The sequence below is a fragment of the Hyperolius riggenbachi genome, chromosome 6 (genome assembly GCF_040937935.1).
Source record: "Hyperolius riggenbachi isolate aHypRig1 chromosome 6, aHypRig1.pri, whole genome shotgun sequence".
NCBI lineage: Eukaryota > Metazoa > Chordata > Amphibia > Anura > Hyperoliidae > Hyperolius > Hyperolius riggenbachi.
In genome coordinates this window covers 125,934,904-126,006,992 of record NC_090651.1, presented here as the reverse complement: position 1 = coordinate 126,006,992, position 72,089 = coordinate 125,934,904, and the positions used below count along the sequence as shown (strand labels likewise).

Here is a 72,089-nt window from a genome sequence, read left to right as displayed (position 1 = left end):
CTGCAGACGAATCCGAACTTGAGTTTGATACTTTTTGTTTACAAATATGTGTTTATTATGACTCATCTCTCTCACTGAGAAGGAGCTTGGAGGACAGCCAAAGAGATGTATCTATTGATAAACAGTTACACACTAACAAAATAGAATGTAACTATCTGAATGTCTGCACGGAACTTAAAACCTCTGTGTTTAACCCTTCCAATGCTGGTCTAGTAAAAAAAAAAATGCTTTTTGCATATAATATGCTGTAAATAATGTTTTAGAGCAAAGTTGAAATGCAGGGTTATATTCCGCTTTAAAGTTTCCATTCTGAGTAAATAATTTCCCACCCTCTGAACATGAATAAGGCTTCTCACCTGTGTGAGATTTTAGGTGTCTCTGAAGGCTCTTTCTATCAAGAAAAGTTTTCCCACCTTCTGAACATGACAGAAGCCTCTTACCTGTGTGTCTTATAATGTCCTTTACAAAAGACTGAACATGAATACGGTCTGTCACCTGTGTCCATTTTTTGGTGTCTATAAAGTTTCCTCTGTCATAGAAAACTTTCCCACACTCTGTACATGAAAAAGGCCACTTCCCGTTGTATATTTTCACGGGTGTATGAAGGTTTCCATTCTGAGTACAATATTTTCCACCCTCTGAACATGAATAAGGCTTCGCACCTGTGTTAGTTTTTAGGTGTCTCCAAAGCGTACCTATGTGATTGCTGCCAGGAGATTTGGGCGCAGGATACAGCTTATGGCTTATCCTGTTGCCGCACAAGTTCCCGGCGACGTTAATAACTATTCCCCCTCTAGGTCCAAGTGGATAATGGGGAATGATATAAATCGGCTTCTAGCTATTGCTGGAGGATCCCCCCTCTCTTGATAAAGCAGCGTGACTGCCGCGATACCGGTAGAGAAGTCTACCGGGGGCCCTCTTTCACTCGGGACACCTCCGTGGTTTCATCCTCCATCAGGTCATGTAAGCCTCTTGCTCTTGTCCTATCACTTTCTCCATTAGATTAGTCCCAGCATCTAAACACTGATTATTCAGCATCCATAGGTTTGGGCTGATCTTTATTTATTTATTGTTTGCACTTATGCACTTTTTTCCACAGGTATTCACTTTGTCATTGTCTCTTGATTATTTCATCTATGGAGGTTTTATTCACTTTTCATGCACTTTAGCTTGTGGCTTGCTGAACCCGGGTTCAATCCCTGTGGCAGCTCTCACTGCACTGCCCAGGTGGTTTACATTATTGCTATTATAGCTTTCATTGTGAGCAATTGCTTATGGATATATACCAATGAGATGAGGTGTCCTTTTGGTTTTTAGATGTTTTTAATGCTTATAGTGCTGTTTGATTATTATTCTAATAAATTGTTACATTTTTGATACCTATTGTGTGGTGCTATATATAATCATAATTCTTCTCGTGCATACTATGGTGGTGTTCGGCTGCACCTAAATCTCCTCTTCTCCAAAGGCTTTTCCTCAGGGATGAGCAGAAACTACGCCAGTGCGAATTTACACATCGTAGTTCACATATACGCATCGTAGTTGGTAGGAAACGTTTCAAATCTCCGCATACAAATTTATGCGTAGCAAAGTAACACTATGCGTACACTCCTACACATAGTTAACGTGTGTGTTGCGATGTAAACTACAAACGTGATATTGTTGTCTATTTTTCCATGTATGATTGTATGCTTACAAAATTACGCATTGGAAAGGGGAACGTACGCATAGAAGAGTTACTGGCACAACCGTAAAAAAAAAAGAGGAATTCATGCGTACAATTTTCTGCATAATGGCATAAGCGTCCACATACACTACTCGAAGTTGGCTGACTAAGACCATCCCTGCTTTTCCTATCATGAACATGGCAGAGGCCTCTTGATCTGAGATATCAATATTGCCAATAGAAGCTTTCCATACCTAATCTAGGTCTGCTTGTGTAAAAAATAAATAACCTAACCTAAAGTATATTTGAGCAAGGTAAGAGTAATATGTGCAGTCTCTCCCACTTGGATGAAGCAGCCACCATGCATCCATGAGAGAAAGTTCCTTTGATTTAAATTTAAGAGCTCGTAAAGCCCTATATGGTATGACTGATTTGAGGTGGTGTCAACAAGGGTTAATAGCGGGACAATAATGTCTCCACCAAGGACAATCATTCCTTTGGCAAAAGACTGCAAGGCATTTAGAACTTTGGACAAAAACCCCACCTGACCAGTATTGGGGGAGTGTATGGTGGCAATAGGGATCTCTTGAGTAAGCAGTACCCCTTACAAAGATATATCTTCCCCCTGGCTCCACTTGCATATCTTCTTTTGAACACAAGGAACCCAGCGCAGGAGATTTGGGTGCTGCCGGCGCCACCATAGACCATAATAGGAATTATGGCTATAGCTGTGCACAGTGAGTAAATTTGGCGCTGTCAGAAGACAGAGCTGAAGTTACATTTAAAACAATGTAATTTGGCCGCCAGCAATAGATGTCAGCCAAATTACATAGGGCTTGATTCACAAAGCGGTGCTAACTGTTAGCACGCCTGTGAAAACCCCCTTAGCACGTCTAAACAAGCTTTTCATGCATAAAACTTTACGCGCATAAAACTTTATGCGCGTAAAACTTTACACGCGTACTGCACAGAGCGCAGGGCGCTCCGCGCGAAGTGCCCATTAAAGCCTATGGGACTTAGCGCGCGTAAACCTTTGCGCGCATAAAACTTTGCGCGCGCAAAGTTAGCACGCGATCTGATTGAGAAATCCGGTGCTAACCTACTTAGCACCTTGGTTAGCGCGTCTAAAGACTTTAGACGTGCTAAGTAGGTTAGCACCGCTTTGTGAATCAAGCCCATAATTCTCTATCATCCACATCAACCTGGAGGGGGAATATTAACCACTTCAGGACCACAGGCTTTACCCCCCCCCCCCTAAAGACCAGGCCATTTTTTGTAAAATAGGCCACTGCAGCTTTAAGGCCAAGCTGCAGGGCCACACAACACAGCACACAAGTAATTCACTCCCCCCATTTTCTCTCCACCAACAGAGCTCTCTGTTGGTGGGGTCTGATCGCTTCCCTACTGTTTGTTTGTTTGTTGTTTTGTAAATATTCTTTGTATTTATTTTTAAATACATTTCCTTCTTTTTTTTTCTTCACTAAACCCTCCCTCCCTCCCTTCCCCCAATAGCCAATCACTGTTATCGGCTGTCATAGGTTTCAGTTCATGACAGCCGATCACCGCCGAGACTCTGGAGGGGACAGCGATCTACAGCAAAACGAAGCCCCAAGACCTTATGCCAATAAGCGTTAGGCGGTCCTGGGGCTGCCGCCGCGCCCGCGCCCATTGGCGTGACGCGGTCGGCAGACAATTAGCAGATGAGTGCGTTGTTTGGTAAAAAAGCGGTAAGCTGTGCAATTTACAAATGTGTGGAAAATCACAAACGAATATTCATGACGTGCATTTCCCAAGTGAGGGCATTGTCTTCAATAGCCTATGCAACCTTGTGCGTTGGGCCATCCACAGTAAAACAAAAATTACGTCTAGTGTGTTTACTGCCTATGGCAGCAGTGCAAATTCTTCTTTTTGGTTGTTTCTTTTTTTTTTTTTTAGGGGGTAGGGGTGAAAGATGTTGTCAGTGTTATCATTCGTTTTGGGGACACCCCTTACATGGTGGTGGGGAGAGGTGGAAATAGTAAGCTATCATCTGTTTTGGTGGGGAAAGTTATTTAGTAGGCAGTGATGGATTCATTCCTGCGGGACACATCTTACGTTTTTCTCTTTTTAGGGTGGGCTGTGCATTTGTTTGTGCAGAGTATAGTCTGTGTCCCTGCAAGTGTACCATCTGTGTCCTTAGCAATGCAGTGTCTATGGGGGCTCTATAAGGGCCCTTTTCCACTAGGCAGTTTGGATCGCAGGCACTTTGTTGATCGCTACAGCACCGCAATTAACATGTAAATCGCTGTGCTGTTTTTCCACTAGTGTAATTCCTCTCTTTCCGAATCGGCTTGCTGCATTGTTGTTGCATTTGCACCTAAACTCTGTGAAGGAGCACAGGAAAATTGCACAGCAATCTCACTACTATACATTTTTCTGTTTGAGTTTTTTTTCCCTCCCATCGGAAATTGCAAGTGCAAATGCAATGCAATCTTTCCATACACCTGACTGATCGCAGCTTAATCTCTGTAGAGGAAATGGAGGGAAACGCGATCCTATTGCAGCTGTCCTGACTGCAAAACTTTTAGTTGTTTAAGACCACACTTCCTTTAGCCACTTTAGTTCGGGGGAGCCATGCAAATATGGGTGCAATACGTGCCATTACATTTGTGTGTGCCCATGAAAAACTCGGCTATAAGTGTAAACAATAGTGTTGCGTTGTATGGAACAATAAAATTCCACCGAGATTTTGATTGGCCCTTCTTCAAGCTGCATACATTTCCATACAAAATATGCTTCGTCCTGTATTATCTGCATGAATTATTTATGTCTGATTGCCATCCAATAGAAGAATCGGGCAACACAACATAGAAGTAATGAAGCTTTTTTAAAGTCATCCCGCCCGTCGCCATGGTGACGGGGGAAGCCCTCCAGGAACGGGATTTCCTGACCGCAGATCGCCGGAGGTGATCGGAGCGAGTGGGGGGATGCCGCTGCACAGTGGCTATCATGTAGCGAGCCCTAGGCTTGCTACATGATTTAAAAAAATGTTTTTTTAAAAAACTGCTGCGCTGCCCCCTGGTGGTTTTTAATAGACCGCCAGGAGGGTTAAGGTGGCCAAACATCAGACGACTTGGCAGAAAATCAACCATCCGATTCTATTATTATCATCTGATGAGAATCGATGCCGTCAAGAGCATGCCCGGTCAACAATGCAACCAAATTGAAGCCAGAATTGGCTGCATTTATTAATCTGACATGCAGCAAGATGTAGTGCCGACATGCTCGATCGGGTGTGCAGCGGTAACGCGTACAATATTGGGGTGAGCAATGAACAATGAAACCCCCGGCACTGCCCCAAAGGTGTAAAATGTGCCCCGTGCAGTATACGTTAACTGTCCTTACCCACCACCATCTCTGTCCTGCCTCCCATAACATGCCCCACATGGTTGCCACGGTATATGTGGGCGCATGTGTGATGTCCCACATTACGCCAGCAACCACGTAGGGCAGGTGTATGGGAGGCAGGACAGAAAAGGCGGCAGCACGGAAAGTTAAAGTATACTGTGCTGGGCACAGGGGGGCACATTTTGCATGGGGGGGGGCACCAGTGGATGCAGCATCACAAGGCTGATTCCTGAGAGATTTCATGCTGAAATCAATCAGAAATTGGCCTCTGGTATATGGGCAGGTGACAGATCTCTCTCCAATCAGATTCAATCAGAGAGAAATCTGTCTCTTGGTTGATCTGCCTGTATAGCGTCTAATATATGGGCACCATTAGGCTATTCCATTCCCATAGCAGAAGATAAGAGGACACCAGTGATCACTATCTGTTCCTCTATGCTGTACTCGGTGTTTGGTGATACACCATTACAATAAGCACAGAGATGATAGAGTGTAGGGAGACCAACAGAGATCAGCGGTCACTGTAGCTAGGTTACATAACTAGCACTGAAAACTTAATCTGTACATGCTGTGGGTGATGTGAAAACTGGAATAAAGATTAGTCAATGTAAAAAGAACTATTCTCAAGCACCTTTTTCTTAATGTTTTAGCATCAAGTTATCAACTAAGAATGAATAATAACCTGAAGAAAATTAAGGACAACTTTGAAAGCAGCCCATTGGTTAACATTGGGAGTCTCACCCCATCACCAGCTGGATCAAGAGAAACGTTTACTTTTGCACCTGAAGATGTTAACTTTCAGAATGGCACCAGTCTGTATTTTGGTATAATTGCCACTGACAAAGCAGCTCAGAAATCAGAAGTATCTAACATTGCGCAGTTGGCTTTCTATAACGTTCCATCGTTGCCCCTCACTACTCTGCAAGTGATAAAACCCACTACCATGGCAACGCTTAACAGCACTGCTGCAAAGATCAGCAGCTCTCCATCTGCGAAACCTCCCAATAACACTTCTGCAAATGTGAGAGTAATAACCCTGAGCCTGGTAGTATGCGGATCCCTTATTCTGATTTGCTTGCTAGTATGTATAGTTATTTGTTTTTGTTGTCGAAAGAAAAGGAAGCAACAAGTTATCTGCTAAACAGCAATGAATAAATTGAGCAGCCACATTAGACCCATCTCTTTTTGCTATAATGGCATTGGGTCCATGAGATTGTGTAAAAGGGTCTTTGTAGACTATTTACTTACAGGGGTTGATTCATAAAGCATTACCACATTCGGTAATGCAGAAAACAGCTGACTTTACCGAGCACTTAGGAAAATGTCAATTCATAAAAGCTGCATGAAAAGCTGAAATTACCGAGCAGTGAGGTAAATAACCGACTTGTGCAGTAATTACCTCAACACACGTCAGTAAGGGCTCGTTCACAGCTGGGGCGTTTTGCGTTTTTTTTCTTAAGCGCCGTCGATTTTCAAAATTGCCCTGAAAGCGCTTGTGCAATGATTCCCTATGAGAGAGTTCACATCTGAGGGGTTCGTTTCTGATCCGCTCAGCAAAGCGCTGCCTATACCATTTTCTGAGCGTTTTTGCTCAATGGAGGGTATAGGGAAATTGCAAAGCACTTGGTATAGCGATTTCCCCAGCTCTTTTAAGAATAAATACAATGGGGTTGATTCACTAAACCGTTAATACGCCTTATCGGAGATAACACGCCTTATCAAAGTTACGCCTTATCAGAGTAGCATAGTGAGCGCTACAAACTTATGCCTGCTAATTGGCAATGACAAGAGCTCCTCATCCTGCCCTAAAACCCGTAGCGCTCACTATGCTACTCTGATAAGGCGTGTTAACTTTGGTAAGGCGTCTTATCTCTGATAATGCGTGTTAACGGAAGTGCTTTGCGTTAGCACGGTTTAGTGAATCAACCCCATTGTATTTATCCTTTTCCGGGTCACAGAGTTCACTTCCTGACTTAGATCAGGAAGTGAAAAAACAAATCGCTCTGCAAAAGCGCTTTGAAAAGCGCTTATACAAAATCACAGCATGCAGCTAAGTGCCGGGAGGAGAAATAAAAAACACAAAAAAATCAAAAATCGCTGCTGTTAGCGATTTCGATTTTAGATGTGAGCAAAGCCTAAATGTCAATTCAGCGCAAGCAGAGGCAGTATAACAAAACATGAGTAATTCAGGATCAAGCAAGCACCCACGGAGTGGAAATTGTTGATGTGCTCTGACTTGCAGTGTCTCTGCACAGGTAGACACTTAAACAGCTTCTCCTCCAATCAAGTCAGCACCATCTCTAGTATCAATAGCTCTTTATTGTTCAAGTCATAGGATCATCATCCCTTCAGCGACAGCTCCGCTGTTTCGATCCTCAGATCTTTCTCAAGCCAAATAGGATTATGTCACACTGTTAGATCACAAAAACACTCTTTAAATAGGTGTCCATGAGCCCCAGCACCAATCAGGTGCAGGCATCTTGGACCAATCGGAAAGCAGCAATGGTGGGGCGGACCACATAGAAGACTGCAGTCTTAATATGTAAATGGGAAAATCCCATAATATCCCAAGGCCAGCCCACATCCTCCAACCTCCCTCCTATATGTTCCCAGGCGGACCACAGTGAAAACCGCCCATTAGCTATGCTAATATATGTTAGTTTATGCGCATATAACAAAACATGCACATCTAAAGGGAAGTTGGGATGCCTCTTATATTGTAAGGCTGTCTCTGCATGTAACAACACAGGAAACTCACACTCTACTGCTGTTACCGACAGTTGGGCTTTGGGAAATTACCGCACTTCTACCGCACCTTTATGAAGTAACACACAAATTTTTTTTTACCGTACAGCCTTTTATGAATTGACCCCTCAGTGTTGATAACCGGAAAACCCCTCATCCAGTGTTTGTTTTAAATAAAGGGAGCTGCTTTTGAAGTAAACTTTATTTATATACTGTATTTGCCTAAAATAAACTGTGTGTATGGCCCTCAATGTTCTTCTCTTTCTAATTTTGCTAATCTTTTCTTGATGTTAACCGTTCCCTCTTCAGTCTTTTTTTTTCTCCTTAATCAGCTGTAATATATGTAATCTTCTCTCATAGGTTTTAAATTGGAGCATTCTTGTGATCAGGTAATGGAGGATTCTTGTGATCAGATTCCATCCTATCCCATGCTGAGTAATGTCAGTTACACCAGCAGCACTTTACTGATTACAGATTACTCATCCTCCATGAGGTATAATAATGCGTACAGGTGAAACGCAAAAAAATTAGATATATTTCATCTACTTACTCTTACATCATGCCAGGAAGTGACATAAACATTACATTCATTATTGCTTCCAGGGAAAAAGAATGCGGTTTTCACTGCTGTGACAGTATGATGATCAGCTGATCAATACTCATCAATGCCAGTCATCACTGCCTCATCCTCTGCTGTGCTGACCACTGCTACCAAGCAGGATAAAATATCACCTAGAGATCCGCCACTCATTCATCTTTCCAAGCTGCAGTGACCAGAAATGGAAGATGGATGCAGCAGTTATTAATAGCAAACTTGCCTGGCACATCTTGGTGGCATTTAGGGGAGAGAGGCATGGAAACAATGAAGAATTTCAGAGTGCCCCCCCCTGGGGCCCGCTCGGGGCCGTTTTGTGGGGACTGGAGGGGTGGCAGCATGAGGGGAAAGCCTTGGCCACAGTCGGCGGGGAGAGGGGAAGTCCCCCCCCCTCTCCCTCACCTCGGGGCTCTCCCCTCTGCGATCCCCTCCAGCTTAAGTTACAGTGTGGGCAGCGGGCAGCGGCGGGCAGACACATACCTTCCGTGTGTTCCACCGCATACTCCTCGCTCTAGCGGCTGACGTCACTTCCGGAAGTGACAACAGACGCTAGAGCGAGGCGTATGCTGTGGAACGCACGGAAGGTATGTATCTGCCCGCCGCTGCCCACACTGTAACTTAAAGGGAACCAGAGAGGATTAAATATACATACCTGGGGCTTCCTCCAGCCCCGTATGCACGGATCGCTCCCACGCCACCGTCCTCCGCTGCCTGGAACCGCCGATAGCGGGTCCCGTCATTACCGCCGGTCGGCCGGCTGACGCGTCCAATTCTGCGCATCAAAGTGGGCTCCCTCCATACAGGTACGCGTGCGGCTGCCTACTGCGCAGCCGCATGCGTACGGGTATGGAGGGAGCCCCTGTGATGCAGACAATTGGCCGCGTCCACCGGAAGTGACGGGCCCGGTACCGGCGGATCCAGGAAGCGGAGGATGGTGGCGTGGGAGCGATCCAGGCTTATGGGGCTGGAAGAAGCCCCAGGTATGTATAAACTCTTTTTCTATTTTAAAAAATCATTCCTCTCTGGTTCCCTTTAAGCTGGAGGGGAGCGCAGAGGGGCGAGCCCCGAGGTAAGGGAGAGGGGGGGGGGGGGGACTTTCCCTCTCCCCGTCGACTGTGGCCAAGGCTATCCCCTCATGCTGCCACCCCTCCAGCCCCCACAAAACGGCCCCGAGCGGTCCCCAGGGGGGGGGGCCCGGGCCCCCCCGCGGGAGCAGGAGCTGCAGGCCCTATTGTTACGCCAGTGCTGATAACCCTTCAGCACTGTCAGCAGAAAAGGAGAGGCGGATATAAGGTCTTCTTTCTGCAGCCTTTTTTTTTATCTTTTTGGCATTTAATATTGATCTGTCAGTAATGTATTGTACAGTACTTATTTGTTTAATTTAAATTTACCAAAACCCAGGACTGACATTGCTGCAAATAAACCTTTATTATTGCAGAAATTCAACACAAATTGACCATCTAAGGCAGCCTTTCTCAACCTTCTTACCCTGGAGGAACCCTGCAAAAAATGTTTGGATCTCAAGCAACCCCTGCATTTATTTTGCAGGAGGCAGAGTCTTTAACCTCCTAGGCGTTACGCCGTTCAGGAGATTTTGCTGTCCTCAGGAGTCTGCCGCTATAAAACTGTTTCTACTGAAAAATAAGCTGTTGGCTAGCACTAGGCTAGCTAGTATATGTTGCTGCCCCCCCCCCCCCGATTTCCTAGAATCTCCCCGATAATACATTACCCAGCCTGGCTCCAGCGATCACCACAACCTCCCCGCACAGCTCCGCTCTTCTCTATGGGGAGTAGAGATGTCCCGAACGGTTTGCCCGCGAATGGATCCAGGCAAAATTTAGGTGGTTCGCGTTCGCCGGCGAAGGCGAACTTTTGCGGAAGTTCGATTCGCCCCATAATGCTCCATTGAGCAGAACTTTGACCCTCTACACAGGGCAGTTTCTAGGATAAATTTCACCCAGGGCGAGGGTGTAAACATTATGCCCCCTTCCCCCCTTGACTCGTGAACCCTTACTCTTCAGGGACAGTCGCACAGCCACAGATCACAAGTCGATCTGCCTACTTACTAGTGACCAGCCGCTCATCCAGGAGGAAGCAGGGACCAGGAGAACACACAGACGAAGAGAGCCCGGAAAAACGACTTCTCCATGGGCGGCGCTCACAGACAGCCTGCAGTACTGCTACAGGACATCAGGGGTCATCCCACGGTGGTGACGCGATGATGACTTGACGTCTGACGCAGGCAGCAAAGGGGGAGTCAAGGAAGGTGATTGCGCTGGTAATCCTCTTTCTTCTTCCATTTGGCACTGTGCATCACCAGTTCCCTAGCGGTTATGTCCTTCTGCCTGCGCCCCCCTTCTTCTACTTGCCTGTCTGCACCCAGGGCGGTCGCCCTGCCTGCACTGCCCAAGAAACGGCCCTGCCTCTACATCACAGTCAGCAGGCACATTGTCACCAATCAGACTACACTAACTCTAGGAGCCCCACCCCCCTTATAAAAGGCAAGGTTCTCCTGTTGTTTAACTCACTCATCTGCCTACAGTAATTAGTTAAAGGACAGCTGCTGACAGACTTTGCTAAGGAGAGTTTAATTAGACTCTTGTAGGCTTGTTCCAAGCTGATTGTTATTCCTTATATTTCTCTCTCTCTCTCAGGCTGGGCTGGGAATTGAACCCAGGTCTCAGTGTGTGGTAGGTAACACACTTAACCACTATACCACCAACAACACTACATGCTGAAGCCAGCCTAGCATGTACCATTATGATCAATCCAAGAGAAAAAATAGCTTGCTTAAGGATTTGTAGCATGAAAAGCCAACTCACATTGGCTGGGAATTGAACTCAGGCTGGGCTGGGAATTGAACCCAGGTCTCAGTGTGTAGTGTTGGTGGTGTAGTGGTTAAGTGAGTTACGTACCACACACTGAGTCCTGGGTTCAATTACCAGCCCAGCCTGGGTTCAATTCCCAGCCAATGTGAGTTGGCTTTTCATGCTCCGGGATACATGCCTCATTCATTTTGATAAAGGTGAGGTACTGAACACTTTTGTGACTTATGTGACTTCTCTTCTCAGTGAAAATGCCTCCAGCTGCGCTGAAGGTCCTTTCTGACAGGAAACTTGAGGCAGGGCAAGACAGAAGTTGGATGGCAAATTGTGACAGCTCTGGCCACAGGTCAAGCCTGCGCACCAAGTAGTCCAGGGGTTCATCGCTGCTCACAGTGTCTACATCCACACTTATGGCCAGGTAGTCGGCTACCTGCCGGTCGAGGCATTGGTGGAGGGTGGATCCGGAATGACTAAGGCGAGGCGTTGGACTAAAGAATGTCCGCATGTCCGACATCACCATGAGATCGCTAGAGCGTCCTGTCCTTGCCTGCGTGGACATGGGAGAAGGATTACTGGCAGTGGTACCTTTATTCTGTTGTGCTGTGACATCACCCTTAAACGCACTGTAAAGCATAGTTGCCAGCTTGTTCTGCAAGTGCTGCATCCTTTCTGCCTTCTGATGATTTGGAAACATATCCACCACTTTGTGCTTATACCGAGGGTCTAGTAGTGTGGCCACCCAGTACAGCTCATTCCACTTGAGTTTTTTATATGGGAGTCCCTCAACAGGCTGGACAGCATAATAGACGCCATCTGCACAAATTTGGATGCAGACGTACTATCCATCTCCTCTTGCTCTTCCTCAGTGATGTCAGGTAAGTTTTCCTCCTCTCCCCAGCCACAAATAATACCAAGGGAAAGTTGAGCAGCACAAGCTCCCTGCGATGCCTGCTGCGGTTGTTCTTTCGCCTCCTCCTCCTCCCCCCAAAAAAACACCTTCCTCATCATCTGAATCCTCTTCCCCACATGACTCTTCCTCCTCCTCCCCCCTCCTCTGTGCTGCCGCAGGTGTTGAGGAAACAGCTGGTTCTGAGAAATGATCCCACAACTCTTCCTCCTATTCCTGTAATTGTTCCTGTTCACGCTCCTCCAAAGCTTGATCCACCACTCTACGCACGGTAGTGTTGGGCGAACATCTAGATGTTCGGGTTCGGGCCGAACAGGCCGAACATGGCCGCGATGTTCGGGTGTTCGACCCGAACTCCGAACATAATGGAAGTCAATGGGGACCCGAACTTTTGTGGTTTGTAAAGCCTCCTTACATGCTACATACCCCAAATTTACAGGGTATGTGCACCTTGGGAGTGGGTACAAGAGGAAAAAAAAATTTAGCAAAAAGAGCTTATAGTTTTTGAGAAAATCGATTTTAAAGTTTCAAAGGGAAAACTGTCTTTTAAATGCGGGAAATGTCTGTTTTCTTTGCACAGGTAACATGCTTTTTGTCGGCATGCAGTCATAAATGTAATACATATAAGAGGTTCCAGGAAAAGGGACCGGTAATGCTAACCCAGCAGCAGCACACGTGATGGAACAGGAGGAGGGTGGCGCAGGAGGAGAAGGCCACGCTTTGAGACACAACAACCCAGGCCTTGCATGAGGACAAGAAGCGTGCGGATAGCATGCTTTGTACCACCATGCAGTCATAAATGTAATAAAGATAAGTGGTTCAATAAACAGGGACCACGCGGCAACGCTAACCCAGCAGCAGCACACGTGATGGAACAGGAGGAGGCGCAGGAGGAGAAGGCCACGCTTTGTGAGACACAACAACCCAGGCCTTGCATGAGGACAAAAAGCGTGCGGATAGCATGCTTTGTACCGCCATGTAGTCATAAATGTAATAAAGATAAGAGGTTCCATAAACAGGGACCGGCAACGGTAACCCAGCAGCAGCAGCAGCAGCACACGTGATGGAACAGGAGGAGGCGCAGGAGGAGAAGGCCACGCTTTGTGAGACACAACAACCCAGGCCTTGCATGAGGACAAAAAGCGTGCGGATAGCATGCTTTGTACCGCCATGTAGTCATAAATGTAATAAAGATAAGAGGTTCCATAAACAGGGACCGGCAACGGTAACCCAGCAGCAGCAGCAGCAGCAGCAGCACACGTGATGGAACAGGAGGAGGCGCAGGAGGAGAAGGCCACGCTTTGTGAGACACAACAACCCAGGCCTTGCATGAGGACAAAAAGCGTGCGGATAGCATGCTTTGTACCGCCATGTAGTCATAAATGTAATAAAGATAAGAGGTTCCATAAACAGGGACCGGCAACGGTAACCCAGCAGCAGCAGCAGCAGCAGCAGCACACGTGATGGAACAGGAGGAGGCGCAGGAGGAGAAGGCCACGCTTTGTGAGACACAACAACCCAGGCCTTGCATGAGGACAAAAAGCGTGCGGATATAGCAGCAATGCTTTTTGCCGCCATGCAGTCATAAATGTAATACAGATGAGAGGTTCAATAAACAGGGACCGGAAACGCTAAACCATCCCAGATGTTCATCGGTCATGTTACTTGGTTGGGGTCCAGGAGTGTTGCGTAGTCGTTTCCAATCCAGGATTGATTCATTTTAATTTGAGTCAGACGGTCTGCATTTTCTGTGGAGAGGCGGATACGCCGATCTGTGATGATGCCTCCGGCAGCACTGAAACAGCGTTCCGACATAACGCTGGCTGCCGGGCAAGCCAGCACCTCTATTGTGTACATTGCCAGTTCGTGCCAGGTGTCTAGCTTCATGCCCGGTTTCAGGTCCAGCGGTGCCAGCCACAAATCCGTCTGTTCCTTTATTCCCCTCCAAATTTCCTCCCCTGTGTGCTGCTTATCCCCAAGGCAGATCAGCTTCAGCAACGCTTGCTGACGCATGCCAACAGCTGTGCTGCACTGCTTCCACGATCCTACTGCTGCTGGTGCTGGGTTAGCATTTCCGGATGAGGTACAGCTTTGAGATGCGTTGGAGGAGAAGGAGTCAGAGAGGTAGGTGCTGCTGTTGTTATCCAGCTGTTTGCGGCGTGGGCAACACCCGCGCCGTAGCAGGTGAGGAATCGCTGCCAGGCTCCACAAGGTTCACCCAGTGCGCGGTAAGGGAGATGTATCGACCCTGGCCGAACGCACTCGTCCAGGTGTCAGTGGTGAGGTGAACCTTGCAGGCAACGGCATTCTTCAAGCTTCGGGTTATTTAGCTGACCACGTGCTCATGCAACTCAGGCACTGCAGAGCGCGCAAAGTGGTAGCGGCTGGGAACCACGTAACGTGGGATGGCCACTGACATCATGCCCTTGAAGCTGTTTGTCTCCACCACTCGATATGGCAGCATTTCACAGGCCAGAAGCTTGGCTATGCTGGCTGGCTGTTACTGCCACGGCCCGGGGGTCATTTGCTGGCAATTTCCTCTTGTGCTCAAACATCTCAGAGACAGACAACTCAACCGTAGCGCTGCACACCGAAGGGCTGTTGGTTGTTGTGTTTGATGAACACTGGGAGACCTCAAGAGCACTAGTCCGGAAAGTGACAGTGTCAGCATCTTCTGATGTTTGTGAATGTTGTGAACCACGCAATGGCTGGGCTACTGCTGCTGCTGAGGCGGGTCTGGTGGTGAGTCTGGTGAACCCAAGGGAGGCAGTGTTGCTGGTGGTACCCTGTCCTGCCGCGTTTGCCCACAGAGTGGGATGTTTGGATAGAATGTGGCGGCTCATGCTGGTGGTGGAGAGGTTGTTAATACTTTTCCCCCTGCTCAGGCGGGTCTTGCACACCTTGCAAATCGCCATGGTAACATCCTCAGTGCAGTCTTCAAAGAAAGCCCAGACTTTAACTGGCTGAGGACTCGGACCTCGTGCGTGATGTGCTGGTGCTGCTTAACCCACTGCTGGACGCTTGAGAGGTCATCCAAGTAATTATCTGGTCCTGTTCTTTTGGATCTGTGAGGGTTGTTGTCCTGGACAACATGGGCAGTATTGAGTGGGTTTTCTTGGGTGCTCCCCTGTGGCCTGTACGTGAACCGTCAGGGGAAACACCTCTTCCCTTGCCCCTCCCTCTTTCACCGGATTTCTTCCTCATTTCACTTATCCTTAAAGTACACGCTGACTGGCAGCAGTACAGTGGCAGTACAGAAATGCTATACAGTGGTGGGTGAGCGGTGTACCACTATTGTCAGCAGTGACACAGAGCACAATGCTATACAGTGGCGGGTGAGCGGTGTACTACTGTTCCCAGCAGACACAGAGTGGAAGTAAACACAATGCTATATAGTGTGGCTGAGCCGTGTACACAGAGTGGCATTAAACACAATGCTATATAGTCTGCTATATAGTCACCCCGAACAGGGTGATGTTCTGCAGAACCCGAACAGTGGCAAACACTGTTCGCCCAACACTACTGGGAGGGAACGCAGATTTTAGTACCTAAACACACGATACAACATGTTTTCCGGGGTCGGACTCTGAGGCACATACAGATGGTCCCGATCATCATCCTCATCATACAACTCTTCTCCTGAGTCTGACCCACCCACCACCTCTGCCACCCCAACATCCCCAGACACAGACCCCTCATCGTCCTCAACATTAACTTGGGATGCTGGCCTGAGCCAGACCTCCTCCTCCACATCAGGCCCCATCATCTCCTCAATGGCAGCCCTCATTAATCGCTCTGGCGACGGACTGATGGACACAACGTTCTCCTCCGGGGAGGGCTGCTGCTGACCACTGGCTGCTGGGGTTGATGTTATAGCTTGCGTGGGGCGTTGGCTGTTGCTGTTGTTGGGAGTGCTGCTCACAGCGGAGGTCTCTGGGGAACTCATGTTGAGCTCATATAGTGGTTGACGGTGAGTGGAGTATTACTGATCCCAGCAATATACACACTGACTGGCAGAGTACGCAATGCTATATAGTGTGGCTGAGCGGTGTACACAGAGTGGCAGTAAACACAATGCTATATAGTCTGGCTGAGCGAGCGGTGTACTACTGTTCCCAGCAGAATCAGAGTGGCAGTAAACAATGGTATATAGTCTGGCTGAGCGGTGTACACAGAGTGTCAGTAAACAATGGTATATAGTCTGGCTGAGCGGTGTACACAGAGTGTCAGTAAACAATGGTATATAGTCTGGCTGAGCGAGCGGTGTACTACTGTTCCCAGCAGAATCAGAGTGGCAGTAAACAATGGTATATAGTCTGGCTGAGCGGTGTACACAGAGTGTCAGTAAACAATGGTATATAGTCTGGCTGAGCGGTGTACACAGAGTGTCAGTAAACAATGGTATATAGTCTGGCTGAGCGGTGTACACAGAGTGGCAGTAAACACAATGCTATATACTCTGGCTGAGCGAGCGGTGTACTACTGTTCCCAGCAGACACAGAACAGTAAACAGAATGCTATATAGTGTGGCTGAGCGAGCGGTGTACCACTATTCCCAGCAGACACAGAACAGTAAACAGAATGCTATATAGTGTGGCTGAGCGAGCGGTGTACCACTATTCCCAGCAGACACAGAACAGTGAACAGAATGCTATATAGTGTGGCTGAGCGAGCGGTGTACCACTATTCCCAGCAGACACAGAACAGTGAACAGAATGCTATATAGTGTGGCTGAGCGAGCGGTGTACCACTATTCCCAGCAGACACAGAACAGTAAACAGAATGCTATATAGTGTGGCTGAGCGAGCGGTGTACCACTATTCCCAGCAGACACAGAACAGTAAACAGAATGCTATATAGTGTGGCTGAGCGAGCGGTGTACCACTATTCCAAGCAGACACAGAACAGTGAACAGAATGCTATATAGTGTGGCTGAGCGAGCGGTGTACCACTATTCCCAGCAGACACAGAGTGGCAGTAAACAGAATGCTATATAGTGTGGCTGAGCGAGGTACACAGAGTGGCAGTAAACAGAATGCTATATAGTGTGGCTGAGCAAGCGGTGTACTACTATTCCCAGCAGACACAGAGTGGCAGTAAACAGAATGCTATATAGTGTGGCTGAGCGAGGTACACAGAGTGGCAGTAAACAGAATGCTATATAGTGTGGCTGAGCAAGCGGTGTACTACTGTTCCCAGCAGTGACACAATGACAGGGGGGACCCTGGCTAGCGTGGCTGGAGCGCGAACTACCCTGCCTGCCTACCCAAAGCTAAACCCACAGACAAATGGCGGAGATATGACGTGGTTCGGGTATTTATTTACCCGAACCACGTGACAGTTCGGCCAATCAGAGCGCGTTCGGGTCCGAACCACGTGACCCGTTCGGCCAATCACAGCGCTAGCCGAACGTTCGGGGAACGTTCGGCCATGCGCTCTTAGTTCGGCCATATGGCCGAACGGTTTGGCCGAGCACCGTCAGGTGTTCGGCCGAACTCGAACATCACCCGAACAGGGTGATGTTCTGCAGAACCCGAACAGTGGCGAACACTGTTCGCCCAACACTAACGCACGGCACTCTCCAGGAAGAAAGCATATGGTATCAAGTCGCTGATGGCGCCTTCACTGCGACTCACCGGGTTTGTAACCTCCTCAAACGGCCGCATAAGCCTGCAGGCATTTCGCATGAGTGTCTAGTACTTCGTCCAGAACATCCCCATCTCCCCAGAGTGTGTCCTTCTACTGTAGTTGTAGAGATACTGGTTGATGGCTTTCTCCTGTTGTAGCAGGCAGTTAAACATGAGGGTTGAATTCCAGCAAGTCGGGCTATCGAAAAACAAGTGTCTCACCGGCAAGTTCTTTCTCCGCTGAATATCGGCCAAGCGTGCCATGGCCGTGTAAGACCGCCTGAAATGCCCACACAACTTCCTGGACTGCTTCAGGACGTCCTGTAAGCCTGGGTACTTACACACAAATCTCTGAATTATTAGATCCAGCACATGTGCCATGCAGGGTACATGTGTCAACTTTCCCAAATTCAAAGCCAAAACGAGATTCCTGCCGTTGTCACACACCACGTTGCTGATCTACAGTTGGTGCGGGGCCAGCCACTGATCCACCTGTTTGTTAAGAGCAGCCAGGAGAGCTGCTGCAGTGTGACTCTTCACTTTGAGGCAAGACATGTCTAAGATGGTGACATACACACGTACATATCCTAATATTATAAATTGGAAAGTTCGGATGTTTGGATGTTTGTTACTCAATCATGCAAAAATGGCTGAGCGGATTTGTATGAAATTTGGCGCACAAATAGAACACTAACCGGAATAGTATATAGGATACTTTTTATTCCTATAACCAAAAAGTGGGCGGAGACAAATACACATTTCACAGGGAAATGTAAACAGCAGCCATTCTTACACTGTTAATGGTAGGGTTCTCAAACTTTGCACAGTTTGTGACTGGGATTAATATTCTGAAAAGTGGGTGGAGCCTACATAAGCCAATTAAAATTCACCTATTGATTTTCAAGGGAAATATTTCATTGCTGTCATTCTTGCACTGTTAATGGGGCAAGCCTCAAACCTGGTGCAGTTGGTCTTTGGGTGACTGGGGTTCAAATTCAGAAAAGGGGTGGAGCCATAAACAGCTAATCAGATGTGTTTCATTTCAATGCAAATTATTAATGCCAAAGAAATCTAACAAACTTGGTAATTGAGTAATTGTGTGTTAGGGTTAGAAAAAGTGACCACAGCCAACACCAGCCAAATACATACCCGGGAAACGTCAGGACATCAGTGGGCAGAAAAAAATACAAATTTCACTGTCAGAATGTAAACTGCTGCCACTCTTACACTGTCAATGGTAGAGTTCTCAATCTTTAAACAGTTGGTCACTGGGTGACTGGGATTCATATTCAGAAAAGTGGATGGAGCCTACAAAAGCCAATCAAAATTAACCTATTGATTTTGAAGGGGAAATATTTCATTGCTGCCATTATTGCACTGTTAATGGCACAAACCTCAAACCTGGTGCAGTTATTGGGTGACTGGGGTTCAAATTCAGAAAAGGGGGTGGAGCCACAAACAGCCAATAAGATTTATTTCATTTCAATGCAAATCATTGATACCAAAGACTGCAAAGCTCACAGACTAGGTAATTGAGTAATTGTGTGTTAGGGTTAGAGAAAGTGGGCAGAGCCAACACTAGCCAAATACATACCCGGGCAATGGCGGGCGACCAGCTAGTGTATATATATATAAATATATATATATATATATATATATATATATATATATATATTCACACACGTACAGTGGGTTGCAAAAGTATTCGGCCCCCTTGAAGTTTTCCACATTTTGTCATATTACTGCCACAAACATGAATCAATTTTATTGGAATTCCACATGAAAGACCAACACAAAGTGGTGTACACATGAGAAGTGGAACGAAAATCATACATGATTCCAAACATTTTTTACAAATAAATAACTGCAAAGTGGTGTGTGCATAATTATTCGGCCCCCTTTGATCTAAATGCAGTCAGTTGCCTATAGACATTTCCTGATGAGTGCTAATGACTAAATAGAGTGCACCTGTGTGTTATCTAATGTCAGTACAAATACAGCTGCTCTGTGAGGGCCTCAGAGGTTGTCTAAGAGAATATTGAGAGCAACAACACCGTGAAGTCCAAAGAACACACAAGACAGGTCAAGGATCGAGTTATTGAGAAATTTAAAGCAGGCTTAGGCTACAAAAAGATTTCCAAAGCCTTGAACATTCCACGGAGCACTGTTCAAGCGATCATTCAGAAATAGAAGGAGTATGGCCCTACTGTAAACCTACCAAGACAAGGCCGTCCACCTAAACTCACAGGCCGAACAAGGAGAGCATTGATCAGAAATGCAGGCAAGAGGCCCATGGTGACTCTGGACGAGCTGCAGCGATCTACAGCTCAGGTGGGAGACTCAGTCCATAGGACAACTATTAGTCATGCACTGTACAAAGTTGGCCTTTATGGAAGAGTGGCAAGAAGAAAGGCATTGTTAACAGAAAGCATAAGAAGTCCCGTTTGCAGTTTGCCACAAGCCATGTGGGGGACACAGCAACCATGTGGAAGAAGGTGCTCTGGTCAGAGGAGACCAAAATGGAACTTTTTGGTCAAAATGCAAAACGCTATTTGTGGTGGAAAACTAACACTGTACATCACTCTGAACACACCATCCCCACTGTCAAATATGGTGGTGGCAGCATCATGCTCGGTGGGTGCATCTCTTCAGCAGGGACAGGGAAGCTGGTCAGAGTTGATGGGAAGATGGATGGAGCCAAATACAGGGCAAACTTGGAAGAAAACCTCTTGGAGACTGCAAAACACTTGAGACTGGGGCGGAGGTTCACCTTCCAGCAGGACAATGACCCTAAACATAAAGCCAGGGCAACAATGGAATGGTTTAAAACAAAACATATCTATGTGTTAGAATGGCCCAGTCAAAGTCCAGATCTAAATCCAATCAAGAATCTGTGGCAAGATCTGAAAACTGCTGTTCACAAATGCTGTCCATCTAATCTGACTGAGCTGGAGCTGTTTTGCAAAGAAGAATGGGCAAGGATTTCAGTCTCTAGATGTGCAAAGCTGGTAGAGACATACCCTAAAACACTGGCAGCTGTAATTGCAGCAAAAAGTGGTTCTACAAAGTATTGACTCAGGGGGCCGAATAATTACGCACACCCCACTTTGCAGTTATTGATTTGTAAAAAATGTTTGGAATAATGTATGATTTTCCTTCCACTTCTCACGGGTACACCACTTTGTATTGGTCTTTCATGTGGAATTCCAATAAAATTGATTCATGTTTGTGGCAGTAATGTGACAAAATGTGGAAAACCTCAAGGGGGCCGAATACTTTTGCAACCCACTGTATATATAAACACTAAACCTGGTGCATCCATGGTCGTGAAGCGTCTTGTCGATGTTCTTCTCCCCCAAATATTGTCCCCCTCAGAGTCCTCTTCCTGTCCCACACAGTGTCTTCCTGGTGTCTTCCTCCTGTTTCCTGTGGTGTCCGGTCCCCCAGTTTTGCCCTCCTCCAGTCCTAAAGTGTCCTTATGCTGTCCCCCCAGCATTGTCCTCCTGTCCCCATGCTGTCCCCAGTGTCATCTTCCTGTCTCCCAGTGTCTAGAATCTAGATGCTGTCCCCAGTATCCACCTCTGTGCCTCCTAGCTGCGCTGTGTGGTGTAATTAGCGGCAATAGCAGCTTGTGTCATTTACCAGCCTGTATCCGCATTCCTTGTGTCGGAACCCTGTAGCTGCACTGTCACTCACTATACCGAGCGTGCCCACAATGAACAGTGGCTCCTCTCTTACTCACGCCTTCCCGCTTCAGCCAGTTGCATGCATAATTACACGATCATGCACGCAACTAGGAAGTGTTGCTGTAGGGGGAAGTGCAGGCAGTGCCACCAACTGCATGCCCAATTAACCATTTCTGCCTGACATGCTGTATCTTGCAGCATATGCTCAGATACATGGCGGTAATGGCGACCGATATTGGGATCAAAAATGTCCTGTATTGCCCATCTTCAGAATGCGCAGCTTTTCCATACATGGCGCCAGAGCATAGCACATGATGTGTGTGATGTCACACGCACACTGCATGCTATGCGCCAGCGATGTATGGAAAAGCGACATTCTGAAGACGAATGGGCGTGTGGTGGGCGACGTAGGGCATGTATAAATGCACACACAGGGGATACATTTTATACACTGGGGAACAGCAGCTGACTCGGAAAATAGAGAGATTTCATGCTAAAATTGATTGGGTATCAGCCTGCGTTGTACGGGCAGCCGACAGATCTCTCTTAGGGCTGGTGCACACCAAGAGCGCTTCTGAGCACTTTTAAAAACGCCAGCACTTTGAAAAGCCTTTGGCTAATGTATTTGAATGGATCACACCAGAACAATGCAATTTTCTCCCAAACACTTTGGTCCTGCAGCCGATTTCTGTGGCGATTCAGACCCAATGTTAAATATAGGAAAGTGGAAAGTCGCTCTGAGAAGCGCTAGAACAGAGCCATTTTCCAAGCTTTTTTGTTACAGAAGCTGTTCAGTTATAGCTCCAAAAATGCTCCAAAAATCGCTAGGCACATGCCTAGAAAACTCACTTCAAAAAGCGTTGTGCGTTTGCAACTATGCTAGCACTTTTTGGTTTGCATTGGCCCTAACATCCAATCAGAGATTTTGGTTGAGTCTACCCATCATCGGTAAATGTATGGCTACAGTGTTACCGCAGATCTGTGTTTCATGAGATCTAGTTCTGATTATTCTGATTGGTCCAAATTCAAGCTGCATAATTTACAAGACATTGAATGTTAAGAGAAATTTACATCTCATTGATCATTCCCAGTTAACTCCACCCCTAACCCCAAACATTACCTTCTTCCCCTTCTTGCCAAGACAAGATCAAGACTCACATTGTGTATCCTGTAAAAACATAATACCAATGGAGGGGAAGCTCCATTGCACATTACATGCAGTGTGACATTTAATAGTGCGCTTCAGTGCAACTGTAAATGGATCTGTGGCGATGCCCTAGTGTGAGTAGCCTTGAAGCAGGGGACACAATTGACTGTTTTGTGCAAGTTTTCTGCACAGAAAAAAATAATAAAAAACCCTGAAAACTCGTTAATCAATGTCTAGTTCACACTCAATATGTTTTTCACAGGCCTGTGGAGTCGGTGCATTTTTTTTCCCTGGCTCCAGGTACCCAAAAATTGCTCTAACTCCTAATGAATTTAAGCTGTAATTTAAATAGAAAATATGAAAAAAATGTCTATTTCTCAGATAATGTTCAAAAATTATATTTACAATAATAGCTGTGATTAGCCCACAAACATGAAATAAACCAATCAAAATGAGTTACTTGTGCTGCTTCTATAAAGCAGTCCCCGTATTTGAAAAGTCAGATATACATATCTTATTGTGATGGTATATATATGATGTCTCCTCCCCCTCTCCTATGCAGCGGTGGCACACACACGTGTCCCTCAGGGTCGTTCATAGTGTCAGGGAATCCTGCCGTTCGTTCCTGCAGAGCGGTTGCTGGCAGAAGTAATGTCTGCAACCTCTGCTCTGCTTCCCTGCCGCTACGAACAATCCTGGGGGACACGCGTGGTCCGCGGCTGCTGTACTTGCATAGGAGAGGGTCGGGGGGTGCAGGAAGAGGAGGCAGAGCCGAAGAGGCAGCTTCATCTGTTACATTGCCACCGCCAGGGTGGGGGGTGGGATTTGGAGAAACTTTTCATTTCTAACATTGGCCGCAGGTGCACACCCACTTCGCGTTCTGACTGACCAGAACCCAAAGTGGCCAGATTTCGGGTTCTGGCTGTAACATATATACTAAATAACAAAGATGTCATCTTTGCTGTAAGAATAAAGCCTGATGTGTAGCTGTGTCACTAATAGAGATGGTCAATGAGATGCAAATAATTCTACGTTGATGCAAATATACGCATTCCTTTTGCTCATAAAATCAAATAATTTGATATGTTAAAATTTGGTTTGGGGACTATGAATTAAAGGGTACCCGAGACGGATGAAAAAAGTTTTATACATACCTGGGGCTTCCTCCAGCCCCCTTCAGGCTAATAAATTCTCGCTGTCCTCCTCCACCACATGGATCTTTTGCTATGAGCCCCGGTAATACAGCCAGTCAGCGCAGTCTGGCTGTGTGCCGCTTCCACAGCCAGGAGCTTTCTGCATCTGCGCAATAGTGCTGCACGTTCCTGGTGGCGGAGTGTGTGCATGCGCACTACGTCCTGACTGGCTAAAGTACCTGGACCCATAGCAGAAGATTCAGGTCGCGGAAGAGGACAGCGAGGGAATGATTAGCCTGCAGGGGGCTGGAGGAAGCCCAGGTATGTATAAAACTTTAATCTGTCTCAGGTTTACTTTAAATTACACAGTAGTACTATACTCTACATATGCACTCCCCACAGAGCTGCAGGGGATCCACTGAGAATGTTGTGCACATTGAACACAGAGTTGTTGTCTATCACCCATAAACCTGGTTTAGATTGTACATGAAGAATGTGTAATGGAGGAAGAATCCTCATTCTCCTGCAGAGTACCTGCAAATCACTCTTAACATATACCCACAGTTACGTTGCCTAATAGATGTTTGTTGTTCATGTCTGTACCTTCTACAAGTACTTCTTACCAAGGAATAGTTTTAGGTCTCGTTCACATCTATGTAGGGCAGATGGGCGTGCGATCGGAACACAACGCGTACGATCGCACACCATCTGTGCTGCAACCTGCTGCACTGCTAATCCCATCCATTGACAGTGAATGAGTCAGCTCTGTGCTTGCAGACAGAATGCATGCAGCAGTAAGCAAGCACATTACAGTGCATCGTACTGCTGCGCAGCGCATTTGATGTGAACGGCAGAAGGGCTGTCTATATCCATCTGCCGTTCTTGCATGTTACCACGTCATACACGCTTCCAAATGCGCGCGGAAGCACGTATGATGTGAACGAGCCCTAAGTCTACAACTAAAGGTATTAGAGGAAAAAGATCAGCTGGATAGCCAGGTAACTGGTATTGTTTAAAAGGGAAAAAATATGGCAGCCTCCATATCTCTCTCAGTTCAGTTTTAAAATTCCTAGGCGTTGGCATTTAAGAGATGCATTTTATGTTAAATACTTTCAATCAACAAGATTGTAATATGCAAATTAGAGGAGTCTGAGGAATCCTAACCTGAGGAGTCGAAAGGATTTTTGTACTCCACAGCCCTGTTTTTTCGCATGCATAAAATTACATTAGCTGCTGTGAAAAAACACGTTTTTCTGCATACAAACACACCTGGGGCAATTCACGAAAGCGTGATATCGGCTATCACAGCAGTTATCACGCGATCTGCCTGCTCGCAGTGCTTATGTGAACAGTGTTAGTTCATGTGATAAGCGATGGTTATCACACGCTCACATGCGCATTTCACGTGAAAAGCACTGCGAACAGGCAGATCGTATGATAACTGCTGTGATAGCATTTATCACGCTTTTGTGAATTGCCCCCATGGTGTGCAGAAAACTGAAAGACAAGTGTGGCCCCTGCCTTAAGCACCAATGTCACAAACAAATCTGTGTGTAGCAGCAGGGCCCCCAACCGCCCTGATTTCGTCGGGACGGTCCCGATTTTGGGCGGCCGACCCGCTGTCCCGTGCTGCCCCCCTCCCCAGGTCACGGCCGCTGGGGAGAGAGGGGGGAAAAAACCGATAGAGGCACCAGCCCAGGATGCGGTATGCGGCATGGATGGCCGCCGCCATTAAACTTTTCCCTCCCTCCCTCCTAATGTGCCCCCAGTGTCCCCTTCCCCCCGCAGAGTAAAATGGGCAGCGGAACAGGCTGTAAATCATACCACTGCTTCTCCGTGCGTACCAGGATGTCATCTGGTCTTCTTGCTTCCTGCTTCCTGTGACGTACTGGCATCGGGACAAACTACCACTGTGTAGGGCAGTGGTTACCAAACTTTTACGGTTGAAGGCACCCTTGGTGGCTTTGAAATTTTTTCAAGGCACCCCTCAGGAAAAACAACTACGGAAATGCCATTATGACCCTTATCAGGCGACGACCCACTCCAAGTAGCTAGTGATGCTTATTAGGCACAGCGATTCCTCATGCTCAACTTCACCCATGGTTGCGGGACTAAAGGTTAACTAGCAGGTAATGCAGCCACATTGTATATCAATGCGCGGTTGCATTACCTGATGGTATTGCATAAAGGATCGGGATGCGTGCCGAGGCACCCCCGAAAGGTGCCTGAGGCGCACCAGGGTGCCGCGGCACCCAGTTTGAGAACCCCTGGTGTAGGGGAAGCATATTCAGCCTCTCACCCAGCTGATTTACTTTAGGAGTCTACAAGCACAGTGCTTGTTAGGAATGGTCTACGTAGGCTGGGGGTGAATACATGAATCAGCTGGGTGAGGCGGATTAGATGCTCCCCCTACACAGGGGGGGGGTAGTGCATCCCAAAGCCAGTACAGGTACAGGATTGATTTCAGGAAGTTTATACATTTTCTGTGCCACAAATGAAATCCTGGTGACTTCATGCACTCTGCGTCAGCAGTAGTCACCACTGCTTGACAGTATTCATGATACTAGTCCTTTAGGATAAAGTTACATTGAATCCATACTAGTGTTCTCCCCAGGGCCAATTAGGTGGGTGGGCCGCCCGGCTGTTTTTAAACACCGCCCAGCTGTCATTCGCCCACCTAGGTAGAAATAAAAACCCAGTGCTTAATAAACTGCAGGCAGGAGCACTCCATTGCCTACTAGCAATCAGTGTCCAGCTCTCGCACAATAGCGAAAGCTGACGCTTTGCACTGCAGGAGCGCTCCTCTGCCTGTCACCTCACACTTCCTGGTGGAGCAGGGACTGGCTGAATGGGTTGTAAGGGGCGGCACCATGCACTGCATCTAGCTAGAAACTCCAGCTCTGTCTCTCCCTTCCGCCCTCCAATGACATATGCTGGGGATACGCGGTACGTTTCTGTACCGTCTATCGAGCCGCTGATGCTGGGAGCTGATAATTTCCGACAGGTCCGATGACCCGCCGGATCGATTCCCTGCTTGATCCCCGCAGGTGGACAATAGCGGGAAATCGAGCGGAAGATAAGGAAGCGCCCGTGTGGACGAGCGGGAATCGATCCGGATGGCGGCGGGGACGCGGCGGGAGTCTCGATTAGCCGCCGGGTCGACCCGTGTATGCCCAGCGTAACAAGCTTTATTTTATACCGGCACCTCTCTTGCCAATGAAAAGAGGCAGCCAAGCAAGCACGCCCACACACACATCCTGTCAGCAGCCTGAAGGAGTTATGAGATGAGGCTTTGGGTTGGCAATCAGGGACAGCTATGAATTTTATTCTCCATCCCCCGCAGACAGCAGATAACAACAGTGCCAGTGTATTTAGAAAAGGAGCTGCTGGTCTAATCCAGCTACGGAGAGCAGGAGAGGTGATATCACTTCAGAGTTCAGCTTTTTTGGTTTACGTTCAGTTCAGGGGACAGAGGGTAGAGCAGTACACTGCATGTACAGTGACAGGGTGTTTCCGAGGCAGCCTCCTTTGCACTCGTCTCTCCTCTGCTCCCGAGCAGGGTTGCTCGAATCCGAATTCGGGTAAAACCCGGATAGCTGCTATCCGGATTTCACCCTGCTAATGACAATCACCTGTGCAGGCTGGGCAGGGGGGCGGGGGTGTCAATCTTACCTATCTGACATCTTCTTCGGTCCGTCCCTCGGCGCCTCCCACGATGTGGTCCACGCGCGTCACGTGAGTAGAAACACTTTCTCCTTCACCCGGAAGGAGGATGTGTTTGTAATCATGTGGACCGTATCGTGGCAGGCGCTGAGGGACGGACCGAAGAAGACGTCAGATAGGTAAGATTGACCCCCCTCCCAGCCTGCACAGGTGATTGTCATTAAAGAGTAACTGTTAGCCCCCAAAGTGAAATTTAAATCTCTACAGCAATGTTTTATTTAGGTTAAGATAAGAAGTGGATCAGTCGGCACTTGCTGTGAACTGTAATTTATTCAAAAGGAGGTAGCATATCACATCACATTCATAGGTGCAATAGAGGTAAACATACCATATGGAAGGCTGCGCGGTGATGGTGGGTGCTGGGCACAGATGAGCCTTACTGCCGTTTCGCGCTAGGCATGCGCTTCTACGGAGGCGCGCATGCCTAGCGCGAAACGGCCGTAAGGCTCATCTGTGCCCAGCACCCACCATCACCGCGCAGCCTTCCATATGGTATGTTTACCTCTATTGCACCTATGAATGTGATGTGATATGCTACCTCCTTTTGAATAAATTACAGTTCACAGCAAGTGCCGACTGATCCACTTCTTATCTTAACCTGCTTCCCCTGTACATTCCAAGTCTGAGCACGCTGTTTGTACCTAAGGACCAGAAGGCTTGCCATCCTGCCATTGCTCCTCATGCCACGCAGAAAGAGCTGTAGTGCCGACTCCTCCGTTTGTTTTCCTATCTGAGCCACTTCCAATGTTTTATTTAGTATTAAAGTGATCCAAAAAGCCAATGCAGAACTTAAAAATCAATATAATTTTGTTACTATGTAGCCTTTTGCCCAAGCTAATGACGCAAAGCCGCATATCTGATACTGATGAGCATGCAGAGCATGCCTATGTCTGCCCGACCCCCCTCTCCACCCTCTCCCCCCCAGGACCAGGTGCCGATCTATTCGCACCACAAACAGCTGACTGCTCTGACAGGGAGAGAGAGTGGCAGCACTTCCAGCGCAGCCACGGCAGAGCAGCCGCCACCGTGCATCTCTCTCACATGTCTCACATGTATGACTTTCGATCCACTTCTCACATGTACACCACTTTGTATTGGTCTTTCACATGGAATTCCAATAAAATTGATGCATGTTTGTGGCAGTAATGTGTCAAAATGTGGAAAACTTCAAGCAGGCCGAATACTTTTGCAACCCACTTTATATTGGCTCATTCATTGCATGAGGTGTCTGACCCGTTTTTAAATAGTGTCACAATTTATACATAGTTATTGGCTATTCTATGGGCCATATTTTCTTCCCTTGTAAATAAATACAATCAGATTGACAGAATCGATCCAAAAATCATATAGATTTTATCTCATCCGATTGGTTAGGAGATTTTTGTCTATTAGAAGTCCCAAACAATCATTTCCGATCGTTCATATGAATAATCATTTGTAATCAATCCTCAAATCATTTGTAAACAATTCACAAAAACAGAAAACCTCACAAAACTAAGGCCTCTTTCACAGAGCAACTTTAAAGTTGCACGTTAGAAAATGCACACAGTATAGGTAGCCAGGCATAGGTGCCGCAGTATCAGTAGTCAGTATCAGGGATGCTCAAATCCGAATTGGGGTGAAACCGGATAGTTGCTATCCGGATTTCACCCAGTAAACCTGTGCGGGGTGGGGGGGGGGGGCAATGGGGTGGGGGGGGGGTCAAGCTTACCTGTCCGACGTCTTCTTCGGTCCGTCCCTCGGCGCCTCCCACTATGTGGTCCACACGCATCACGTGACTGCAAACACTTCCCGGAAGGAGGAAGTGTTTGTACTCACGTGACCGCTGCGTAGAACGCATCGTGGGAGGCGCTGAGGGACGGACCGAAGAAGACGTCAGACAGGTAAGCTTGACCCCCCGCCCACCCCGCACAGGTTTACTGGGTGAAATCCGGATAGCAACTATCCAAATTCACGCCAATTCGGATTTGAGCATCCCTGGTCAGTATACAGGTCCTTTTCAAAAAATTAGCATATTGTGATAAAGTTCATTATTTTCTGTAATGTACTGATAAACATAAGACTTTCATATATTTTAGATTCATTACACACAACTGAAGTAGTTCAAGCCTTTTATTGTTTTTAATATTGATGATTTTGGCATACAGCTCATGAAAACCTAAAATTCCTATCTCAAAAAATTAGCATATTTCATCCAATCAATAAAAGAAAAGTGTTTTTAAAACAAAAAAAAAAAAGTGCCCTTCAAATAATTATGTTCAGTTATGCACTCAATACTTGGTCGGGAATCCTTTTGCAGAAACAACTGCTTCAATGCGGCGTGGCATGGAGGCAATCAGCTTGTGGCACTGCTCAGGTGTTATGGAGGCCCAGGATGCTTCGATAGCGGCCTTAAGCTCATCCAGAGTGTTGGGTCTTGCGTCTCTCAACTTTCTTTCTGCAATATCCCACAGATTCTCTATGGGGTTCAGATCAGGAGAGTTGGCAGGCCAATTCAGCACAGTAATACCATGGTCAGTAAACCATTTACCAGTGGTTTTGGCACTGTGAGCAGGTGCCAGGTCGTGCTGAAAAATGAAATCTTCATCTCCATAAAGCTTTTCAGCAGATGGAAGCATGAAGTGCTCCAAAATCTCCTGATGGCTAGCTGCATTGACCCTGCCCTTGATAAAACACAGTGGACCAATACCAGCAGCTGACATGGCACCCCAGACTATCACTGACTGTGGGTACTTGACACTGGACTTAAGGCATTTTGGCATTTCCCTCTCCCCAGTCTTCCTCCAAACTCTGGCACCTTGATTTCCAAATGACATGCAAAAGTTGCTTTCATCCGAAAAAAGTACTTTGGACCACTGAGCAACAGTCAAGTGCTGCTTCTCTGTAGCCCAGGTCAGGCGCTTCTGCCGCTGTTTCTGCACCTGTAGCCCATTTCCTGCACACACCTGTACACGGTGGCTCTGGATGTTTCTACTCCAGACTCAGTCCACTGCTTCCACAGGTCCCCCAAGGTCTGAAATCGGTCCTTCTCCACAATATTCCTCAGGGTCCGGTCACCTCTTCTCGTTGTGCAGCGTTTTCTGCCACACTTTTTCCTTCCCACAGATTTTCCACTGAGGTGCCTTGATACAGCACTCTGGGAAGAGCCTATTCATTCAGAAATTTCTTTCTGTGTCTTAACCTCTTGCTTGAGGGTGTCAATGATGGCCTTCAGGTCGTCAGTCTTACCCATGATTGTGGTTTTGAGTAATGGCTGGGGTTTTTTAAAAGCCTCAGGAATCTTTTGCAGGTGTTTAAAGTTAATTAGTTGATTTAGATGATTAGGTTAATAGCTTGTTTAGAGAACCTTTTCGTTATATGCTAATTTTTTGAGATAGGAATTTTGGGTTTTCATAAGTTGTATGCCAAAATCATCAATATTAAACAATAAAAGGCTTTCAACTACTTCAGTTGTGTGTAATGAAACTGAAATATATGAAAGTCTAATGTTTATCAGTACATTACAGAAAATAATGAACTTTATCACAATATGCTAATTTTTTGAAAAGGACCTGTAATTGCCCCCAGTAGAGGTTAGCCAGGTAGGTGCCTCCAGTATAGGTAACCAGTATTGTTGCCCCCAGTATAGGTTAGATAGGCAGGAACCCCCAGTATAGATAGCCAGTATAGTTGCCTCCAGTATAGGTTGGCTAGGTAGGTGCCTCCAATATTTGCAGCCAGTATAGTTGCCACCAGTATACAGTAGGTTAGATAGGTAGGCGCCCCCAGTATAGGTTAGCTAGATAGGTGCACGCAATATAGGTTATATAGGTAGGAGTCCCCAGTATAGGTTCGATAGGCAGGTGCCATAAACCTTTTTTAGGGTACAACCAGGGACCAGAGAGACCCCCATGGACTCAATTTCAATGACCGGAATACGAACCCATGCAACAACCAACCCCCGGGGGACACAAACGAAGACCAGAAGGGGTGTACGAGGAGGGAGGCGCATACAAACGAAGAAGAGAGAAGTAGGGAAAGGAATATTTAACATATCAGGTGTAACACTAAATAGGGAGGAGTTGAAACTTTTAGACCAAGGTTTGAAACATGCACCGAATCAACCGCTCAATAAATTTGGCACGTGTAGACCTGCAAAAAGTACACCAGGACATTAAATATCAAAAAATATTTCCTGAATAAAGAAGGCCCTTCAGCTAGATCAAACCCTGTAAGTCAATATCAACACACGGGGATGAAAAATCGGTCCTTATTTAACCCACAATCCAGCAACAATGGAAATTCAGTGGAGGTATTCAAAAGAATGGTGGAGAATGATCTAGATAAAATGGAAATGAAAAAAAACTAGGGGGATAACAAAACTAACCCAGGGGTTATTGGAGGATAAGCAGCTTGTAATAAGACCGGCAGACAAGGGGGGAGGAGTGGTTGTGATGAGGCAAGACCAGTACAGTGCAGAGCTGGACCGGATTGTTAATGATACAAGTACCTATGTAAAATTAAGAGGGAATCCACTGATGACCTATACAAATGAATTGAGAAAGATACTACGTGAGGGACTGGATGAGGGTATCCTTGAGGATAAAGAATTCGAATTTTTAATGCCCACAGCACCAAGAACACCTGTAATATATCAGGTACCTAACGTACATAAAAACGCAGAGCAGCCACCGGGACGACCTATCCTAAGTGGAATTGGATCGCTAACACATAGACTGGGCCAGTACCTGGACTAAGTCTTACAGCCGCTAGAAAGAAACCTCCCACAGACAGTTAAAGATACGAAACATATGTTACAAATATTGGAAACTCTGGAGGTGGAACAAAATAAATGACATTCTGGTGACAGCAGATGTCACAGCATTGTACTCGAACATACCGCATGAGCAAGGGATGGAGGCAGTACATTACTATTTGGCAAAGGATCCTGATATGAAGATTCAACAGAGAGATTTTATAATGAAATGACTGAACTTTGCACTAACAAAAAATTACTTCTGGCATCAAGGGGATTACTATTTGCAGGTGAAGGGATGTGCAATCAGGGCGGGCTTCGCCCCCTCCCTAGCAAATTTATTCATGGGACGATGGGAAGAACTAGTGCTGGGAGAAGAAAGAGATGATAGAATAAAAACTTGGCGAAGATTCATAGACGATTTATTCGTACTGTGGGGAGGAAGGAAGGATGATCTACCAGCTTTCTTTGAAATTTATGAGACTGCGGAGGAACTGCAGTAATTTAAACGATTATGTAACTCAATCGCATCTAGTGGCTGAAGGGTTTATTGAGAAAGGTTATGATAATATAGAGATACAGAGAGAAATTATGGAAGTGGGGAGAATAGCGAGGAGGGCTTTGTTAGGACAAGGCCCAAGGAATTTAAAGGGACCTCAACAGATGGACTGTCTACCATTTATCACCGATTATTCCATCCAATATAGGCAGGTAGAATATATAATTAGAAAACATTGGCCTATACTGAAGGAGGATGCAACACTTAAGAGAAAACTGCCAGAAGATCCACGATTTATTTATAGAAGGGCAAAAAATCTGAAAAGCTATGTGGCCCCAAGCTGTGTAAACCCACCAAAGATCGTACTCCCGTTTTGGCAGAAAGATGGTTTCTTCCCATGTAGGGACTGTGTGGGATGTAGGGAAGCAACTCCAATAAAAAGTAAAGAAGTGGTTTCAACATCAAGAGGAATAACATATAAAATAAAACAGAATATAACCTGCAGTACAAAAGGAGTCGTATACATGGTGTGGTGCCCATGCAATATACAGTATAGTGGGAGAACAACCAGACAACTTAAAGCAAGAATCGGAGAGCATATAGGGAATATTAGAAGAGAATTTACAGGTCATAGTGTTTCTGACCATTACAGGACACATAACTCCGACCCTAGGTCTCTCAAATTTTGTGGACTGGAAAAGGCAAACTACTCTTGGAGAGAATGCAACAAGACAAGAGATATATCAAAATGTGAAACCAAATGGATATATAACATGGGAACCCTAAAACCAAAGGGACATAACATTGAACTAGATCTTAACTGTTTTATAGCAAATAGTTAGGTATAGTGGTGTATCTCATGAAGGTCTTTTAATTTTTAATCTTTAATTTTTAATATTATTTATGCTAGTCCAAAGGATTTGTTGGTTTATAAAATTTGTGACCGTAAAAATTATGCGATTTATTGCAAATCCTTATGTTTGAAACAAGATGGAATGATTTGGTAATAATTCTTAATTCTAATAATTTGTAACTAGATTTATTTTAAAATAAGGAACGTGTAGTATACATTTTTGGCCACCAGATGGCATAAGATATAGGAACATGAATATGTGGCAATGGACTGTGAAAGTAATTAACAACTTTCGTATTATTGTATTGGTAATAGCTGTTAGTTTGATGTAGTTAACATTTTAAGAATGTTCTGTAAATGCAATACTGAGATTTTATGTGAAACGGGCTCTCAATCCGAATCTAGGAACCAAGCTGGAACGCATGGCTCCTTCCTTAATCTATACGTGGCGGAGTGACATCAATGAGGCGGAGTCTTACCGCCCGTACTATGACACTTACGCAAGCCTGCCCTCAGTAGGGCGGACGCGACGTAATGTACGCATGACGCATTGTTTTAAATTTACCTGGTGTCCAATGGCTAGCCACGCCCCTGATGGGTCACGCGGAGTGACGAAACGCGTAGGGTGGAGCCGGAGGATAACCAGGAAGAACGCTAGGGCGCGAGAGCGGGCAGCCAGGCGGCAGAGAAACGGTGCAATCTTCAGGCCTACCCGGGAGGCACTATGGAGAGCCTGTTATTACTCTAAACGCTGCAATACTTGTATTCTTGTGAGTATTTTTAACACAATAAATTTGTTAACTTTTACGGAGTTACGCTATGGGATCTCATTTATACTTATAAGGTACACTGAGGAACTTCAATCTGCAAGGGAGAAAGTCTGGAAAAAGAGAGATGCTTCCTAAAATCGTGGAAGGTGCATAGAAATCTATTATTGATGTTTTTGCATGCAATTTAAGCCTGGTACATACTTTCAATTATAATTGACCAATCACCTACCAATTTTACTACGTTCATGTAGTACGAGGGTCAACAGATACTGAATACTATGAGCAGATTGTGCAGGGGAACCTCATACTACATAGACATGGTAATATTGGTCAGTGATTGCTCAATTATAATTAAAAGTGTGTACAAGGCTTAAGGCCTGATATACGGTGGCTGGATAGTGTGCTGGTTAAGGGCTCTGCCTCTTACACAGGAGACCTGGGTTCGAATCTCGGCTCTGCCTGTTCAATAAGCCAGCACCTATTCAGTAAGGAGTTCTTTGGGCGAGACTCCCTAACACTGCTACTGCCTACTGAGTGCGCTCTAGTGGCTGCCTCATAAGCGCTTTGAGTCCGACAGGAGAAAAGCGATATACAAAAAAAAGGAATTGTTATTATATACACTTTCAATTATGATTGGTCAATCACTGATCAAGTTTACCAACTCCATGTGATATGAGGGCTTACCTACATAATTTGCTCATAGTACAGTATTCAATATCTGTTACCCTAAATTTAATGGAGGTGGTAAGAGTGGTCAGTGATTGGCCAATCATAATTGAAGGTGTGTTCTAAAGCTAAGTACACAATTGAGATAAAAGATCTTTGAAAAAGGCACAGACCAATTTTACCCCACTTCCATGTAGTATGAGAGCATACTCTACACAGTCTATTCTATTGAGCTGAACTCCCCATCACATAAAACGTACACAAAGATGCTGTACACATGCAAAATATCAGTTCCTGCAAAATGCATTCATAGTCTATGATATCTGCAGATCAGATCCACCAGGATGGATCTTCAGATCATTGTCTGATCTGCAGATGAATTTCCATTAAACAAGGTGTGTTTGAGATCTGTAGATATCATAGACTATGAATGCATTTTGCAGGAATTGATCTTTTGCAGATATGGATCTTTTGCATGTGTACAGCAAAATTGGATGTGTGTATGCACTCTAAAGGTAGCCAAATTTCTAGCAAAAAAAAAAAAAACAAAACTGTTAGAGCAATCAGATAATTCTGATCAGATATGATCAAATTGGTTGTAAATAATCTCCGTTGATGGGCACAATCCATTACGATTAGAGAATCAGTAGTCCGATTGGATATTCTTGTCGGTTATGATCGATAGAAAGCAAAAATTGGTTTGTTGATGGTGTAGTAGTGAATGATGTATTACAATACTTCACTTCCGATCAGAATTATCTGATCGCTCAAACGATTTTTCTGTAGAAATTGAATTGTTTGAGCGATCAGACAATTGTGATCAAACTGGCAAAAAATAAACTCCTTTGATGTTCCAATTCGTCTGAGAACAATTCTTGAATTATTTGTTTGGCTGCAATTTTGTCAGAAAAATAATTTTTATAATTAGTCGTGATGGGTGGGAAGTACATTTTGGCTAGTTGATAAAGAAAATCAATGTATTACATGTGATTTCCAATCACAGTTATCCAATTGTTCTAACGATTCTTAGCTAAAAAAAAAAAAAAAAATTACTTTTTCCGATTGCTAAAATTGCCATTGAACAATCTATCCTGTGGGAGCAGTAACCAGACAGCCCACCCAGCCATCTCTCTATGCTCAGGGGGTGGTGACCAGACATTCCATCCATCCAGATCTCTATGTTCCCAGGGTGGTGACCAGACCGCACATAAATCCATTGCTCTATGCTCCAAGGACAGTAACCAGACAGCCCACCCATCCAGCTCTGTATTGCTCTGAGGACAGTGACTGGACAGCCCACCTATCCAGCTCTCTATGCTCCCAGGGCGTTGACCAGACAGCCAACCTATCCAGCTCTCTATGCTCCAAGGGCAGTGACTGGACAGCCCACCTATCCAGCTCTCTATGCTGCCAGGGCGTTGACCAGACAGGTCACTGAGGGTGGTGACCTAGTGTTTAAATAAATAAAAGCATTGATTACTCATTATTGGTGGTGCAGCTTCTTCTTCTCAGGATTACTTGCGCTTCAAATTTGTTCTAGACCTAAACTAATGAGATTGCCTAGTTATCAACAAAGGTAGAATATCACTTTGTCGCAGGCCATAGCTGAGGTGCCCCATGCAGGGGCCACCTTGCATCGCCACTACTACCCCCTTTGCTCACCTGTAGATCATCAGCCACCACTGTAGCAGTAGCAGCAGCAACTGATTAGCAGCTGCCACTATGGTGGCAGCAGTAACAGCCGCTAATTAGCAGCTGCCACTGTGCCATCAGCAATACCAGCTCCTGATTAGCAGCTGTCACTATGCCAGCAGCAATAACAGCCGCTGATTAGCAGCTGCCACTGTGCCATCAGCAGTACCAGACACTGATTAGCAGCTGCAACAGTGCTACTAGCACTATGTAGTGTATTGGTTCAAGGAGTAGTCAAGCAACTAGTGCTACTCATAGTACTACTTACCCAGGGCTTTGTCCAACTCTTGGCAGCCGCTATGTCCCTCGCCGCAGCTGGCCCCCATTCTGACGGTGCGTGGAAAACAACCTCTAGGTTGTCCTCTACTGCGATTGTGCAAGCCACGCTGTCAATCACCTCCACGTGGTCTGGAACGTACTGGGCAGGTGCAGTAGTTCTGCGCCTGTGCAGTATGTTCCAGACCATGTGGAGGTGATTGAGAGCAGCGGTCAAGGAGGCGCAGTAGAGGAGGACCTGGAGGTTGTTCTGCGCGCCGTCGAGGAACGGGGGCCATCGGAGCTGCGGCGAGGGACATAGAGGCTGCCAGGGGCTGGAGGAAGCCCCAGGTTAGTACTACTATGGGTAGCATTAGTTGCTTGATGACTCCTTAAAGGGCAATAACTTTAACATGGGAGACAAGGGTTCGAATCCTGGCTAGGGGTCAGTGCTTATTCAGTAAGGAGTCCAAGGCAAGACTCGCTAACACTGCAGGGTGGCCTCTTGAGCGTGTCCCAGTGGCTGCAGCTCTTGAGCACTTTTGAGACTGACAGAAGAAAAGCGCTATACAAGTGTCTGTATTATTATTATGCCTGCATATTGAAAGGGACATATCAACTGCACACTGTATATGGGTTATTTCTGTGGAAATGTTTTATTTGACAAATTGTCACAGGCATACTGTACATAACGTTTAAAGGGAATGTCTGAAGAAGGAAAAAAGAAAAGAAAAAACTTCCTCCAGCCCCTGGCAGCCGTCCTGTGCCCTCGCTGCAGCTCAGATCCCAGACAGTGGCCCTGGGGTCCCCTCCAGTGCAGATGCCGACATCTACTGTGCCTGCATGAGAGCTACTTGTCGTTGCGCTGGCGTCGTCTGGAGCGTACGGCACAGCAGCTCTGCACCTGCACAGAATATTCCAGATGTCAGCGCGACCGCAAGCGGCTCTTGCACTTCCTCTGACATTCCCTTCAATTTCGCTAGTTTGCCCCCCCAGCCCTCAAGAATGGCAGCGTGGCCCTAGGCCTAAAAAAGTCTGGTCACCCCTTCCTTAGTGGGTACTTACCTCAGGAGGGGGAAGCCTCTGGATCCTAAAGAGGCTTCCCTAGCCCTACCGTTCTGGCCACAAGAACTTGTCTGAGCAGTCTGCACCTCAGCAGTAGAGTGGACCTGATTGGACCACCATTAAACATCGCTGAATCGCACTGGTTGAGGATGGGAAGCCTCATTAGGATCCAGAGGCTTTCTCCTCCCAAGGTTTTTTTTTTTAACTCACAGATTCTACTTGAAGTGGAAAGGTTGTCTAGAGTAGACCAAGCTATTGCATCCCAACTGTTATATTCCTGGTGTAGAGCAAAAAAAAAACACCAATCACGAGCAACTTTTTTTATTTTTATTATGGTTATAAACATACATAGTAGATACACTATACAGTACTATGAATGAAATGCACATACCAGTGATTAATTTGAGGCTGAGCCCACTATTAAGCATGCAACCACACCATCTTGTGGTTTAACTTTGTATTACTGCATAAGCATAGTGTAGCTTACAAATCCGAATCAGTTTTATTTTGCCAAGCATCATTGCGACATACCCAGAATTGGTTTTGGCACATATAGGTCACTTAAAGCCAATGTAACCCCGCTGCTAAAAAAAAGAAACCAGATATTTACCTAAGGAGAAGGAAGGCTCTAGGTCTGCACCGGCAGAGGAGAGTCTTCCCTCTCCTCTGCCGGTGCACTCAGTGCAGCGCTGGCTCTCCCGTTCAAAGCCCCCATCGGGGGCTTCGGAAGTCTTCGGGAGCCAAGTTCTCCGGAAGACAGGCAGCTCCGTACTGCGAATGCGTGATGACACGATAGAGGGCGCTCGCGTGCTTATTGTGGAGCGGCCCATCTTCGGGAGTACTCGGGCTCCCAAAGACTTTCCAAAGTGACCTTTGCCGGCGGAAGGAGCAGTATTTGACCAATTTAGTCAAATACTGCTCCTGGGGAGAGCGCAGCACCACGGGCACCGGGAGAGAAGAGGGAAGACTCATTAGGACCTAGAGCCTTACCTCTCATTCGGCAAGTATCTGGGTTCTTTTTTTTAGCAGTGGGGTTATATTGTCTTTAAGAAGCAGCAGCCATGGATTTGGCCTGAGAAGGAAATGGAGAGGGGGATGGACACTAGAGGGGGCGGGGCATAAAGAAAGTTTAAAGGAAACCAGAGATCAATCAATATAAAAGTTTTATACAAACCTGGGGCTTCCTCCAGCCCCCTCCGCACTGATCGTTTCCATGCCATCTTCCCCGCCACCTTCTCCCAGTAGAAGACCCATAGGTTTGGTCAATGCATGCCCGGCTGCACCCCCCCCATCTCGCTCCTGCAGCTGGGAGTTTTCTGAGCTTGCGCATGCCAATTCAGGCCACGGGAGCACCCGCATGCTGATGGGCTGCGAATGTGCAGTTCGCCCCGACTGGTCAAGCTAATGGAGCTTCTTCCGGGAGAAGGGGGAACTAGAGGAAGACGGCATGGGAGCGATCGGTACAGAGGGGGCTGAAGGAAGCCCCAGGTATGTATAAAACTTTTATATTGATTAATCTCTGGTTTCCTTTAAGTATTGTGGAAATCACAGAAGGTTCTTGCACTTTATGAACCTGGAGATAAGTTTCAGTGCATCTTCACTGAAGGCCGGTTCGGGAACTTTTTTTTTAATGTTTTTTTTTTAAAACTCCACTTTGTGCAGGAAGCCGATCCTAATGTTAAAAATAGGATCCACCTCTACTGGTTAAAAAAAATGGATCCACTTGTCGCAATGCACTAAGCGGAACAGAGTCTGAACTTGGCACATTTTCCTGGACCGGATGGGAAATTCTATGCAATGAAAGCCTATGAGAATGGACACTGTCCGCTCTCACTAGGCTAGTTGCTGCATCAGCTTCGCACGGCTCGCTTGCTGCTGTGACGTAATACTTGCGTGTTCCCACAGATCGCCGCCGCTCGGTCCCTCAGGCACAGCTCGTCACCGCTTGGTCCATCTATATTCAGCCCAGTAGCTGGTATTAGCATGGGGCTCTCCATTGAGCTGCAAAAGACTAATGTGTATCCTTAGAAAGAGGGAAAATTCTCATTGGTTCATAGTGCACCAATGAAAATTCTCCGTTGCTAGGGAGAGATGGCCTAATGCAGCCTATGGAGAGCCCCATACTCCTGCTTGCCTCCGGTCTGAATATAGACAGACCGAACGGTGGTGGGATAGATGAGCGGTAATGCAGATGTGATCGATGCAGGACACATGATCGAAGCAGAGGGTGAAATTTCTGCAAGGGGACGCAAAATGAACAGAACTGTGTCCGTCTTGCATCCGCTCTAGTGTGAAATGGTCCTAAATCCAGTGTGCTGCCTGCAGTTGCTGGAGAGCTATTTTAGCCTCAAACAATTTTTGCTTTTTTTTTTTCTTTACAATCCTCTCAAGCTGAAATACAACCTTTTCCTCCAGGATATTCCTCTCGGCCCTTCGTAGGGAGCATTTGCGTAGCAGTTCCAGCTGCACTAGCTGCTTCCACTCCAGTTCCTCAGAGTCTGGCTGGATTTCAGTTTGTACGCAGTTCTGTACCTTAACCTCAGCATAGGTTTTGACTTCAGTTTGAACTGCAGATTCTTTTCTTTCCTGGCAAAATACAGTTAGACGCTGTTGCTCTTTCACAAGCCACTTCTGGTCTGCAATCACAGAGAAAGCCAAGTCAGTTATAGGATCTCTTATAAATGGCAAACATTATTATTATTATTATTATTTATTGTATTTATAAAGCGCCAACATATTACGCAGCAATAAATATATACAATGATACAAGGATGACAGACATAAGGTTATACAACATAGAACAAAGTTATACATACAAATTGTACAAAATACATGATCATGCAATATGGGCTGGTTAGGTAGGCCCAGTAATACAAGTACAGGCTGTCATAGGACAGGAGCACATGATCCTGTAGATTACACTAGGGAGTGGAGGACCCTGCCAGAGGCTTACAATCTAAAGGGAGGGGTGGAAACACTAGGGGGGGCTGTTAAATATTCCTTAGAGAGTTACTGTGTGGTAGGAGGTGGGTAGGCCATCATAAAGAGGTGGGTTTTGAGGGCTTGCTTGAATGTGTTGAAAGAGGGAGCAAGTCTGATGGGTGGCCTTAGTCAGATTCTGATTTAGTTCAGAATCTGACTAAGGCCTAATTCACATTACCAAAGCAGGAGAACACGTGTTGCTCTGCAGTGGGTTGCTATGTAGTGTGATTCTGGGGTTATTCATACACCACAGAAGAAACTGCAGGAAATAACTCCAATTTGTATTTAAATACACCAGCAGCCTGGAGCTCACAGGTAGCAAGTACAACAAACATGAATAGTCAAATGCAATCATTCAAACCGTTGAGACCGGCATTGCTATTTTACCACAACCTTATTTTTAACGTTACACCGATGGCAGGCAGATGAGGAGGGAAATATTCCATGTGGTTGGTGGGTAAAGGGGTGGGGCACCAGACACATTAAGGGTCCTTTTCCACTTGCAATCGCAAACGTGCTTGCAAAAGCTTATTTTTCCCACTTGCTGCGATTGCGATGTGAACCATTGTGAGTGAAACACAATTGCACCAATAATTGTGCAGCCCGCCGATTGCGATTTGCAGAAAATGAAAACGCGCTAAATGGATAAGTGCACGGTGATTTACTTGTAATTCACGGTGCACTCGCGATCAGCAAAATGGCAGCGATTGCTTTTTTAAGCAGATTGCGGCTAGTGGAAAAGGTGCTTGTTCACAACACAGTGTACTCGGTACCCTCCCTAGTGCCCACCAAACACAGCGTTTATTTCCCTATTCATGTAATTTGTTGGCTATTGGGGCAAGTCTGAATAGGGCTCCGCATACATATCCAATTTTAAACTGGCCAATTTTAGCACTGCCATGTACTATGAGGGCCAACAGATTTGGAATACTATGAACAGACTCTGTAGGTATGCTCTCATACTACATGGAGGTGGGAAAATTGGCCAGTGAGCTGCACATAAAAATTATAGGTGTGTGTACGGACCTTAAAGGAGGTGGTGGTAAAATAGCTGTGCAAAATTAAAAAGGGCCCTCGGCTAAAAACTCACAGCCAGTAGCTAACACAGCATACCAACATAAACGGGATTATTGGTGCCACATATCCAACACAGGCATATGGGATAAGACCCTCTGCCGGCGTCGAGGCCAATCTCCTATGCTAATGGTGGATGCATCTACATCCTACACATACAATGGGTGTATCCACAACTGGACACGTCTGATATAGGATAAAAAGCCTATAAGCCAGTTTACTAACGTGTCAGATAGTATATATGCTTTCACTTCTGCAGCTTCTGAAAATTTAGACATGCAGTTTTCATGTGTTATCTACTGATTATATATTTTAAGTTTATAAGGGTTAGGGTTTCTTAAATATCAATAAAGTCATTCTGATATCGGTTATATTTTGTGAGCCTGTAACCAACCACTTCCGGACCACGCTGATTGAAATGTACGCCCTGTTTAGAACCCCTTAATCCTGCCAGGGTGTAAATTTCATCCATTTCCACCACACGCTTCTGCCACTCTTGCTGCTGCATCCCCTCGCTCTATCATCAGTATGAGGGCAGAGCTCCATGAGCAGGTCAGGAGCAGTTTTCATTCGTTTCTGACCCTGTGATCACTGTCAGCCAATCACATTGATCACAGGGTCAGGAGCCAATGAAATCGGCTCCTGACCAGCTCAGAGAGCTCTGCCATCATAGGGACAGCAGAGTGAGGGGGCTACAGCGATGGGAAAGCAGTGTGAGCAGTGGTAGCAGCAGGTCAGTAAGCCGTTTTTTCAAACCAGAAGTCTCTGGTCCTTAAGGGGCCAAAGACTGCTGGTACCGAAGTGGTCAGGCAAACCAAACCTGACCTGACTTTCAGCCTGCTGCAGGTCTGGTGAGAATTACATGAACAGGTGAGCAACTACTAGAGGAAAAGCAGCAGGACCGTTACCTCACATATATACATATGGTACAAGTGGCAAGTTTACATTTAGGCCCCTCACACACTGTTGCCCGCGTTATTTTTTCATGCTGCTTCAAGGGCTGTGGAATCAGAGTTGGAGTCGAAACAATTTTGGGGTACCTGGAGTTGGAGGTTTCATAAACTGAGGAGTCGGAGTCTGATGATTTTTGTACCCACTCCACAGCCATGCAAGGGCTGTGGAGTAGGATTTGGAGCAATTTTGGGTACCTAGAAGAGTCAGAGTCGATGTTTTTGTAAACTGAGGAGTCGGAATCAGATGATTTTTGTACCAACTCCACAGCCCTGGCTGCTTCCCCACCGCAAGGGCCATGCAGATCTAAGGAGACTTAGATTTGTGTGATGACTGCCAAAGCAAAGGCTGTAGCACATTACTGCATGATCCATGCCTACCACATGATTATGCAGCAATGCAAGTCAATGGGCTACGCATCATGTGTGCATGACTGAAGGGAATCCCAGGGACTTCCTTCCTACCCAGCAGGGAGTAGCTGGGGAGCGGCTCTAGGCATATGACCCTCACGCTGCACCGTGGCGCAAGGTCATATAAAGGCTGATTTCTGCGGTGCAATGCAGTGCTTGCACTGCTGTTAGCTATGCAACCAGCCTAAAAGTAATGAAAATGATCTTACTCTCTTGTATCTGCTGAGTGAGCAAGGACCTCTCCATCTCCAGTGCCTTCCCCCGTCACCTGCTCTGCCTGTATTTGCCACTTTAAGTCTTCCACCTCCACTTGCTGCTGATAGGAGGATTTCTACTCCCTTATTTGCTGCTGATACTCCTCAGACACAGCCGCCGTAGTCCTGCAGAAACAAATAAGCAAAAAGTGCTTTCATAATCCTGTTATGTGCCTCAAGCCAGGTCCCTTGTATACATGTGAAGCTAAACGGCATGTGATGACATCACCAAATCATCTCTCCCATTGCATTCTGGGAAGCTCAATTTTATGAACCACTGGATGTGAATGATTAAAAACGGGATTACAGACTCCAGACACTGGTTGATCTATGGGATCAATTTTTAAAGCCCAAGATAGCACAGTTTTTTTATGTGCAATTAACGGGATTATTTTCAACCAATTATGCATTAACCGTTTTGTAAAACATGTTGCTGGTCTTGCAAAAAGGAAAAAACAGCCATTTGAGTGTTCTTCCCTGAAATGTATTTTAGTTGGGTAAAGCCACAGCTATGTGGTAAAAAGTAGGCGAGTTCAACAGTGGGTAGTGCCATATGCAACATATTTAGTGCTGTAGTTCCGGAGCTCATTTGTGTGCTTAATCTGCCCTGGGCACCCCATAGGTTATTACACTTTTTCAGAGCTCTTCAAAGTATGTCCCAACTTTACAATACTTCTGTATCATAATCCAATTCCAGAAACCCAAAATCTCCACCACCTTTCTAGGTCCCCTCCATCAAATGTGATTTAGCGTTGTTGGTTTTCTGTAGCTTCGCAGCGCTTATAACTATTACTGCTTATATAGGGCAGACATCTTCCACAGCGCTGTACACAGCATATTGTCTTGTCACTTAACTCGCCCTCTGAGGGGCTTACAATCTAATCAATACCATAGTCATGTGTTTATGTATGTATTGTGTAGCATATGTATTGCAGTCTAGGGCCAATTTAGAAGGAAGCCAATTGTGGATGGAAACCCAGAGTGCCCAGAGGAAACCGACACAGACACAAGAAGAACATACAGACGCGTGCAGATAATGCCGTGGCTAGGATTGGAACCAGCGCTGCAAGGTAAGAGTGCTATTCACTACCCCACTGTGCTGCCCATACCTATGACTGCTGACAGATTGGGGCAGTAATGAGGTAGCAGTAATCAGGCAGCTGCAAATTAGGAGCTATAAAATTGTGCAGTAGCCCTTTTTTTAATTGAGCAAAAACTACAATTTATTAAAAGACAAAGAAATGTTTTTTGTTTTGTTTTGTTTGAGGGTGGGGGGGGAGGCTTTACTTACTTTATCATTTCAAGGCCGTCAGCGAGCCATATTTATCATAAAGGATATTTATTACTATTCACACCGCAGTCCATGCACACATGCCCTAACACAAAATCAGTTAGAACTGGCAGGCCAAGGTTTAGAGAGAAAGAAGGGACACTCTAGTGCAGCCTTTCTCAACCTTTTCACCCTGGAGTAACCCTTCAAATACTTTTTGGATCTCAAGGAACCCCTGAAATTATTTTGCAGGTGGCATGGTCTTTAAATACTGGTGGGGTAGTTAATGCCCTATTACAGTGCCCTTCATTATAATGTATCTTTATTCTAGTGCTTTTTTATTAATGTGTTCATTATTATTCTGACCACCAATTTTGTGCTTCTTTTTACAGTACCCCCTAATACAGTGTGCTCTCTTTCATACTTGACCCAACACCCACGATAGGGAAAAATGCCATGGAACCCCTGCAGAGTACTCAAGGACCCTGGGGTTCCAGGGAACCCTGGTTGAGAAAACCTGCTATAGTGGAAGCAATGATTCTCTATATATCTCAATAAATGTTACAAACATAAAAAGTAGGATATCAGGAAAGTTATTTTGAAAATTCCCAATCTCCTGCAGACATGTGCAATACTCCTATTATGTTTTGCATTACACTATATAAGCAAATAACGGCATTATGCTGAGCCAGCGCTTCAGTGTCTCAGAGAATAAACTGCACTGTGGATCTATTGTACTTTCCCCTGCATTAAAAGGATACCTTAGCGCAAAAATAATTTAAAAAAGGGGGAGTAGTCATGTGTAGTGGGCTCTAAACTTACTTCCTGGTTGGGGTGATCGCGGCTGACTGCGCAGCCATTACCCAGTGGCACGCCTCTTTTGATTGCTCCCGGACCGCTCTGCGCATGCGCACTACGTAGTTCTGACAGTGAGCATGCGCAGAGCGCTCCTGGCTGCACATAGTGCATGCATGGCTGGCAGCGCCTGCGCAGTCAGCTGCAACCGCCCTGACCAGGAAGGAAGTTTGGGGAGGTTGGTAGGCACTACCGGAAGGGGACAGAGGAGAACGGGGGGAGCGGAGGGCATAAGGAGAGCCCACTAAACATGCCTGCACCCCGTTTTTGCATTTTCTTTTTTTGCGCTAAGGTATCCTTTAAAAAGGCCATACACTCGGTATCCTTTAAGCAGGCCATATACTCATCGATTCCTCTCATTGATATACGGCCCGATCAACCAACCAATTAAGCGAATTTCGACCAAAATCGCTCAATTGGGTCAATCAATCCAGGTGAAAAATTTAGGTTAACAGATAGGGAGCGCGTTGCTAGCAGCATTTTAGTTGGCGACTGATTAGCGTACTCTCACCTGTCCACCGCACAGCCCAGTCTATGCTTCTCCCCAGCATCATCTTCACTTCCGTATCCCCAGGTGCCTGTGTGGCATAATACAGTGGATAGACACTAGGGGCCTGTAGTGGTCACAGTGCCCCTAATGCAGCCATAGGCAAACTACAGCCCGCGGGCCGGATACGGCTTGCAGGCACTATGGAGCCATCCTGTCAAAAGAGGGCCAGATTCTGCTCCTCTCCCTTTCTCCCTCCCGCCGTGCAGAGCATGTACAAGAAATCCAACTCACCCTATCACACTCCCAAGGGGAGATCTCCATGGTAACGGTGGTGTCATGCGAACTGTCATTACATAGTGTGTCACATGATGCTGCTGTTGCCATGGAGATCACCACTGGAGAGTGTGATAGGGCGAGTTATACCCAATCCTTTCCTGCAATTCTTCAGTTTGAAGGAGGAGAGAGCGAGCAAGCTACAGTCGAGAGGAATGTGGCCCGATCCTTAAAAAGTTTGCCCACCCCTGTGCTCTAGTGTCTGTCCTCTGCATTTTATCCCACATGCGCCCAGGAAAACAGAAGTGAAGAAGACTGAGCAGCCACCGGGAAGAAGCAAAGACTGAGACCACATGGCGGAGAGGTGAGAACCGCAGGGTGGACACTAGGACCCAGCAAGCACAGATAATCAACGATTTCATGCTGAAATAGATAAAAAATCTGTGTGCAAGCAATCGAACAGATAGATAATATCTCTGATCAGAGAAGGATCTATCTGCTGGCCATATCGACTAATGTATGGCCACCTTTACTATATAATCTCACTAGCAGAATGCCAATATCATTCTACACAGAATGAAAGTCACTGGAACAGCAATATTTATATACACTGCTGTGCTAGATAATATGTGCCTCACTGACTAACGGAAATTTGGAAGACACAATCCCTTAATCCTTTAAGCCTCATCTACATGCGTAGATAAGGCTCTGATCCGGCGGCTTGATTAGCCGCCGGATCGCCTCTTCCGCGTCCCCGCACGTGCGCCGAATTCGATACCCGCTCGTCCCCGCACCGCGCATCTTCCGCTCAATTCCATGCCATTGTCCCCTCGCGGGGAACGAGCAGGGAATTGGCGGTAGCAAGATCCGACCTGTCAGATCTTATCAATCGAGCCACATCAGCGGCTCGATTGATAAGCCACATCGCCGCCTCATCTACGCGTGTAGATGAGGCTTAAGACTGTAAGGGCTTATTTCCACTATCGATGTGGATGCAAAGCGATCACCTTGCATCCCCTGCAGGTACTTCCGCTTGTCGTCCGTACAACTGGATGCAGTGTCATGCGGCTTCCCGGCGGCGGCTATGGGGAATTGGATGCGTGCTGCGGAAAACTGCAGCATGCTGTCCATAAATTCCCCAGCGTTTAATCGCGCTGGATCACGTAGGTCAATTCGCGTTAATGGAAACTACTCCATTGATGTGAATTGGTTGCAGTTTCTTTACGTTGCGGTGTGGTTTCCGCATAGCAACATGTGAAGTGAAAACGGCCCCAAGCCGTTTTGGCCAGGGCTCTCTCTCTCTCTCGTCTCACAATGCTGTGTAATGGGTGTGCACAGAGCAGGGGACAAGGTCCTTCAGCACCCAAGGCTGAGACACCAAAGTGCGCCCCCCCATCCCTCCCACCCCAGCCATCACACACTGATTGCTATTAGACTAATAGGCCCCCAACCTCCCCAGCACCTTAATCTCTAGTTATATGGCTTGCAGTCACTGTCATGTATCCCCTTTTCTTATTTCTTTCTGCTTCAAACACTATTGGGAATGACAGCTGAATGAGTTGTGCACCCCCTCCTACACTGCGCCCTGAGGCTGGAGCCTCTCCAGCCTCTGCCTCGGCCCGGCCCTGGGTGTGCATACCTCCTACCCCTGTGTAAGAATCTGTACTTCATTTGTTCATTGCATCACATCACATGTAATCAATCACCATTATCTGGTATTGTTAACTGTATTGTTTATACCTTGTACAGTGCCATGAAATATGCTGGTGCTATAGTAATCGATAATAACAACACATCTTGTTTAGAATTCATACGAGGGTTGAATGAAAAGTAATGCCTCCACCTCCATAACTTGGGTTTGGATGGGAATATTTTAATAAATCAAACACAGAAATAATCCTTAGAATGTGATCTTTAATATTCAATATTCACTTTTCCACATAATCACCAGACAATTGGATACATTTCTGCCAACGATGAACAAGTTTCCTGAAGCCGTCACAAAAGCAGTCGACACTCTGTTTCCGCAACCAGCTTCTCACAGTTCTCTCAACTTCTTCATCGGAAGTGTAATGACGTCCCCGAAGACTTTCTTTCATTATCGGGAACAGATGGAAGTCAGACGGCGCCAAATCTGGACTGTATGGAGGATGCCGTACGGTGGTGAGGTTCAGTCTCTGCAGTTCTGCTGTGGTGACATTTGATGTGTGTGGTCTGGCATTGTCATTGCCTGGTTACCCATCGTGCACAGATCTTCCTATAGCCAGGCAAAGCAATAATTTGACCCACACGTTCTTGTGAAATGCCTATTATGCTTGCAATTTCCCTGTGATACGGCGATTGTCCTGAAATCAGTCTGTCAACTTTCTGCCTGTGAAACTGTGAGGTTTCTGTCACAGGACGTCCAACTCTTTCTTTGTCCCGCAAGTCAGATGTTCTCACCTCAACATCTTTAAATTTACTGGCCCAATGACGCACAGTACTCACATCAACACAACCACCATAAACAGCTTTCATTCTCTGGTGAATCTCCTTTGGGGTGACACCTTCTGCTGTCAGGAATTCAATAACAGCACGTTGCTTAAATCACATTGACCGACCTTCTGCGCAGGGTTCCATACTTTGCACTGCAACACAACACAACCGTCCAACGCTAAGGCTTCCTACCAACTGGAACTGTAGAGGAGAGTCTACTGAACAATCCAGTACTTGCCACAAACCAGTGCTGCCATCTGTTGACGAGTTATGGAGGTGGAGGCATTACTTTTCATTCAACCCTCGTAAGTCTGTGGCACATGTAAAGTGAGTTTATGATCATCTGCAGCGAACCAAGTGATAAACTAGGGCAATATTAATGTGCTAGCCAAATACATATCTTCTATTTTGCTCTGTTACAAATGTCTATTTACCATTAGTACTGCATATTTAATTCATTCAGGCTTGCTTTAACTTTTCAAGTTGAGAAGAGGCCTATTTAGGCATTTTTGGTGGATAATAAACGGGGATTTCTGTCAGAGGCATTTTCAAATAATATATATACAAATGATGGGATAGCTACCAAATACTCAAGCATCTCACCCATTGCAGAATACATCCAATAGAAAAATTATGGGGAGCCACTGAGTATATAAAAGTGAAAAAAAAAACTTTATTAGCACAATATCATACCAAATATTAATAATAGCCCTTTCCCTTCCCATTAAAACCAAACAGCTGAGTCCCTATATCTTGACCCACCCTTACTAGCTAATTGGAGTGCACTCCATTAGGTCCTATAGTGATAGGAAATAGCAAGTTCTTCAGGGCCCTCTTTGGAGGTGGTCTTTAGTATATAAATTGGAACAGCCGCCTTTGAAGTATGAAGTAAAAGGTATGCATCGGTGCGGAAACTGTGATATTTGCACCTATGTGGAAAAGGTGACAAGTTCTGCAACTCTGATGGATCGGAGAGCTTCTCGATAAATGACTATATATCTTGTACCACAGAAAAGGTAATCTACCAATTGAGATGTAGCTGCAATAAATTCTACATTGGAAAAACATACAGACACCTGAAAAAAAGGATACAAGAACATGTGAATAATATTAGGGAAAAAAAATGAAGAGTCCAGTTGCGGTGCATTTTGAAAGGTATCATAATTCAGACCCAAAATACCTAAAGGTGAAAGGAATCATATATAAATTAAATATCAGCCCTAGGAGAGGGGACTTTGATAAAGAGTTGTTAAAAAAAAGAATCATATTGGATTTAGAGATGTAAATCCATGTTTCCATATGGTTTAAACAGTGGATTAAATTTGAAAGTCTTCTTATAAACAGCCACTAGATGTCGCACCTGTGCACCTCAAATTTAGCCTGTTTGTTTTTAATGAACTTTACACTCTTGAATCGCGCAATATAAGGGGAAGGAAATACCACTGACGTCAAGTCTGAAGAAACCCGGAAAGGGTGAAACGCGTCACGTGCCTGCTGACGCCGCTCGAGAAGTCCATGCTCCACTAAGCAGTGACGGCCTCCGCCATCTCCCCCAACCTGGCGTCCATCTTTCTGACCTGGAGTATTCTCAGCAAGTTATAACCTGACCTATTACCCGGCACAACCCGGCACGCAGGGAAACCAGCAAGGCCAGCTGGCGGTACCCGCCGCAGGGGTGATCTACAACGCCAAATGGACTTTAAACGGATACGCGAGTACCGGTAATACCGGCTTAACTTGAAACACGGAAAGTGTCACTGGGGTGTGCATTCTATGTGCACGTAATGAGATGGCGTGTAGAGGCTTAGTCTTACATTGATGTGCAACATACGATTGTGTGATGGAGAATTTTGGATACTTCAAAGGCGGCTGTTCCAATTTATATACTAAAGACCACCTCTAAAGAGGGCCCTGAAGAATTTGCTATTTCCTATCACTTAGCCACTTACATACCTGATATTTTTACTCTTTCAGACAGAGAAAGAAAAAAAGGAACACAGCATAGTTATTTGTGTGCTAGGCACTGTACATACACATGTCTATCTCATTATGTCACATTTCAGTTTGGGCATCCTTTAAGAAAAACAAATCTAACTTCAATTTTAGCTCTATAGTTCTTTATAGTGAACTACACCGCAGTAACTCTTCTCACTTGTCAATAAAACAGCAAATGATGTCCAAATAAATATTACAATTTCATATGCAATATTTATTTTTTTCTGATTTATTTATTATTAATCTTAAGTAAAAGTAGATTTTTTTGTACTAATCCATAAAACAAAACCACTATACACTGCCTTAAAGGAAACCTGAGATGGGATTAATTGGTGTATTTATACTTACCTGGGGCTTCCTACAGGCACACGAGGTGCGCGATAGCATCCTTGCTATCCTCTCTAATCACTTGATATGCCCCCCCTCCGGTAATATGGCCGGCCTTCATCAGTACTGTGGAGGTGCAGAAAACTCCAGAGAATGAGAGTGCTGCATGGTGAGGAAGCGCATGACTAGCTGTGACTGGCCAGCTTACCCGGGGGGAGGGGATTATATCAAGTGAACGGAGCGGCCAGAGAGGAAGACAAGGGAGCCCACACATCTCATGGGGCTGGAGGAGGCCTGAGGCAAGTATAAATACACCCATTAATCCTGGTCCTAATAACAGGTACACTTTAAACTGGGGTTCAGCAATGGCAGCCTCCACATTTCTGTAAGCAGTTTCCTTTGAGACACATCTTACACGGTATTCAGCCTACCCTACACAACTTTATCAGGTGCAAGTAGATCTTACACCCTGTACAGACATTCAGTAAGTATTGCCTGGAGAAAACAGCATGTTCTGTTCTAAGGAGAGGCAAGAGAGATAAGTGGGAGGTGCTGAACAACAGCAGCAGCTGTTTAGTGATGAAGCACAGCAGGCTATTAAATAGCATGGGACACCTGTACTGATGCTAGATTTTCACTTAAATCTTTACAAACAATTGCCTTAAATGATTACCATTTAGTATTTATATAGCACCAGACATCTTCAGCAGCACTGTACAGAGTATATTGTCAATTAACTGTCCCTCACAGGGGCTCACAATCTAATCCCTACCATAGTCATATGTCTATGTATGTATTGTGTAGTGTATGTATTGTAGTTTAGGGCCAATTCAGGGGGAAGCTAATTAACTTTTCTGTATGTTTTTGGATGTGAGAGGAAACTGGAGTGCCCAGAGGAAACCTACTCAGATGCAGGGGGAACATACAAACTCTGTGCAGATAATGCCCTGGCTGGGATTAGAACCGGGGACCCAGCAATGCAAGGCGAGATTGCCAACCAGTACGCTACTGTGCTGATTAACATCTACCACCTGCATGTAGATTTTAACTGCTTGCCGACTGTGTCACTCCGACAGGCTTGGCCGCAGCCCGAGGACCGCCTAACGGCGATCGGCGTAAAGTCCTGGGGCTTCATTTTGCAGGAGATCGCGTGCGCATCTCCGCTTGGTAGGCGGAGCTCCTGAAGCCTATGACAGACGATCACAGTGATTGGCTGGAGGAGGGAGGGAGGGCTTACAAAAAAATATATATAAATAAAAGGGAAATATTTAACCACTTGAGGACCTAGGGCTTTCTACCCCTTAAGGACCGGCCACTTTTTTTCCATTCAGACCACTGCAGCTTTCACGGTTTATTGCTCGCTCATACAACCTACCACCTAAATGAATTTTGGCTCCTTTTCTTGTCACTAATAAAGCTTTCTTTTGGTGCTATTTGATTGCTCCTGCGATTTTTACTTTTTATTATATTCATCAAAAAAGACATGAATTTTGGCAAAAAAATGATTTTTTTAACTTTCTGTGCTGACATTTTTCAAATAAAGTAAAATTTCTGTATACATGCAGTGCGAAAAATGTGGACAAACATGTTTTTGATAAAAAAAACCCATTCAGTGTATATTTATTGGTTTGGGTAAAAGTTATAGCGTTTACAAACTATGGTGCAAAAAGTGAATTTTCCCATTTTCAAGCATCTCTGACTTTTCTGACCTCCTGTCATGTTTCATGAGGGGCTAGAATTCCAGGATAGTATAAATACCCCCCAAATGACCCCATTTTGGAAAGAAGACATCCCAAAGTATTCACTGAGAGGCATAGTGAGTTCATAGAAGATATTATTTTTTGTCACAAGTAAGCGGAAAATGACACTTTGTGAGAAAAAAAAAAAAAAAAAAAAGTTTCCATTTCTTCTAACTTGCGACAAAAAAAAAATGAAATCTGCCACGGACTCACCATGCCCCTCTCTGAATACCTTGAAGGGTCTACTTTCCAAAATGGGGTCATTTGTGGGGTGTGTTTACTGTCCTGACATTTTGGTGGGTGCTAAATTGTAAGCACCCCTGTAAAGCCTAAAGGTGCTCATTGGACTTTGGACCCCTTAGCGCAGTTAGGCTGCAAAAAAGTGCCACATATGTGGTATTGCCGTACTCAGGAGAAGTAGTATAATGTGTTTTGGGGTGTATTTTTACACATACCCATGCTGGGTGGGAGAAATATCTCTGTAAATGACAATTTGTTAATTTTTGTTTACACACAATTGTCCATTTACAGAGATCTTTCTCCCACTCAGCATGGGTATGTGTAAAAATACACCCCAAAACACATTGTACTACTTCTCCCAAGTACGGTGATACCACGTGTGGCACTTTTTTGCACCCTAACTGTGCTAAAGGGCCCAAAGTCCAATGAGTACCTTTAGGATTTCACAGGTCATTTTGAGAAATTTCGTTTCAAGACTACTCCTCACGGTTTAGGGCCCCTAAAATGCCAGGGCAGTATAGGAACCCCACAAATGACCCCATTTTAGAAAGAAGACACCCCAAGGTATTCCGTTAGGAGTATGGTGAGTTCATAGAAGATTTTATTTTTTGTCAAAAGTTAGCGGAAAATGACACTTTGTGAAAAAACACAATTAAAATCAATTTCCGCTAACTTGTGACAAAAAATAAAATCTTCTATGAACTCGCCATACTACTAACGGAATACCTTGGGGTGTCTTCTTTCTAAAATGGGGTCATTTGTGGGGTTCCTATACTGCCCTGGCATTTTAGGGGCCCTAAACCGTGAGGAGTAGTCTTGAAACGAAATTTCTCAAAATGACCTGTGAAATCCTAAAGGTACTCATTGGACTTTGGGCCCTTTAGCGCAGTTAGGGTGCAAAAAAGTGCCACACGTGGTATCACCGTACTTGGGAGAAGTAGTACAATGTGTTTTGGGGTGTATTTTTACACATACCCATGCTGGGTGGGAGAAACACCTCTGTAAATGACAATCTTTTGATTTTTTTTACACACAATTGTCCATTTACAGCGGTATTTCTCCTACCCAGCATGGGTATGTGTAAAAATACACCCCAAAACACATTGTACTACTTCTCCCGAGTACGGCGATACCACGTGTGGCACTTTTTTGCACCCTAACTGCGCTAAAGGGCCCAAAGTCCAATGAGTACCTTTAGGATTTCACAGGTCATTTTTGTTTCAAGACTACTCCTCACGGTTTAGGGCCCCTAAAATGCCAGGGCAGTATAGGAACCCCACTAATGACCCTATTTTAGAAAGAAGACACCCCAAGGTATTCCGTTAGGAGTATGGTGAGTTCATTTTTTGTCACAAGTTAGCGGAAATTGATTTTAATAGTTTTTTTTCACAAAGTGTCATTTTCCGCTAACTTGTGACAAAAAATAAAATCTTCTATGAACTCACCATACTCCTAACGGAATACGTTTGGGTGTCTTCTTTCTAGAATGGGGTCATTTGTGGGGTTCCTATACTGCCCTGGCATTTTAGGGGCCCTAAACCGTGAGGAGTAGTCTTGAAACAAAAATGACCTGTGAAATCCTATTTTTACACATACCCATGCTGGGTGGGAGAAATACCTCTGTAAATGACAATTGTTTGATTTTTTTTACACACAATTGTCCATTTCTCCCACCCAGCATGGGTATGTGTAAAAATACACCCCAAAACACATTATACTACTTCTCCTGAGTACGGCGATACCACATGTGTGACACTTTTTTGCAGCCTAGGTGCGCTAAGGGGCCCAACGTCCTAATCACAGGTCATTTTGAGGCATTTGTTTTCTAGACTACACCTCACGGTTTAGGGCCCCTAAAATGCCAGGGCAGTATAGGAACCCCACAAGTGACCCCATTTTAGAAAGAAGACACCCCAAGGTATTCCGTTAGGTGTATGGCGAGTTCATAGAAGATTTTATTTTTTGTCACAAGTTAGTGAAAAATGACACTTTGTGAAAAAAAAACAAAAATCAATTTCCGCTAACTTTTGACAAAAAATAAAATCTTCTATGAACCCGTCATACACCTAACAGAATACATTGGGGTGTCTTTTTTCTAAAATGGGGTCAGTTTCTGGGGTTCCTATACCGCCCTGGCATTTTACGGGCCCAAAACCGTGAGTAGTCTGGAAACCAAATGTCTCAAAATGACTGTTCAGGGGTATAAGCATCTGCAAATTTTGATGACAGGTGGTCTATGAGGGGGCGAATTTTGTGGAACCGGTCATATGCAGGGTGGCCTTTTAGATGACAGGTTGTATTGGGCCTGATCTGATGGATAGGAGTGCTAGGGGGGGGGGTGACAGGAGGTGATTGATGGGTGTCTCAGGGGCTGGTTAGAGGGGAAAATAGATGCAATCAATGCACTGGGGAGGTGATCGGAAGGGGGTCTGAGGGGGATCCGAGGGTTTGGCCGAGTGATCAGGAGCCCACACGGGGCAAATTAGGGCCTGATCTGATGGGTAGGTGTGCTAGGGGGTGACAGGAGGTGATTGATGGGTGTCTCAAGGTGTGATTAGAGGGGGGAATAGATGCAAGCAATGCACTGGCGAGGTGATCAGGGCTGGGGCCTGAGGGCATTCTGAGGGTGTGGGCGGGTGATTGAGTGCCCTAGGGGCAGATAGGGGTCTAATCTGATAGGTAGCAGTGACAGGGGGTGATTGATGGGTAATTAGTGGGTGTTTAGGGTAGAGAACAGATATAAACACTGCCCTTGGGAGGTGATCTGACGTCGGATCTGCGGGCGAACTATTGGTGTGGGTGGGTGATCAGATTGCCCGCAAGGGGCAGGTTAGGGGCTGATTGATGAGTGGCAGTGACAGGGGGTGATTGATGGGTGGCAGTGACAGGGGGTGATTGATGGGTGATTGACAGGTGATTGACAGGTGATCAGTGGGTTATTACAGGGAAGAACAGACGTAACTAATGCACTGGCGAATTGATAAGGGGGGGTCTGAGGGCAATCTGAGCGTGTAGGCGGGTGATTGGGTGCCCGCAAGGGGCAGATTAGGGTCTGATCTGATGGGTAACAGTGACAGGTGGTGATAGGGGGTGATTGATGGGTGATTGATGGGTAATTGGTGGGTGTTTAGAGGAGAGAATAGATGTAAACACTGCGCTTGGGTGGTGATCTGATGTCGGATCTGCGGGCGATCTATTGGTGTGGGTGGGTGATCAGATTGCCCGCAAGGGGCAGGTTAGGGGCTGATTGATGGGTGGCAGTGACAGGGGGTGATTGATGAGTGGCAGTGACAGGGGGTGATTGATGGGTGATTGACAGGTGATCAGTGGGTTATTACAGGGAAGGACAGATGTAAATAATGCCCTGGCGAATTGATAAGGGGGGGTCCTGAGGGCAATCTGAGCGTGTAGGCGGGTGATTGGGTGCCCGCAAGGGGCAGATTAGGGTCTGATCTGATGGGTAACAGTGACAGGTGGTGATAGGGGGTGATTGATGGGTAATTAGTGGGTGTTTAGAGGAGAGAATAGATGTAAACACTGCGTTTGGGTGGTGATCTGATGTCGGATCTGCGGGCGATCTATTGGTGTGGGTGGGTGATCAGATTGCCCGCAAGGGGCAGGTTAGGGGCTGATTGATGGGTGGCAGTGACAGGGGGTGATTGATGGGTGATTGACAGGTGATTGACAGGTGATTGACAGGTGATCAGGGGGGATAGATGCATACAGTACACAGGGGGGGGGGGGGGGTCTGGGGAGAATCTGAGGGGTGGGGGGGTGATCAGGAGGGGGCAGTGGGCAGGGGGGGAGATTAAAAAAAAATAGCGTTGACAGATAGTGACAGGGAGTGATTGATGGGTGATTAGGGGGTGATTGGGTGCAAACAGGGGTCTGGGGGGTGGGCAGGGAGGGGGTCTGATGGGTGCTGTGGGCGATCTGGGGCAGGGGGGGGGGAGAAATCAGTGTGCTTGGGTGCAGACTAGGGTGACTGCAGCCTGCCCTGGTGGTCCCTCGGACACTGGGACGACCAGGGCAGGAGGCAGCCTGTATAATACACTTTGTAAACATTACAAAGTGTATTATACACTTTGTATGCGGCGATCGCGGGGTTGACATCCCGCCGGCGCTTCCGTATAGCCGGCGGGATGTTGCAGCGGGCGAGCGGTGACAGGCGCGTCACGGATGACGCGATCGCTCCGCCCATGCCCTTAGAAGGACCGCCGCCTCTGTGGGTGAGCCGGTCCTTCAGGGCTCCACTTTCCGGCCGCCTCTGTGCGTTAGGCGGTCGGGAAGTGGTTAATCAAAAAATAATCACAAAAATATTTATAAAAAAAACAAAAACAAACATTGGGGGAGCGATCAGACTCCACCAACAGAGTGTTCTCTGGTGGAGAGAAAAGGCGGGGGAGGGGGGGGGGGTTTAATCACTTGTGTGCTGTGTTGTGCGGCCCTGCAGCTTGGCCTTAAAGCTGCAGTGGCCTATTTTACAAAAAATAGCCTGGTCTTTAAAGGGAACCTTAACTGAGAGGGATATGAGTGTTTCCTTTCAAACAATACCAGTTTCTTGGCAGTCTGCTGATCTCTTTAGCCGTATTAGTGGCTGAATCACACACCTGAAACAAGCATGCAGCTAATCCAGTCTGACTTCAGTCAGAGCACTTGATCTGCATGCTTGTTGAGGGACTGTGGCTAAATGTATTAGAGACACAGGTTCAGCAGGAGAGTCAGGCAACTGGTATTATTTTAAAAGGAAAAAATGCACATCCTTTTAGTTTAGGTTCCCTTTAAAGGGGGTAAATCCTGTGGTCCTGAAGTGGTTTAAGTGAACCAGATGGGAAACCAGAAGGGAATAAAAGTGCCCCTGGGAAGTACTTACCTCTTGAGGGGGAAGCCTCTAGATCCTAAAGAGGCTTACATTGTCCTCAGCAGAGGCAACCCAGAGCTGGGACCCCTGAAAGCCCATTTGTTGCTGCTGCGTACAGGCGCACTAGCAGCTTACTGCTCGGCCTCTCTGAAAGCTGCCTGAGCGGAAAGCCACTAAAGGCAATCGTCATTGTTTTGGTTAGTTCAGGGGTGCCAGCGCTGGATCGCCTCTGTTATGCTGGGTACACACGATGTGATTTCCCGCTCGATCCGCGGGATCGATTATTTCTGACATGTTCGATTGGGTTTCAATCGTTACAGCCGTCGATTTTGCATGTTAAGTGTGCAAAAACAACGGCCGTATCGTTCAAAACCCGATTGAACATGTTGGAAATAATCGATCCCGTGGATAGAGCGAGAAATCGCATCGTGTGTACCCAGCATAAAGGAAGATGGGGAAGCCTCATTAGGATCCAGTGACTTCCTGCTTCCGATGTAAGTATCTGTTTTTTAAAATGACAGATTCTCTTTTATGTAAACTGTCTCTAGTAGACAGATGTTTATAAAGCCAAACACTCAGATTATGAAGTCGCTCTCTGTAGATCAGAATATAAGGGCAAGACCCCTCCACCAAGGGTGGACAGCTTGCAGTAGTGGACAGATGGGGAGTTCAGTGGTTACCTTTGAGTTCCGGATCCATGCTATCTTCTCATCCTCATCCAGAATGATTCTTGCTCAGTCTGCATTCTACCTAAAAGAAAATGAAAAGACTTGAAAGTGAATTTCCAGTTTAATATAACAATACATAACGTCTTCTAACAGTAAATGTGACTGTCACTGCAAACTTGAATATATTATGCCTGGAAAGCAAATCTATAGACATGTTCTCATCAGAGCACATAAAAAAGCATACATTTGATGCAGTGAGTGCAGGGTATTGGTCCAAATGTTTCCCAATACCTGAATGGTCGAATACATGTACATGAGCCCTTTGTAGCCTTCAGAAGCACTTCATGTTACCTGAAAAAGGGCGGCTCCACACTGCGCATGCGCCAGCGCGCACACTTGCATATGCACTGTACAAAGCCACCCGTCTTCAGAAAGCAGTTGGGACACAAGCACTTTCAAAGCCTCCCTAGGCAGCAATATAAGCGGGGATGGCAGGGTTGGAACAAGATGTCCCATATGAACCCCCCCCCCGAATACACAAAGCTAAAAGAAAAACGTTTAATTACCTGTGGCTGCTTCCAGCCCTTTGCAGTTCTGTTCCCTTGCTTTTATTACATGACCCTCCAAGTCAGCCGCAGAGCTCCTCTGGAAGCTGGGCAGTTGCGGGCTACTGCACATGCACAGCCCCGGGCTGCACGCCTCCTGATCGCCTGCGCAGTAGCAAGGTTTACGTGCATGAGAGCACATCAGGTACATACAGCTGACAGAAGGGCACTGCAGCTGACCAAAGGTCACAGAATGAGGCAAGGGCACAGAAAGACTACAGGGAAAAGTTAAATTGCTGTTTTATTTTTGTGTTTAGGTTTGCTTTAAGCAAAGTTGAACTGATTAAGAAACCAATCTACTGGTAAGTGCCTAATCACTCAAATCAGAACATCCAAGTAATATATTATTCAATTAACGCAAATCAGTTACAAGGTTAAAACGACAAGCAATACAACTAAAGAACACCAATTATGCACTGGTCAAAGGGTAGGATATACTGGCACCAAGTGAATAGTCAACTACAGATCCAAAGTATAAAGAAGTGGGTTGAATTGTGATGACAAGATGCCTGGGTGACCAAAATGGCAGGTCTGGTGGACAGTTACAGGTACATAGTAGACAGTACCTACCAAAAGTGATCCAAAAAAAGAAGAGGAAGAGCCAGTGAAGTGGCTGCAGGGTAAGGCCCTGTTCACATCATTAAATGCGGATGGCCGTGCGTTCGGAACGCAATGCATACGAATGCACGCCATTTGCGTTTGTATGCATTGTGCGGCTGATGTCAGCCACACGTTTTGGGAAAAAATGCGTGCGGACCGCACTGGTCTGGAACGCATGCAGTGTGAACATCACACAGTGCAGTCTATGCACTTTCTGATATAGTGCATGTCTGCTTCCTGCACGCGTTGCCGAAATCCGGACGTCAACGTGTGCAGTGTGAACGGGGCCTAATGGGTGCCCAAGACTCACTGGCAGGCATAGGGAGCAAAGGATGGCCATTCTGACCCAACCATAGAAGAGCACTGTGGTATTAAATTGCTGTAGAACTTAAAGGGAATGCGAGGCGAGAGGGATATGGAGGCTGACATGTTTATTTCCTTTTACTGGGCACATCTGCCTCTAGTACTTTAAGCAATAGACCCTGAAGAAGAATGCAGATCAGGTGTCTGACAAATCTGACAATATTAGCTGCATGCTTGTTTCAGGGGTGTGATTTAGACCATAGTGACCAGGAAAATGAGCAGGACTGTGAGGCTAGGTTCACAGTGGGACGTTGTGTTGTGATGCGGGGTTAAAGTTTCAACATCACAACGCAACAAAAAAGTCACATCACATGCAATGAAAAGTACCGTATTATTTGGACTATAAGACGCATCTAGTTTCAGAAGTCAAAAACCAAGGGGGAAAAAAAAAATTAAACCTGGTGCCTTTCCCCCCACAGCTGTCTCAAAGCTGTCCAGCACTGCCCAGCTAAACTAACCCCAGCTGCCCCACTAGCTACACTACACAACCTACACTAAGCTGAACTGTCCCCACAACCTACACTAAGCTGCACTGTCCCCACAACCTACACTAAGCTGCACTGTCCCCACAACCTACACTAAGCTGCACTGTCCCCACAACCTACACTAAGCTGCACTGTCCCCACAACAAACACTAAGCTGCACTGTCCCCACAACCTACACTAAACTGCAATGTTCCCACAACCTACACTAAACTGCAATGTTCCCACAACCTACAAGAAGCTGCACTGTCCCTACAACCTACACTAAGCTGCACTGTCCCTACATCCTACACTAAGCTGCACTGTCCCTACATCCTACACTAAGCTGCTCTGTCCCCACAACCTATAGTAACCTACACTGTCACCATAACAAAGCTGCACCGTCCCCACAACCTACAGTAACCTACACTGACCCCACAACCTACAGTAACCTACACTGACCCCACAACCTACAGTAACCTACACTGACCCCACAACCTACAGTAACCTACACTGACCCCACAACCTACATTAACCTACACTGACCCCACAACCTACACTAAAGGTGCCCATACACTCGTCAGCTTGGCAGCAGATAGATAAGAAATGCATCTGATGATCTATCTGATGCGTTTTTAGAACATTTTTTACCAGGATAGAATTCCAATAGATTTCAGTTTGAAATCTATTGAAATTCGATCTGATGGCATTTTTTTGCCATCAGATTTCCATTAAGGCCAATGCAAAATGATAAGCAATCTCATCAGATCGACCTAAATTTTCCACCCTGCCGTTCGATTGAAATCCATCGAAATCGTTCGAAATCGGCCATCGATCGGTCGGTTGGCCAACCAATTTGCAATAGATCGATCGATCGGTCGGCCAGAAAATCGCCTGAGTGTATGGGCCCCTTAAAGCTGCACTGTCCCCACAACCTACACTAAGCTGCACTTTCCCCACAACCTACACTAAGCTGCACTTTCCCCACAACCTACACTAAGCTGCACTTTCCCCACAACCTACAGTAACCTACACTGTCCCCACAACCTACAGTAACCTACACTGTCCCCACAACCTACAGTAACCTACACTGTCCTCACAACCTACACTGAACCCACAACCTACAGTAACCTACACTGACCCCACAACCTACAGTAAGCTGCACTGACCCCACAACCTACAGTAACCTACACTGACCCCACAACCTACAGTAACCAACACTGACCCCACAACATACACTAAGCTACACTGTCCCCACAACCTACACTAAAGCTGCACTGTCCCCACAACCTACACTGAGCTGAACTGTCCCCACAACCTACACCAAGCTGCACTGTCCCCATAATCTACACTAAGCTACATGGTCCCCACAACCTACTTTTTTCTCACAACATAAACTGTCTTCCAACATGTAATGCATAATACTTGCAGGGGACATCGGTCCAGGTGTCTCACCTGCGGTAGAGCCGAGCCTGCAGGATCCACATGGACAGAGTGAGCGGTTGAGAAGCAGCTAAGCAAGATGATCAGTGCGTGGTTCAGGAGTAATAATGGCGGAGCCGGTGTTGGAGTTTCTGCAGGAACCGCCCATTAGGACGATTGGTGCGCGGATGCAGAGGAGTGACAGCGGTGGAGCAAGAGCCACTCCACGTGGGCGCCCCGAATAGAGCAAGCGGGTGAGAGGCACCCCAACAGGAAGATTGGTGAGTTGAGCCACAACAGGAGCCACATGGTGAGAGTGTGAGCCATCCATGTCATGCTGGATGCACAGAAGCAGGATGCAGGACTTTGAGCCCACAGCTGGAATAGGTGAGGGCTTCCGCACTGTCCTGCACCTGCCTGTGGGGGACACCTGCCTGACTACATTCGGACTATAAGATGCAGGGGCTTTTCCCCCCCCCCACACTTTTGGGGGGAGAAAAAGTGGTTCTTATAGTCTGAAAAATTATGTATGCTTCCCTGTATCTGTTAAAGTCAGTGTTAAAAAGTTCCGTACTGCAGCAGCACATTACCTTAATGCAACATTTACAATGCGACTTTAACGGCGCACTGTGAAAATGCAGTGCGGTATCTTGCGTTATATCACTATATAAACGCAGGAAAACAACGTCCCTCTGTAAAACTAGCCTAAGGCAACTGGCACTGTTTAAAAGGAAATAAATATGGCCACTTCTATAGGCCTCACATCTCGGGTTCCCTTTAAAGTATTGAAGTAAACCTGAGGGGTAAAATAAGATTTCTAATTACCTGGGGCTACCTCCAGCTCCTGTTTGTCAGCTCTCAATGTCCTTCTGGTCTGATCCGCTGTACTTCTGTGAAGTTTGTGATCCACCTTGGTTGCAGGTCACTGGGCATGTGCTGTTCCAGGCTATGCACTTCCTCCATCAGGAGCATTCTGCATATCAGAAAAACAAACATTGGCTGGCCTTTAGCACTCCATGACAATGATGGTCCATCAGGACCAAGACATAGTTATGTCTGCTGCAATCCATTCAGAGAAACATCTGGCTACACTACAAATCACTGGTATTCCAAGTAACAGTCACAAAGATTTAAAAATGGTCTGGTAGATCAGCACACCAGATAGTCTAGTTAGGATGCAACGCACATTTATTTTGCACTATTCCACATAATAATCCGACAATTGTTTCTGGGGCCACGCAGGGTCACCCTTTCTCAAGGCATGTGGCATAATCATAAGATTAACACAACACAAATAAGATCCTGTAACACACAAACATGGTAACTGAACCTTCAGGGCTCATTCACACCTAAAGCCTTTTTGGCCTTTTTTCAAGCGCCGGCGAATTTGAAAATCGCCCTAAAAACACTTGTGCAATGAATCCTTATGGGATAGTTCATATCAGCGTGTTTTGTCCGCTTTCCGCCCAGCAAAGCGCTGCATGTACCATTTTTTGAGCGATTTTGCACAATGGAAGATATAGGAAAAACCGCATAATGCTCACAAATCGATTTATACGCCGATTGCGTTCACGCTTTTAAGAATAAATACATTGTATTTATTTTTTTCTGGGTCAAAGAGTTCACTTCCTGACTTGTGCCATGAAGTGAAAAAGCAGAATCGCTCAGCAAAAGCGCTTAAAAAAAAAAAAAAAGGGCTTTATAAAAACTACAGCGCCCACCCGAGCACCAAGAGGCGGCAAAGCGCGCACAAAATCGCAAAATGCTGGCGTTTGCAATTTCTATTTTAAATGTGAACAAAGCCTCACAGTCACAACATGCGGTGTGAAGTTGAGTTCCATTTTCGGACCAAACAGTCTCTGGTCCTAAACGGGCCAGAGATTGCCGGTCCGGAAGCAGTTAAAATGTTATCTGCCTTTGGGAACAAAACAAAGGACCTGGCCAGGAAGCCAACACTTGTTGGCCACTCAAGCCTTTCATTGCCAGCGTGAATGCGCTGGAAAGTAGTCTCTATAATAGGATTCAGCAGAGCCCCATACTACCTGGGTTCTGGCACATAGCCCTGCCCTACTCCCTACTGCGTGTGTGTGTGTGTGTGTGGGGGGGGGGGGGGGCAGTGGTTGAGGAGTCATCAAATACTACCTTTGCAAGGAGCCAGCGACGCATGTACTACAAATAGGGTTGCCAGGTGTCCGGTTTTAGACCGGACAGTCCGGTTTTTGGCCGCTGTGTCCTGTCCAAAAAGGCATGTTAAACCGGACAATTAAGATGTCCGGTTTTATGCCTTTTGCGAGGATGGAGGGCTGCTATGCGAATCTCCTGGCGTTCCTGTGGATCTTTCTGCTCCTCAGCACCGGTGCCAGCGGGGAGATCACTTGTGGGCACTGCCAGGACCGGATCCAGCTGAGGGACCACGGATGGTTGAGGGCTGGTGTGGGGCAGCAGCAGCGGAGGGTGGCCAGGGAACTTGTGCAGAACTCCAGCGGTGGCGAGGAGAAAGAGGAGGGCGAAGCGGATGAGGGACACCCTGAAGTCCTACAGCTGCATCTCCTCTCTGGCCACCAGCCAGGGGGCACCATAAGAGGGACCAGCAGCTGCAAGAAGCCCTCTGAGAAAGCTACCAAGGAGGGCAAGCAGAAGATGACCAGAGTCAAGAGGGAGCAACCTTCCCCTGGCAGGCTTGGCATCATGCTGCCCTCTGACCCCAGCGAGGAGGACCCCCTGACCAGCTTCTCCATGGATGGGCAGAAGGTGAAGAGGGCAGATGCCAGGGGCTCCAGGGAAGAAGGGAGGTTCAACCGTGCCAGGATGGAGGAGCTAAGGCTGAGCAGTACCAGCTTCCCACTGACTTAGGATTCTGCCCACAACCAAGCCATGGTGCACTGGACCGGGGGACACAACAGCAGCGTGAGTACCCCTCACCATGCCTATGTACAGCACCCCCTATACTGTTGCTTTAGCTTTGGCTCTAGCGTTTTCTACTCGCCTCGCTACTTATTAACACTTTTTGGTTGTATTTTGCAACAGCGTTGTGCTTCCTTCGCTGTCTGTCGATGTTACAGGTGTTTATTGTGGGTCGTTGTAGAATTATCCGAAGCGCAAATATAATGTACCAATTCACTTGAATAGGGAATATATATAATGCAGCAGCGATCAATGATTTCAAAAACTTAGCGAATCTGCGAAAGGTGAACCTATTTGCGTGGATGACTTGCATTGTCTCATTAAATGAGCAGACCTCATGTCGCAGAGAACAGCAAAAACACGCACCCTGCTGTCCTCTGGTTGTTGGGGGACTACAAGTCTTAGCATGTCCTATGGGGCATGATGTAATCTGTGGTTCAGCAATTGAAATACAGTTTGATTATGAAGTCAGTGTAGCCCGTTTTGGGTAACAGGCCCGCCACCCGTCCGCCAGTGCTGCGCGACCGCTGATTCGCTGCCTGGCTGTCAGTCAAAGGCACAGCCAGCCAGCTTACGCGGCGTAAGTTACGCCAGCTTAAGTACCGCCCCCGAGCCCGCGCTTCCCGACGTTGCTACGTGTAATGCTTGTGCATTTACTGGTGAAAAGCGGTCTCTTATGTGCATTTACTGGTGAAAAGTGGTCTCTTATGTGCATGTACTGGTGAGGACAGTTAGTGACATGGCTATGTACTCTGTAATGTGCTGCAGAAGATGTCAGTGCGATATAAATACTGTAAAAAACATTTTTTAAAAAGCCCATTGCTTAGCCCCACTCTACATAAAAGTGTGCTTCTGACTCCGCCCCTAACTCCACCCCCTGTCCAGTTTTCCCCATCAGCCGACCTGGCAACCCTAACTACAAACTTCTTCCTGTCCTGCGTTTCAGCTCACAGTAATAGCGCCCCCTAGGGGATGCTGTTACTGTGAGATGGAATGCAGGAACATAATTAGATGCAGCCAGTGGATTCCGGCAAAGGTAGTATTTGATGACTCCTCAGCCACTGCTTGTGTGCGTCTTGCAGCATTCCCCCTCCGTTTGGCTACCTATACTGAGGCACCTATCCCTGGCAGTCTATATTGAGGCCAGGCCCGTTTCTAGGGCTGTGCGGCCTTCCCTGAGCACTATTGGGAGGGGGGCACTGTAATGGAGGGGGGAGTCGCAGCCGCTGGTAGGGCAGCCCGACCTCTCCCTCCCTTCCTCTCCCTGCCTTCCATGCTCCCCCCTGGCCCTGCAGAGTGAGAGTGCAGGGAAGCGCTGTATACAGCTACTCACCTCCGTCCCAGGTTCCAATGTCCGCTCACCAGCCGCTGGTCTCCTCTTTGCATAGACTCTTATACACACACTGCGTGTGTATACCGGCTATGCAGAGAGGAGACCAGCGGCGAGTGAGCTGCGATTGGAACCTGGGACGGAAGTGAGTAGCTTTATACAGCGCTTCCCTGCGTTCTCACTCTGCAGTGTGAGGGGAGGCATGGAGGGAGGGAGAGGAAGGGAGGGAGAGGTCGGGCTGCCCTACCAGCGGCTGCGGCTCCCCCCTCCATTATGGAGGGGGGCACCTACCTACCTCACCTATATTGGGGGGCAGCTACCTAATATAACCTATACTGGGGGCAGCTACCTAACATACTGGGGGGCAGCTACTTAATCTAACCTATACTGGGGGGCAGCTACCTATATAACCTATACTGGGGGGGGAAGTTCCCCCCCCTCTCCCTCACCTCAGGGCTCTCCCCTCTGCGATCCCCTCCAGCTTAAGTTACAGTATGGGCAGCGGGCAGCGGCGGGCAGACACATACCTTCCGTGTGTTCCACCGCATACTCCTCGTGACGTCACTTCCAGAAGTGACAACAGACGCTAGAGCGAGGAGTATGCGGTGGAATGCACGGAAGGTAAGTATCTGCCCGCCGCTACCCACACTGTAACTTAAAGGGAACCAGAGAGGATTAAATATACATACCTGGGGCTTCCTCCAGCCCCATACGCACGGATCGCTCCCACGCCGCCATCCTCCGCTGCCTGGAACCGCCGATACCGGGTCCCGTCATTACCGCCGGTCGGCCGGCTGACGCGTCCAATTCTGCGCATCAAAGTGGGCTCCCTCCATACAGGTACGCGTGCAGCTGCCTACTGCGCAGCCGCATGCGTACGGGTATGGAGGGAGCCCTTGTGATGCGGACAATTGGCCGCGTCCACCGGAAGTGACGAGCCCGGTACCGGCGGATCCAGGAAGCGGAGGATGGTGGCGTGGGAGCGATCCAGGCTTATGGGGCTGGAAGAAGCCCCAGGTATGTATAAACTCTTTTTCTATTTTAAAAAATCATTCCTCTCTGGTTCCCTTTAAGCTGGAGGGGAGCGCAGAGGGGCGAGCCCCGAGGTAAGGGAGAGGGGGGGTACTTCCCCTCTCCCCGTCGACTGTGGCCAAGGCTTTCCCCTCATGCTGCCACCCCTCCAGCCCCCACAAAATGGCCCCGAGCGGGCCCCAGGGGGGGGCCCGGGCCCTGCAGGCCCTATTGTTACGCCAGTGCTGATAACCCTTCAGCACTGTCAGCAGAAAAGGAGAGGCGGATATAAGGTCTTCTTTCTGCAGCCTTTTTTTTATCTTTTTGGCATTTAATATTGATCTGTCCGTAATTATATAATATATTGTATTATACGGTACCTATTTGTTTAATTTAAATTTACCAAAACCCAGGACTGACATTGCTGCAAATAAACCTTTATTATTGCAGAAATTCAACACAAATTGACCATCTAAGGCAGCCTTTCTCAACCTTCTTACCCTGGAGGAACTCTGCAAAAAACGTTTGGATCTCAAGCAACCCCTGCATTTATTTTGCAGGAGGCAGAGTCTTTAACCTCCTGGGTGTTACGCCGTTCAGGAGATTTTGCTGTCCTCAGGAGTCTGCCGCTATAAAACTGTTTCTACTGAAAAATAAGCTGTTGGCTAGCACTAGGCTAGCTAGTATACGTTGCTGCCCCCCCCCCCCCCCCCCCCCCGATTTCCCAGAATCTCCCCGATTATACATTACCCAGCCTGGCTCCAGCGATCACCACAGCCTCCCCGCACAGCTCCGCTCTTCTCTATGGGGAGTAGAGATGTCCCGAACGGTTCGCCCGCGAACGGATCCAGGCAAAATTTTTTGCGTAAGTTCGATTCGCCCCATAATGCTGCATTGAGCAGAACTTTGACCCTCTACATCACAGTCAGCAGGCACATTGTCACCAATCAGACTACACTAACTCTAGGAGCCCCACCCCCCTTATAAAAGGCAAGGTTCTCCTGTTGTTTAACTAATTACTGTAGGCAGACGAGTGAGTTAAAGGACAGCTGCTGACAGACTTTGCTAGGGAGAGTTTAATTAGACTCTTGTAGGCTTGTTCCAAGCTGATTGTTATTCCTTATATTTCTCTCTCTCTCTCAGGCTGGGCTGGGAATTGAACCCAGGTCTCAGTGTGTGGTAGGTAACACACTTAACCACTATACCACCAACAACACTACATGCTGAAGCCAGCCTAGCATGTACCATTATGATCAATCCAAGAGAAAAATTAGCTTGCTTAAGGATTTGTAGCATGAAAAGCCAACTCACATTGGCTGGGAATTGAACTCAGGCTGGGCTGGGAATTGAACCCAGGTCTCAGTGTGTAGTGTTGGTGGGGTAGTGGTTAAGTGAGTTACGTACCACACACTGAGTCCTGGGTTCAATTCCCAGCCCAGCCTGGGTTCAATTCCCAGCCAATGTGAGTTGGCTTTTTATGCTCCGGGATCCATGCCTCATTCATTTTGATAAAGGTGAGGTACTGAACACTTTTGTGACTTATGTGACTTCTCTTCTCAGTGACAATGCCTCCAGCTGCGCTGAAGGTCCTTTCTGACAGGAAACTCTGACAGGAAACTTGAGGCAAGGCAAGACAGAAGTTGGATGGCAAATTGTGACAGCTCTGGCCACAGGTCAAGCCTGCGCACCAAGTAGTCCAGGGGTTCATCGCTGCTCACAGTGTCTACATCCACACTTATGGCCAGGTAGTCGGCTACCTGCCGGTCGAGGCATTGGTGGAGGGTGGATCCGGAATGACTAAGGCGAGGCGTTGGACTAAAGAATGTCCGCATGTCCGACATCACCATGAGATCGCTAGAGCGTCCTGTCCTTGCCTGCGTGGACATGGGAGAAGGATTACTGGCAGTGGTACCTTTATTCTCTTGTGCTGTGACATCACCCTTAAACGCACTGTAAAGCATAGTTGCCAGCTTGTTCTGCAAGTGCTGCATCCTTTCTGCCTTCTGATGATTTGGAAACATATCCACCACTTTGTGCTTATACCGAGGGTCTAGTAGTGTGGCCACCCAGTACAGCTCATTCCACTTGAGTTTTTTATATGGGAGTCCCTCAACAGGCTGGACAGCATAATAGACGCCATCTGCACAAATTTGGATGCAGACGTACTATCCATCTCCTCTTGCTCTTCCTCAGTGATGTCAGGTAAGTTTTCCTCCTCTCCCCACCCACAAATAATACCAAGGGAAAGTTGAGCAGCACAAGCTCCCTGCGATGCCTGCTGCGGTTGTTCTTTCGCCTCCTCCTCCCCCCCCCCAAAAAAACACCTTCCTCATCATCTGAATCCTCTTCCCCACATGACTCTTCCTCCTCCTCCCCCCTCCTCTGTGCTGCCGCAGGTGTTGAGGAAACAGCTGGTTCTGAGAATTGATCCCACAACTCTTCCTCCTGTTCCTGTAACTGTTCCTGTTCACGCTCCTCCAAAGCTTGATCCACCACTCTACGCACGGCACTCTCCAGGAAGAAAGCATATGGGATCAAGTCGCTGATGGCGCCTTCACTGCGACTCACCGGGTTTGTAACCTCCTCAAACGGCCGCATAAGCCTGCAGGCATTTCGCATGAGTGTCTAGTACTTCGTCCAGAACATCCCCATCTCCCCAGAGTGTGTCCTTCTACTGTAGTTGTAGAGATACTGGTTGATGGCTTTCTCCTGTTGTAGGAGGCAGTTAAACATGAGGGTTGAATTCCAGCAAGTCGGGCTATCGAAAAACAAGTGTCTCACCGGCAAGTTCTTTCTCCGCTGAATATCGGCCAAGTGTGCCATGGCCGTGTAAGACCGCCTGAAATGCCCATACAACTTCCTGGACTGCTTCAGGACGTCCTGTAAGACTGGGTACTTACACACAAATCTCTGAATTACTAGATTCAGCACGTGCCATGCAGGGTACATGTGTCAACTTTCCCAAATTCAAAGCCAAAACGAGATTCCTGCCATTGTCACACACCACGTTGCTGATCTCCAGTTGGTGCGGGGCCAGCCACTGATCCACCTGTTTGTTAAGAGCAGCCAGGAGAGCTGCTGCAGTGTGACTCTCCACTTTGAGGCAAGACATGTCTAAGATGGTGACACACACACGTACATATCCTAATATTATAAATTGGAAAGTTCGGATGTTTGGATGTTTGTTACTCAATCATGCAAAAATGGCTGAACACTAACCGGAATAGTATATAGGATACTTTTTATTCCTATAACCAAAAGGTGGGCGGAGACAAATACAAATTTCACAGGGAAATGTAAACAGCAGCCATTCTTACACTGTTAATGGTAGGGTTCTCAAACTTTGCACAGTTTGTGACTGGGATTAATATTCTGAAAAGTGGGTGGAGCCTACATAAGCCAATTAAAATTCACCTATTGATTTTCAAGGGAAATATTTCATTGCTGTCATTCTTGCACTGTTAATGGGGCAAGCCTCAAACCTGGTGCAGTTGGTCTTTGGGTGACTGGGGTTCAAATTCAGAAAAGGAGTGGAACCATAAACAGCTAATCAGATGTGTTTTATTTCAAGGCAAATTTTTAATGCCAAAGAAATCTAACAAACTTGGTCATTGAGTAATTGTGTGTTAGGGTTAGAAAAAGTGGCCACAGCCAACACCAGCCAAATACATACCCGGGAAACGTCAGGACATCAGTGGGCAGAAAAAAATACAAATTTCACTGTCAGAATGTAAACGGCAGCCACTCTTACACTGTCAATGGTAGAGTTCTCAATCTTTAAACAGTTGGTCACTGGGTGACTGGGATTCATATATGCAGAAAAGTGGATGGAGCCTACAAAAGCCAATCAAAATTAACCTATTGATTTTCAAGGGGAAATATTTCATTGCTGCCATTCTTGCACTGTTAATGGCACAAACCTCAAACCTGGTGCAGTTATTGGGTGACTGGGGTTCAAATTCAGAAAAGGGGGTGGAGCCACAAACAACCAATTAGATTTATTTCATTTCAATGCAAATCATTGATGCCAAAGACTGCAAAGCTCACAAACTAGGTCATTGAGTAATTGTGTGTTAGGGTTAGAGAAAGTGGGCAGAGCCAACACTAGCCAAATACATACCCGGGCAACGCCGGGCGACCAGCTAGTGTGTATATATATATATATATATATATATATATATATATATATATATATATATATATATATATATATTCACACACGTACAGTGGGTTGCAAAAGTATTCGGCCCCCTTGAAGTTTTCCACATTTTGTCATATTACTGCCACAAACATGAATCAATTTTATTGGAATTCCACATGAAAGACCAACACAAAGTGGTGTACACATGCGAAGTGGAACGAAAATCATACATGATTCCAAACATTTTTTACAAATAAATAACTGCAAAGTGGTGTGTGCATAATTATTCGGCCCCCTTTGATCTAAATGCAGTCAGTTGCCTATAGACATTTCCTTATGAGTGCTAATGACTAAATAGAGTGCACCTGTGTGTTATCTAATGTCAGTACAAATACAGCTGCTCTGTGAGGGC

The 72,089-nt window shown here is 46.5% G+C and overlaps 1 long non-coding RNA gene across 2 annotated transcripts; it reads right to left on the bottom strand.

Annotated features, from left to right (window-relative positions):
- Positions 1-40,063: 40,063 nt before the first annotated feature.
- On the bottom strand, positions 40,064-63,264 carry LOC137522542 (uncharacterized). Of its 2 annotated transcripts, XR_011022327.1 has the most exons (4): positions 63,117-63,264; positions 58,853-58,922; positions 43,603-43,773; positions 40,064-40,612 (listed from the first exon to the last, which is right to left on the bottom strand). It is a non-coding gene; the product is annotated as an uncharacterized lncRNA (long non-coding RNA). The 2 variants fall into 2 exon arrangements; XR_011022326.1 differs by lacking the exon at positions 43,603-43,773.
- Between the last annotated feature and the right edge of the window lie 8,825 nt (positions 63,265-72,089).